The sequence below is a fragment of the Euphorbia lathyris genome, chromosome 5, assembly GCF_963576675.1.
Source record: "Euphorbia lathyris chromosome 5, ddEupLath1.1, whole genome shotgun sequence".
In the NCBI taxonomy this organism is placed as follows: Eukaryota; Viridiplantae; Streptophyta; class Magnoliopsida; order Malpighiales; family Euphorbiaceae; genus Euphorbia; species Euphorbia lathyris.
This window is the reverse complement of record NC_088914.1, coordinates 22,374,292-22,446,380: the sequence shown is the minus strand read 5'-3', so window position 1 is coordinate 22,446,380 and position 72,089 is coordinate 22,374,292. Positions and strand designations below refer to the sequence as shown.

At 35.9% G+C, this 72,089-nt stretch overlaps 1 protein-coding gene and 1 long non-coding RNA gene across 9 annotated transcripts; both read left to right on the top strand.

Moving 5' to 3' along the window:
• The first annotated feature begins 22,299 nt into the window (after positions 1–22,299).
• Positions 22,300–22,748, top strand: LOC136229509 (uncharacterized). Its single transcript, XR_010689147.1, has 3 exons — positions 22,300–22,431; positions 22,507–22,635; positions 22,728–22,748. It is a non-coding gene; the product is annotated as an uncharacterized lncRNA (long non-coding RNA).
• An 11,938-nt stretch (positions 22,749–34,686) lies between these two features.
• LOC136228549 (HVA22-like protein k) lies at positions 34,687–39,026 on the top strand. Of its 8 annotated transcripts, none has more exons than XR_010688736.1 (8): positions 34,687–34,825; positions 34,907–34,978; positions 35,825–35,992; positions 36,247–36,308; positions 37,112–37,160; positions 37,381–37,451; positions 37,549–37,695; positions 38,645–39,026. XR_010688736.1 is itself a non-coding variant. In XM_066016971.1 (7 exons), exons 3-6 carry the CDS (start codon positions 35,937–35,939, stop codon positions 37,594–37,596), a joined length of 270 nt encoding a protein of 89 aa, XP_065873043.1. In that variant the 5' UTR covers positions 34,687–34,825; positions 34,907–34,978; positions 35,825–35,936; the 3' UTR covers positions 37,597–37,695; positions 38,645–39,026. The 8 variants fall into 8 exon arrangements, 2 of the variants coding, with proteins under 2 accessions (XP_065873043.1, XP_065873045.1); XR_010688732.1 differs by having other exon boundaries at positions 36,811–37,160; XR_010688734.1 differs by having other exon boundaries at positions 36,232–36,308.
• The last annotated feature ends 33,063 nt before the right edge of the window (positions 39,027–72,089 follow it).

Here is a 72,089-nt window from a genome sequence, read left to right as displayed (position 1 = left end):
TGTGTGATCCATTAGGTTCTTATTGCTTCTAGCCATATGCAACGTTATTAAATTAATTTTCAAAGAATTATATTTAATCTTTGCATAACGTAATGATGTACAGAGTATGTGATTAGCAAGTCCGTAATCATTCCCCCAGAGCTATAAGAAGACAGGTTGATTCTGTCGTTAACCTTTTCGTATTAGTTACAGTATAATTCGATCCTTTATCAACTACATCCTTGAACTGAATCTTATGACTATGGGTGATGTCAAGTCACATATAGCGAGATGTTCGTTTTACTTGTACAGGCCGAGTCAACTCAAAAAGATAGGTTAAGTGAAATCCGTATTTCAATCTTAAGCTATCACCTTGCAAGGATTTAGAGTCAAGTCTTCCACAAGCGATCCATGGACATATCTCCCATTTACCAGGAGTGATAAATGCTCAATCCAATATATAACGACTCCGCAATTACTTCTTGTGATACCCAATGTCTACTGTTCACACCCTAGAGTCATCTCTATTAAGGATCGTGTTACACCAGAGTCAAAGCATCACATTCCGTAATCCAGAATACCAATTAATATTCCTTTGAGTCTGAGGATTAGTTATACCTATTAATACCAATGAGATGAACAGGTGACAAGGATGAATCTACCCATCCTGTTATCTCAAATCGGATCCCCAATCCTAATGAACAACGTTTCATCGGATCTATGTAACTGTCCAGATATCTGTATATATGAAGCTTGTGAGATCAGCTTTCTGTCGGACAGAAGACATTGTTACATACAAGTCTCAACAGTGATATGCCAATCCCAAACATATCACTTGACTTGGGGTGGTTTTAAGTTTATCAGTTTACTATAAAGTTTTGTCTCACTTCATGCTTGTATAAACACTTTATAATCACTTTAAATAAACTTACGGATTTCCTTTTATTAGACTTTATTTAGTGCTTAAAAGGGATTGCCTTTATATAGTTATAAAACATATATCTCATTAAACAAATGATATAAAGAACAATTCATTTACATTAAGTTTGTATCCTAGAACAATTGTTTATAGGACACTAAACCCCAACAAGTTGTGCATGAGGGAGAGAGATGTAAGATGTTGTCCAGTGATTAGCAATTACCCCCTTTAAAGAATCATTTGTGGTCCACATGACATGGAATCTGAACCTAGCTATCATTGGTTCCCCAATTCTGCATTGAAGGAGCATCGGGCAATGATTAGAACTATACCTTGCCAAAGCCGTGCAAGAGATAGAGTCCCAAGAATCTAAAAACCCTCTGACACCAAAGCTCTATCTAGGCGACATTCAACATGAGCCGCTGTTTGGGTTTAGTGTCCTATAAGACAATTGTTCTAGGATACAAACTTAATGTAAATGAAGTGTTCTTTATATCATTTGTTTTAATGAGATATATGTTTTATAACTATATAAAGGAAATCCCCTTTTAAGAACTAAATAAAGTCTAATAAAATGAAATCCGTAAGTTTGTTTAAAGTGATTATAAAGTGTTCATACAAGCATGAAGTGAGACGAAACTTTGTAATAAACTAATAAACTTAAAATCACTCCAAGTCAAGTAATATGTTCAGGATTGACATATCACTGTTGAGACTTGCATGTAACAATGTCTTCTGTCCGACAGAGAGCTGATCTCACAAGCTTCATATACAGATATCTGGACAGTTACATGGATCTGATGAAAAGTAGTTCATTAGGATTGGGGACCCGACTTGAGATAACAGGATGGGTAGATTCATCCTTGTCACCTGTTCATCTCATTGGTATTAATAGGTATAAATAATCCTCAGACTCAAAGGAATGTTAATTAGTCATTCTGGATTACTGAATGTGACGCTTTGATCCTGTTGTAACACGATCCTTAACAGAGATGACTCTGTGGTATGAACATCAGACGTTGGGTATCACAGGAAGTGATTGCGGGATCGTTATACATTGGATTGAGCATTTATCACTCCCGATAAATGGGAGATATGTCCATGGATCGCTTGTGGAAGACTTGACTCTAAATCCTTGCAAGGTGATAGCTTAAGATTGAAATACAGATTTCTCTTAACCTATCTAATTGGAGTTGACTCGGCCAGAACAAGTAAAACGAACGTCTCGCTATATGTGACTTGACATTACCCATAGTCATAAGATTCAGTTCAAGGACGTAGTTGATAAAGGATCGAATTATACCGTAACTAATACGGAAAGGTCAACGACAGAATCAACCTGTCTTCTTATAGCTCTGGGGGAATGATTACGGACTTGCTAATCACATACTTTGTACATCATTCCGTTATGCAAAAAATTCAATATAATTCTTTGAAAATTAATTTAATAGTTGCATACGGCCAGAAGCAATAAGAACCTAATGGGTCACACATAAGACTTGGAACCCAAAAGAGAGACAGATGTTAATTAATTAACGGAAGCCCAACTGAGCCCAATAAGGCCCAATTACTATGGGGGGCGATTTATGTATGTAAATACATAAATAAATTAGTTTGATTTTATCAAATCCTAATTAGATTAGGATTATGAATTAAATTAATTAAAGGATAAATAAGTTAGGAGTTTTAATTAGATTATATTACTCCTATTATTATCCAATAAGGTTATTGTTATTATCTTTTAGATATATTAATAGATAATAATTAAGAATTCTATTCCGAATTAAATTCTTATTCAGTAACCTAATTCTATCTAACTAGGGATTAGATACAAGAGATTATAAATATCCCCATGTAGTGAATTTCGAATCAAACCCTAAGAAAATAGAGAGAGAATTTCGACCCCTAGCTCGAGGACGAGATTTTCCACCGCTTCCTTCCGTTCAATTGATTTTCATCTCTTTCTCTTTATCCTTGATCTTGTGTTGATTAATTAGAGACAATCTACTTTGGTTGTTTTAAACGGTTGATTCTAACTTGATCTTCCATTGTTTTGTTTTGTGCTCGGGAACTCGAAGTAAGAGTTGTGGGCACTTCGTTTGCAACGGTAGATAGAACTTCTGAAACGTATTTCTTTTATCCCTCTTTATATGAAATAACGATTAACGGATCTTGGGGTTAATGGAAATAAGTTAAAATTTTTATATTTCCGCTGCTATACGTTACCCTATTTTCCATCAGTGGTATCAGAGCCAACGTTAAATCCGTTATTTCATATATGAAAATTTAGAAGTTTTTCAATCAGGTTGAATAAATATTTATAGTTAGGTTAATTAACAAAACTGTTTTGATTAATAAGTTTTAATTAATTGTTAATTAAAACAAATTATGCACATGTTCCTAATAATTTTGGTTGATAATCATTATGACAAAATCTATTAGTTTTATGGTTAGATTGATAAAATCAGTTTTATTTATTCTAAAAGATAAAACGGAAAATCTATAATAGTTTTTCCTAGTTTCTGAAAATCGTTTTAAAACCGTTTTAAAACTGATATATATATATATATATATATATATATATATATATAAAATTACAGCAGCTCGGGTCGCGTCGACTGCTGTCGCGCGGTTGCTGCCGCGCGCGACGCCTGGCCGCCGCTGCCGCAAGGCAGCGGCGGATCAGACGCCTAGGGCTGCTGCCAAACGGCAGCAGCCCAACCTCGGGCCCGGCCCGAGACCCACTTGTTTTTAAATCGTTTAAAATTAGTTTTGAATATATATATATATGTTTCAGAAATTAATAGTTTTCTGTTTTGATTATCGAATGAAAATTTATTTAAAAGTTTGTTTTACCTATTTGTAAATCAAAATATTAAATGAATTGAAATCAAAATAATTGGGACGTGCATAATTAAAGTTTTGTATAGAAGATATGAAACTGTTAGAAGTAAAATTAGATAAAAGTTAATTTGATGAGTAAATGTGATTAACCTAAATATTACATAAAATACTTATATAATCAACCAATTAAATTTATTTAATTGAGTCTATGCATGTTTGGAGTTATGGACATATTTGGACCCTCTTTTAGTCTTTTGGTATTTTTGAAATAGGGCCTGCGAGTCCTTCCTTTCTACTATCTATTGTAATTTCTCCTCTCATCTAATTCCCTTCAATTCAATTGAAGTTTTCTTTAGTAGAATAGAAATTAATATGTAATTTCAAGGCGCCATGGAGAAGACGGAGGACCTAAAGAGAAATATGTAATAGTTAGTATTTCCCTAGGTTTGACCTTTTATTCCGTCTCTGGCTCGACGGAATAATTTAGATAATATGTCCATAACGCCAATGTATGTGTCTGATGTATGCTAAAGCAAATCAAGACTAAGTTAGATTATGAGACCTAAAATAAAATCCCTCATTAAAAGTTAAGTAAATAAGCAAGTTATTAAAATCGGTTGCCCCTCCCTAATATTATAATTCAGCCGGCAGTACTGGGGGCCTTTGGGTTGTTGAGCAAACTCAAGCTCGGGGTCTTACGATAACACCTGAATGATCGAAAATCATTTTTCATGAATATGAGGTAATACTTAAATTAGATTATGATAATTGGATGAGCAAACTCATGTTGTCATAAACTAATGCGCAATATGGTTGGGATTAATGTGAATAGCATATTAGTTACTAATGTGGTTAGTAACTCAATAACCTAGGAATCACATTAAAGATGTGATTGATTACATGAATCTACCTAACGAATGAGACTAGCTTGTTGAGCAAACTCAAGGTGAAATCTCAAGAGTTAGGATCCTAGCTCACTAAAGGATTTGTGAAAATTCTTCGAATTAATATGGAGGGCTATTAATTTGGCAAAATAGTGGGAGCAATCTAAAATAAACTAAAAGGCCTATAATTTTAGATTGATATACTTTAAAGCAAATGAATAACATACGTTTACTCTTTCTCACTCTCAGGTTTAATTAAACACTCTTAAAATCATGACTAAAACCAATCTGCAAAACATTCTTACCGATAACAAGTTGAACGGTTCAAACTTCACCGACTGGTTTCGTAACCTCAAAATCGTTTTGTAGTTCGATAAGATAGGGTATGTACTTGATACAACGATACCCCCTATCCCAGCTGATGATGCTCCCATCGAAGAAATTGATGCTTACCAGAAGCACAAAGCTGATGATGATCATGCGGGATGCATCATACTTGCATCGATGACACCGGAATTACAAAGGCAACATGAGGAAATGGATGCCTATTCCATCATCATGCACCTTAAAAAGCTGTTTGGGAAACAGACTAGGTGCGAACGCTACGAGATATCCAAGTTACTATATCGTTGCAGGATGCAAGAGGGCACATTTGTGATGACACATTGTGTCAAGATGATTGGCTATATTACCAAACTTTCAAGTATTGGATTCGCGATGGATAACGAACTAAGCATAGACTTAATTCTTCAATCCCTCCCAAAGAGTTATTCACAGTTCATCATGAACTACCAGATGAATGACTTGCAAACCTCTCTTGAAGAGCTTGCAAATATGCTCAAGTCAGTTGAGCCCAATATGAAGAAAGACAAGGCAATACCGGCTCTTGTCATAGAGGGATCAAAGAAGAGGAAGGGGAATTTTCCCAATCCTAAATATCCCAAGAAAGGCAAGGGAGCCATGCCCACTAAATCTAAGGGAAAGGAAGTGAAGAAGCCCAAAGGAGAGTGCCACTTCTGTGGTAAAGACGGGCATTAGAGAAGGAACTGCAAGGAGTACCTAGCCTCCCTCAAGAAGGGAAAAGGCAGTGCTTCAACATCTGGTATGTTTTATATTGAAATAAATATAGTTTCACAGTCTGAATCTTGGGTACTTGATACCGGATGCGGATCTCATATTTGTACAAATATGCAGGAACTAAATCGGACTAGGGAACTGAAGAAAGGAAGCATAAACTTGCGAGTAGGAAATGGAGCAAGAGTTGCCGCCCTCGCAATTGGAGATTATGTTTTAAATTTTCCCTCTGGGCTTGTAATAAAATTAAGGAATTGTTTGTACATTCCTCAAATGTCTCGTAGCATTATTTCTATTAGCCGTCTTGTTGACGACGGTTTTCATATTTCAATAAAAGACAAACATTGCGACTTTTATAGAGATTCGATTTTCTATTTTTCAGGAATATCACAAAATGGGATTTATGTGTTAGATGCCAAAATTTCTGTTTTCGCAATTGATACCAAAAGACATAAGCTAGATAATTCAACTTACTTGTGGCATTGTCGTTTAGGCTATATAAACAAAAGACGCATGCTTAAGCTACATCAAGATGGGCTTATAAATTCAATTGATCCTGAATCATTGGAAACATGCGAAGCATGTTTAAAAGGTAAAATGACAAAGACACCCTTTAGCAATAAAGGTGAACGTGTATCAGACACTCTAGGACTCATTCATTCAGATGTATGCGGTCCTATGTCAGTCCAAGCAAGAGGAGGATTCAAATACTTCATAAGCTTCATAGACGACCATACCCGATATGGTTATATCTACTTGATGAAGCACGAGTTTGAAGCTTTTGAGAAATTCAAATGCTTCAAGAATGAAGTAGAAAATCAATTAGGAAAGAAAATAAAGACACTTCAATCCGATCGAGGTGGCAAATATCTTTCAGATGATTTTCTGAATTATCTAACTGAATGTGGGATATGCTCACAATGGACACCTCCCTATACACCACAACACAATGGTGTATCCGAGAGGAGGAACCGCACCTTACTAGATATGGTACGATCCATGATGAGCATAGCATTACTTCCAAAGACATTCTGGGGCTATGCCTTAGAAACCGCCCTCTTCACCCTAAATCGAGTACCAACTAAATCCGCTAGTTCCACATCATATGAATTGTTCGTTGGTAGGAAACCCGTGTTCTCATTCATGAGAGTATGGGGTTGTTCAGCATTTGTCAAACGCATTGCGTCCGACAAACTAGATTCTAAATCTGATAAATGTTTCTTCGTTGGATACCCTAAGAAAACTGTGGGATATTACTTCTATCATCCAGATGATCAGAAAGTAATAGTATCCAAGCACGCAACCTTCTTAGAGAAAGAGTTTCTCGAAGACACAGAAAAGGGAAGCATGATTGAACTTGATGAAGTTCATGAACAAGAAACACCAACTGAAACAACAGAAGCGGTCGAGGAACCCGATGCAGTCCCATTAGATGAGACTCAAGTGCCACCCCTTCGTAGATCACAAAGAGTTCATGAACTCCCTATTAGATATGGTTTTCTAGTGGGAGGTAATGATGAGGTTCCCGTGTTAGACGACGAACCCGAAAACTACGAAGAGGCTCTTAACAGTCCAGATTCTAAAGCATGGCTTGAAGCCATGGATTCTGAGATGGATTCCATGTACACCAACCAAGTGTGGACTTTGGTTGATCCACCCGAAGGGATAAAACCCATTGGGTGCAGGTGGATCTTCAAAAAGAAGACTGACATGGATGGAAAGGTTAGCACCTACAAAGCTAGGTTAGTAGCGAAAGGATATCGTCAGAAGCAAGGAATTGATTATGACGAAACTTTCTCTCCTGTGGCTATGTCCAAATCAATTAGAATAATGCTTGCTATTGCCGCTCACTATGATTACGAGATTTGGCAAATGGATGTGAAAACAGCTTTCCTAAACGAAAACCTGCTTGAGGATGTATATATGATGCAACCTGAAGGTTTCATATCAAAGGATGCAAAAAAGGTTTGCAAACTTCAGAGATCCATTTATGGACTCGAGCAAGCATCTAGAAGCTGGAACAAGCGTTTTGACGAAACCATAAAACAATTTGGTTTCGAACAAAATTGCGAAGAAGCTTGCATTTACAAGAAAGCAAGTGGGAGCTCTGTAGCATTTCTGATATTATATGTGGACGATATATTATTAATGGGAAATGACGTAGCTCTACTACAATCGGTAAAAGTTTGGTTATCTGGTAACTTCTCAATGAAAGACCTCGGTGAAGCAGCTTATATACTTGGTATAAAGATCTACAGAGATAGATCAAGAAGACTGCTTGGTCTTTCACAGGCTACATACATCGAAAAGGTGCTAAAGCGGTTTAGCATGCTTGAATCGAAATGAGGTAACTTACCCATGCTACATGGAGTAAAGTTAAACAATCATCAATGTCCTAAAACCGACGATGATAAGAAGCGCATGGCTGTAGTCCCGTACGCCAGTGCAATCGGTTCGATTATGTATGCTATGCACTAGACCTGACGTAGCGTTCGCGTTAAGTATAACGAGTTGTTACCAAGGAAATCCGGGAGACGAGCACTGGATTGTCGTCAAAAACATTCTTAAGTACTTGAGAAGAACTAAAGATATGTTCCTAGTGTACGGAGAAGGGGATCTGAAAATAGAAGGATTTTCAGATGCAAGTCATCTCACAGATGAAAACGATTTTAAATACCAATCAGGATATCTGTTTACATTGAATGGGGGCGCGGTCAGCTGGAAGAGTTCCAAGCAAGGAAGCGTAGCTTTCTCTACGACCGAGTCAGAGTATATCGCTGCTGCGTAAGCAGCAAAGGAAGCGGTTTGGATTAGGAAGTTCATTACTGAACTTGGTGTGGTGCCTGACATTGTAAATCCCATTACACTATACTGTGATAACAATGGAGCCATTGCACAAGCAAAGGAACCACGGTCTCATAATACATCCAAGCATTACCTAAAGCGATACCACATTGTAAGAGAAATTGTGGCAAGAGGAGATGTGAGAATAGAAAGAGTACCTACAGAGGACAACGTTGCAGATCCATTGACAAAACCCTTAACCCAGAAAGTACATGATCGTCATCTAACTTCTACTGGGATAAGTTATAGAAACAATTGGCCTTATTCCAAGTGGGAGTATGTTGGGGTTTAGTGTCCTATAAGACAATTGTTCTAGGATACAAACTTAATGTAAATGAAGTGTTCTTTATATCATTTGTTTTAATGAGATATATGTTTTATAACTATATAAAGGCAATCCCCTTTTAAGAACTAAATAAAGTCTAATAAAAGGAAATCCGTAAGTTTGTTTAAAGTGATTATAAAGTGTTTATACAAGCATTAAGTGAGACGAAACTTTGTAATAAACTAATAAACTTAAAATCACCCCAAGTCAAGTAATATGTTCAGGATTGACATATCACTGTTGAGACTTGCATGTAACAATGTCTTCTGTCCGACAGAGAGCTGATCTCACAAGCTTCATATATATAGATATATGGACAGTTACATGGATCCGATGAAAAGTAGTTCATTAGGATTGGGGACCCGACTTGAGAAAACAGGATGGGTAGATTCATCCTTGTCACCTGTTCATCTCATTGGTATTAATAGGTATAAATAATCCTCAAAGGAATGTTAATTGGTCATTCTGGATTACTGAATGTGACGCTTTGATCCTGTTGTAACACGATCCTTAACAGAGATGACTCTAGGGTGTGAACAACAGACGTTAGGTATCACAGGAAGTGATTGCGGGATCGTTATACATTGGATTGAGCATTTATCACTCCCGATAAATGGGAGATATGTCCATGGATCGCTCATGGAAGACTTGACTCTAAATCCTTGCAAGGTGATAGCTTAAGATTGAAATACGGATTTCTCTTAACCTATCTAATTGGAGTTGACTCGGCCAGAACAAGTAAAACGAACGTCTCGCTATATGTGACTTGACATTACCCATAGTCATAAGATTCAGTTCAAGGACGTAGTTGATAAAGGATCGAATTATACCGTAACTAATACGGAAAGGTCAACGACAGAATCAACCTGTCTTCTTATAGCTCTGGGGGAATGATTACGGACTTGCTAATCACATACTTTGTACATCATTCCGTTATGCAAAAGATTCAATATAATTCTTTGAAAATTAATTTAATAGTTGCATACAGCCAGAAGCAATAAGAACCTAATGGGTCACACATAAGACTTGGAACCCAAAAGAGAGACAGATGTTAATTAATTAACGGAAGCCCAACTGAGCCCAATAAGGCCCAATTACTATGGGGGGCGATTTATCTATGTAAATACATAAATAAATTAGTTTGATTTTATCAAATCCTAATTAGATTAGGATTATGAATTAAATTAATTAAAGGATAAATAAGTTAGGAGTTTTAATTAGATTATATTACTCCTATTATTATCCAATAAGGTTATTATTATTATCTTTTAGATATATTAATAGATAATAATTAAGAATTCTATTCTGAATTAAATTCTGATTCAGTAACCTAATTCTATCTAACTAGGGATTAAATACAAGAGATTATAAATACCCCCATGTAGTGAATTTCGAATCAAACCCTAAGAAAATAGAGAGAATTTCGACCCCTTGCTCGAGGATGAGATTTTCCACCGCTTCCTTCCGTTCAATTGATTTTCATCTCTTTCTCTTTATCCTTGATCTTGTGTTGATTAATTAGAGACAATCTACTTTGGTTGTTTTAAACGGTTGATTCTAACTTGATCTTCCATTGTTTTGTTTTGTGCTCGGGAACTCGAAGTAAGAGTTGTGGGCACTTCGTTTGCAATGGTAGATAAAACTTCTGAAAGGTATTTCTTTTATCCCTCTTTATATGAAATAACGATTAACGGATCTTGGGGTTAATGGAAATAGGTTAAAATTTTTATATTTCCGCTGCTATACGTTAGCCTATTTTCCATCAACCGCCCCATGCCGACCATTGGACCAAGTAAACCTCTGACCCAAAGTATCAATATAAATAAGATCACAATCATCAATAAAATTCCTAAATTCCCTGCAGGATCCAGCAGCATGAGGGGAACCAAGCTTCTCATGAGAGCCCGTAATAGCATTGAAATCCCCAAACACCAAACAATTATTATGTGGAAAGGCACAACTATAAAGAGAAGGCCATAACTCCCTTCTTTCTGAAGCCAGGTTACTACCATAGACAAAAGAAAGCAGAAAATACTTACCACCCAGCTGGTGTTGAACAGTAACATGCTGGACATGAGAAGAATGAAGAGAAAGAGAAGAAGCATCCCTAGAAAGAAGCCAAAGAGTTGGTGAATCCTTATCATTCCAGAACAAGATAAATAGACCCGGAGATCTCCAAAACCGATCAGAAGTGTCACTAAAACAAATAAGAGGTTCTGTAAGACATAAAAAATCAGGATGATGTTGCTGGCACAGAAGCTTCAGGGCTCGTTGAGTGCGATCATTACCGATGCCCCTATAATTCCAAAATAACACAATCATTGAAACCGCACAGGCGGGTTGTTATGCCATTTATCGCTGACCTCAAGGGGAATGCTGTTATCTTTGTGCTTCTTCCTTTTTTGGACTTTAGACCAAGTCTTTTCCTCTGTATCATTAACCACCTGTAAACTGTCACTGTTTTCTGAATGCTCAATGATTTGCAAATTAGGAAATTTAGAAACCTGAGGATTGGGGTGAGAGGTTTGCCAACCCAAGGTTCCCAGCTCTTTATCAAGTTGATAAGATGGAAAGCCAAGAGAATGAGAGGCGGGGGCCGTGCCAGAATCAGAATCAAGAACTGACTCACTAATCTTGACTGAATTATGAAGTACCATTTGCAAGTCATAGTTATTAGGTTTGTCAGACTCTCCTTTGGCATGAGCCCCTTTAGAGGATTCACTAGTATCAATGTGAACTCATGGCTTCTGTTTCCAAATCCGAGTAACAGACCTACCTCGGGGCTTGGGAGATCCCATCTTTTGCTTCCCATTCTTTGCTTTATGTCAACATGTTCTTCACGATGAAGGTTCCTCCTACAAGCTCTAGAAGAATGACCAATGGAATGGAAAATGGAGCATAAGTCAGGAAGCCTTTCATATTCAAGGGAAATCCAATGCATTGAGGTGTCAGTATCCACCCTTAGTTTGTATTGAATTTCCTTAGAAAGATCCACATCAATCAAGATATGAGCATAATGACCCATTTCACCCTCCACAGTATTCTTGTCAAAACGAAAGGGCACCCCAATCACCCTTGCAATGCTTGCCATGATCCGCTTATCCCAGAATTCCAAAGGAAGATTGTAGAATCAGACCCAGACTTGAGCATATGTGGATTTGTGAGAGTCCAGATTAAATCCCGGGCTCCAAGGAATGAAACACATAATCCCAGGCTTAAGAGCAATGGCACCACGACTCCAAACAGATTGGAGAGCCTCTGCGGACGAAAGAATGATGTGGTAAAAACCTCTACCTAGAGAAATCAATTTCCAGTTAAGAGAACAACCCCAAATAGATGAAAGTTTGGCCTTCAAGTCCGGCTGCTTCCAAGGAGATCCCCTTTTAGCAAGAGTGATACGCCCGATAATAGAATGCTTACAAAGATTGAGACTTTCATTGTAAATATCCTGCTGAATTTTGACGGCTTTAAAGCCACCTTCTTCAGATATAAGAGATCGATCCATGGGAGGAGGAACATCAGGAGAACTAGTCGCAGAAGGAGCAACACCAACAAGAGTAGTCGCATAGGACCTAGGCCCAGCAGAGGGTCCGGGTCTCGAAGGAGGACAAGTCGCAACATCACGAGATCCAAACAAGGCATGCTTCAAGAAAGAGGATCTAGAAAAAAGATGAGCAATGGAGCAATCCATCTCCATCAGATCTGCGAGAGCTGACCAAGCAACCAACCATGCACCGGACTCACCTCAGACAACCCTAAGCCGCCTTACTCAAACAATGAGTAAGAAAGAAAGAAGACAGATCTGAAAGAAAGAAGACAAATCTCTTTTCTTTGTAAAGTATACGATTCATTAAATACATCTGTTAGATTTAGTAATAGTTAGTTAGTACTCCTTATCATTCCATTGAGATGTATTTAATAAGAACCAAATTTGAATTCTCTTTTTATAAGTTCAGAAAATGTTCATTACTGTCTATTCAGATTTTATATCAATGAACTTCATTACCAATTAAAACAAACGTTTTTTAATAGAGAAAATAATTAAAAAACAAAATACAAAGTTTTTCTAAAACAATCTTTGTTTATAAATGTTCTTTAAATTATTTTTCTAATTTTAATTTTTCTAATAATAGTGGCAATAAAAGTGGCATTTCCATCATAATAGAACAAAGCAATTTCTCCAGCGCGGAACATGAACCCGTCACCACTCTGAATCTCTTTTAACACTCATTTATATCACCGTCTAATTCTTGAGCATTGAGTAATGATCAAACTAAATATAGCCTTGCCTGTATATTCATAAATACAACATTTTTGACAAGTAAAAGAAATTCAATAAATACTAAATTTGGTATTTAAATTTGACTTTGGTCAAGAATATTAAATTTTAGATATTAATATAACCGAATTAATCTTATATATCAACATAAGGTAATTTATAAAATATCATAATTTTAGCTTCAACACATGTGAAATGATATCAATTTACAAATCTTAAAGTTAAGATAGGGTTAGTTTATACTATAGGGTAAAATTGAAACTGTTCCAAAAAAATTTGAAACTATTTTATTAATTTAAGTTACCTTGAAGGATGTAAGACAATTCATCGGAATTGTTAGCTTTGAATGGAGCCATTACGGAACATACATTGTAGTTTTATTTCATATTTTTAAGGAACATAGTTAGTATCTTCTCATACATACTGAAATGCTCTTTGGTGGCCTTTCCATCCATAATTGTTCTTCCAAATTATCTAAGAAAAAGTCTATTCTTTTGTTGTCTTCATCGTTATCTTTTTATTTTAGCTTCCATTGTCTTTTTGTTAGAAAATGTCTGCCAATAGAAATAAAATCATTTAGCAATAGATATATAACTATGTGAGTATTTCCACAATTGTTTTTTTCAATAGAAATAAAATCATTTAGCAATAGATATATAACTATGTGAGTATTTCCACAATTGTTTTTTTCAGCAACATTCTGGAATTTATAGCCAGTATATAGTTCTCTTTAGAAACGGCTTTCTTCAACAACATACTAGAACATATTATGCCTTTCTCAAACTTGTTTTATTTGAGCTGGCTAACCTGCTTCTAATTTCGAATGGTTCTATTTAGGGTCGTTTTAAATATTTTTGGGGCCTGTACTAAATGAAAAAAATTTGGGTCCTATTCATTAAAAAATTAATAATTTCATATAATGTTTCGATAAAATGAAACACCAAAATACTTTTAACTTGATTTTTAACATAATAAATATAATAAATATAAATAAATTAGATATTGCATAATAATAATAATAATAATAATAATAATAATAATAATAATAATAATAATAAAACTGGGCCCCTTAACACTCTTAGAGCGTTATTTTTCTGAATAAGTTAACATTCATTTAATTTTTCACATAACAATTAATAACAATAATTTATTTAAATTTATATAATAAAAAAAATTGGACTCTCTTAAATTTGGGGCCCTGTGCGGGAGAGCACCTTATACACCTTTCTTCTACTCCCCTGGTTCTATTGTCCTCTGTCATAATATATATTTTGACTCGTTACTCAGTTACTAACTTGTTTTGTTGTTTATTTAAATATATTGTAGGAATCTTATGAACATCTTATCCAAATTGAAGTTGAACAGACTAATTTCAAAATTGTTGATTACATTAATGAAGTATGAGTGTTCTTCTAGGCTGCAAGAGAGCTTAATAGAGATAGGAAATAATTTCTACTCTAGTATTATCATGACCAATATCCTAAAAATTAAAGAGCATCGTCATCTTCAAGTTCTGTTGGTGCATCTAATTTAGATGCTAGTAATGGAATTCTCTTAAGAACCACACTTCAGACCATATAAGATCGCCATAATGGCTTCAATGTCGATAGAATCAGTTTTATGGCACATCTATAGAAGATAAATGAACGACAATGTCAATTGGCTGAAGGTATATACTCATGTGTGCTAATGCAAATGATGTGAGAGTGGTACGTGAGGACTGACAGATCTGGAGACATAAATGGGCCCATCTATTAGCCAAGAGTATGGAGGTTAGAGCATAGCTCTAAGTCTAGTTAATCTAGGTGTTGGATTCAGGGCCGGTCCTGAAGTTTTAGGGGCCAGGCGAAATAAAAGATAATGGGCTCTTAATAAAAAAAAATTATACACAAAAACCTAAAAATAGAAATTTTGTTACATTTTAGACCTAAAATATCATATTATTTGGGTATCATGACTAAATTTGTAACAAAAAAAAAATAGTATATATTCAATAAAATTAAAAAATTTGGACCCCTTTTAGCTTTGGGTCCTAGGTGGCCGCACCCTGGGCCTATGCCCAGGGCCTGCCCTGGTTAGATTATGAAATATATTTTGACTTAATTTATTAGCTACTTAGGGTTTAGATTAGGGAAAATTACACAGAAATTCATATTTTAAAAATTATTTACAACTATGTCAAGTCATAATTTTGGATTATGTCAAACTAGTAAAATCAGTAATTTTAATATATTTTAAGGATTGGAATTTATAAATTAGAAGTCTAGAATATATTTTCTAGGGTTTATGATTTATGAATTGGAGTCTACAATTTTTAAATTATAGTGTAAATTCATAATATATAGAGAATAATGACATATTAAGAATTAAGTTTGGTGATAAGACTTAGTTGTAATTTTTTATTTAATTATGATATTCATGTATTTTACCCTTTAGATTATAATATATACTTTTACTTAACTTATTAGGTTAACTTAGGATTTAGAATACAACAACAACAACAAAAGCCTTAGTCCCGAAATGATTCGGGGTCGACTAACATGAACCATCATATAAAACCGTGAAATCAAGTCGTGTCAGCGACACAAATTCGCTCCCTCCACTCCGTCCTATCCACTACCATATTTTCCTCAATTCCCAGTAAACTCATATCACTCTCGATCACCCTCCTCCAAGTTTGCTTAGGTCTTCCCCTACCCCTCACCACTACATCCCTTTGCCACTCTTCGGTCCTCCTAACCGGTGCATCAAGCGCTCTACGTCTCACATGGCCAAACCACCTTAGTCGGTTTTCTCTCATTTTATTCTCAATAGATGTAACCCCTACTTTTGTCCTAATTATTTCATTACTCACCCGATCCTTTCTCGTATGACCGCACATCCATCTCAACATACGTATCTCCGCCACCGATATCTTATGGATGTGACAGTGCTTCACTGTCCAACACTCTGTACCATATAACAATGCTGGTCTGATTGTCGTGCGGTAGAATTTTCCCTTCAATCTATTAAGCATGTCGGGGTCACAAAGGAAACCCGTAGCACTCTTCCACTTCGACCAACCAGATTTAATCCTATGAGCAACATCTCTATCTACTTCTCCATCCGTTTGGATAATAGATCCTAAATACCTGAAGAAATCCGAGGCCTGAACAACTCTCCCATCTAGGGTGATTGTCCCTACCTCCCTACTCCTATGGTCGCTAAACTTACACTCTAAATATCCTGTCTTACTTCGGCTCAACTTAAAGCCTCTAGATTCTAGAGTTTGTCTCCATAGTTCCAACTTCCTCTCCACTCCGTCTTTCGTTTTATCAACCAACACAATATCATCTGCAAACAACATGCACCATGGTATACCATCTTGAAGTGAACTTGTTAGTTCATCCATAACGATGGCAAAAAGAAATGGGCTTAGTGCGGAACCTTGATGCACTCCAATCGTAATAGGGAACTCTTCAGTCTTCCCAACACTAGTACATACACTCGTGCATGCTCCCTTATACATGTCCTTTATGATGTCAATATATTTCCGTGAAATGCCTTTCCTTATCAAGGCCCACCAAAGTACTTCCTTTGGTACATTATCATATGCTTTCTCCAAGTCAATGAAAACCATATGCAAGTCTTTCTTCTTATTTCGATAGTGCTCCATTAATTGTCTCATTAGATGGATGGCTTCCATAGTTGATCTTCCCGGCATAAAGCCAAACTGGTTTTTCGAAATCTTCACCGTCCTCCTTAGCCTTTGTTCGATCACTCGCTCCCACAGTTTCATAGTGTGACTCATTAATTTGATTCCTCGATAGTTGGCACAATCTTGGACATCGCCTTTGTTCTTATAGAAAGGGATTAAGATACTTTTCCTCCATTCTGATGGCATCTTATTGTTTCTCCAAATTTTGTTGAAGAACGTCGTCAACCATTCGATTCCTCTCTCTCCCAAACATCTCCAAATCTCAATAGGGATGCCATCAGGTCCAACTGCTTTCTTCAACCTCATCTTATTTAATGCCATTTTGACTTCACCCTTTTGAATTCTCCGCAGGCATTCATGATTTATCATATCGTGAGGGATACTTATATCTCCAATATCTTATCTGCGATCTCCATTAAATAAGTCATCAAAATAGGACCTCCATCGTTCCTTGATATCCTTATCTCCAACTAGGACTTTCTGGTCCACATCCTTCACACCTTTAACTTTTCCGAGATCTCGCGTCTTCCTATCTCTCATCCGAGAAATTCTATATATGTCTATTTCCCCTTCTTTCGTATCCAATCTTGTATACATATCCCGATTCACCTTTGCTCTAGCATCTCGTATGACCTTCTTTACTTCCCTTTTACCCTATTTGTATTTTTCGTAGTTCTCATCCCTCCTACATTTCCCCAATATTTTATAGGATTCTCGCTTACTCTTTACTGCTTGTCGTACTTCTTCTGTCCACCAAGATGTGTCCTTACCCGGTGGCATGCTACCTTTAGATTCCCCTAGAACTTCCTTCGCTACTTCCCTTATACTATGCTCCATCTTAGTCCATATCAAATCTATATCTAAATTCATATTACAAGTCCAAATATCTTTTTTGGTCATCTCATCCACAAATTTTTGTTGACTCTCCCCTTGCAATTTCCACCACTTAATCTTAGGCCTTGTTTGATAACTCATATAATCACTTAAATTAAAATATTAAACATTTATTTCATTTAAGTGCGTTTGATAACGGTTGTGTCTCCACTACTTAAATTAGTTAATTAAGTTAAAAATCACTTATTTTGATAAGTCAAAATATTTAACTTAACGTTTTAAGTTAAACATTATCAACTAATATTTTTATAAAAATTATATCATTCAATACTTTTAACACTTATAATATTCAGTACTTATTTTTTCAGTACTTAATTTTCAGTTTTATCAAACAGCACCTTAGTCTCCACTTGTGGTGTTCGTTTTCTTATACATTTCCTACTTCGAAAATCAAGCACCACTACTCTATGTTGGGTTGTCGTACTCTCACCAGGGATCACCTTACAATCAATATAACTCTTCCTCCAAGCACTCCTTACTAAGAAGAAGTCAATTTGGCTCGCATTACCGCCACTCCTATAGGTCACTAAGTGAGATGTTCTCTTCATAAACCACGTGTTCATGATACTCAAGTCATAGGCTGATGCGAATTCCAAAATATCATTTCCTGCTTCATTCTTATCTCCAAAACCATACCCTCCATGAAAACTCTCAAACCCATCTCGCCTAGAACCCACGTGTCCATTGAGATCACCCCCAGTACCATCTTTTCATCCCTAGGAACCTGTTGCACCATTTCCTCTAAGTCCTCCCAAAAAGCTTGTCTTATAGAGACATCTAATCATATTTGTGGCGCATATACACTGATGGCATTCACAACCTCATCCCCTATCACTAGCTTGACACTCATAATTCTATCGCTCTTCCTAGACACCGCTACTACATCATCAATATACTCCCGATCAATAAGAATACCTACTCCATTTCTACCCTTATCCTTTCCTGAGTACCAAAGCTTATAACCCCAATGAGCTATCTCTCTAGCCTTGGCTCCAACCCACTTGGTTTCTTATAGGCACATTATATTTATTCTCCTCCTCTTCATAACATCTACAATTTCAACTAATCTTCCTGTCAAAGAACCTATGTTTCATGTCCCAAAGCGTAACTTACTACCCTTACCCTTACCCCTACCATTACCATGGACTAGCTTATTTACCCGCAACCCTTGCATATTTGACACCACCCCCGGGTCCTGGGGTGGCGCACCTCTTTGGGGCGACGACCTAGCAACCCTTGCACATTTATCACTACACCCGGGTCTAGGAAGTGCAGCGCGTCGCTGAGTAGGGAACGCCCCCACGATATTTATATAGTGGTTCATGTCATAAGATGTGGCTAAGTTTTACGCTGGCCGCCACAAACCTACCGCAGTCCTCCTCATTTGTCCGGGCTTGGGACCGGCTGTGAAGGCCACCAAGTGACCCTCACAGGCGGAGTTTAACTTAGGATTTAGAATATGAAATTTATATATTTTGACTTAACTTATTTAGGTTAATTGAGGTATTACGTTATGATTTTATGTATTTTGACTTAAACTTTAATATTATTTAGGGTAAATTTTAAATAAAACCCACGTGGTTTCACTAATTTTCAGATAAAAGATTGTGGTTTACTTTTTGTCAAAACGAGGATTGAGGTTTCGCACTTTTAATAAAACAATGACCTTTTAGATTAATGATATTAAAACTATCTGTAACGACCTGAAAATGAAAATTTTCAAGAATTAAAGTTGTTCAATGTCATATTTGCTATGGAACTATATTTTCGATTTTCGAAAATCATCTTTTTTTTAACTTTCTCTCTCTAAACATTTATTTTCTCTCTTTACCAAACATCATCTAAATAATCTCAAAATAAAAAAGTTGAAGAATTAAAGTTGCTTACAATATTAGTAGTTCTTAAAATGTCATTCTTGAAGTTGTCAAGAGTGATTTTAATAGTATCAATCGAAAAAGTCCTTATTTTGCTAAAGTTGAAAACCTCAGTCCTTTGACAAAAAGTAAACCACAGTCCTTTATCTGAAAATTAGTGAAACCACATGGGCTTTATTTAAAATTACCCTATTATTTATAAATATATATTTCTAGTTTCATGAATTTTATTAATTAATTATGTTTGATTTATTGTGATGCTTACTAATTGTAATTATAATTCAAATTAGAAAATAAAAGGTAATAAAAAAATTGTCCACTGCATTATATTATTACATTCTATAAGCAAATTTGGAAATAACAACTTTATTCTAAATTACCGACATAATATACTATTATTACAGTATGTATGTAAATTTAATACGAAAAGTGTCCAATAAATTACCGATATTGTAATTCGTCGATATATTGTCACCGACACATGGCTCTTATTCGCCATTTAGCAATCACACATGGTCGTAAAAAACCGCTGCTAAGCATGGTGACAAAGGTTTGCAACCTCCCAAAAGGTTGTAATATTAACCATCTATTAAGAAAAAAACAGGCGAGTGATGTAGCCAACCTGCTATTTAGCGACTAATTGTATCCCGGTGTTAAATAGCGTTTGAGATCGAATTAGCGATTGAATATTTGGTCGCTAACTGACTATTTTCTTATAGTGAAATACAATTGTCACTCCGTGCTCCAAAACAAATCCTCCCCATTGACAAATCCTTAATAACAAATAATAAGAATAAAATTCATAAGAATAGGGGTTAGAGCTGATAAGAGTATAACAAAAAGTAATTTTTTAGATAATCGAGGTACCTTTAAAATATCTCTAAATTGATGAGAGTGATAACCTAGTTGTAATTCAAAATTACAAATTGGCAAGATATATAATTTAAAACCATTTCAAAATTAGACTTTATCATGGCCTTGATATTTAGAATATCTGAACTTAAAATGATTGGATAATATTATACCTATTGACCTGCTATAACTATAGTTAACCGTTAGAAATATTGATAAATTATACTTTTGATATTTGAACTTTAACTTCTTTCCAACTTCGGTGCCTAGACTTCATTTTTTCACAAGAGACGTAGTTTGATAAGCTCTTTTACTTAAATTTAGGGACAATTACAAAACTAGCACTTTTTTGGGGGTTAGTTTTCATTTCTAACACACTTTCAAAATCTCACCAAAACTAACACATTTCATTAACTAATTTCCAACCTTACCCTCATCTCTAACACTCCGCTCCCGCTCTTCAATATTCGAACTTCCATCACTCTAACCTAACACCCCTCTATTCATCTCTCTAACTTTCCGGCGATTCATTGGCCGATTCTGTATATTTCATCCGGCGAATCTCTGTTACTTGGAGTTGACATGGCGAGAACACAAAGCTCAGACAACGAATCGAACTCAGAAGGAAGAACGAAAAAGAGGGTAAATAACTTGACTTTACATTTGCGTTTCTCTCTTCTATTGCATGTACATTTGTTGTGTTTGAGAAGGAACATTTCGTTTCGTTTCGTTTCGTTTACTGCTTCTCGTGTTAGGGTTTTTTCTGGGTTCGTCTGGTGTTAGGAAGTCATTCGGTTTGGTTGAAATTCGTCGATGTGTATGTTCATCGGCAACCTAATTGTAGATAGCACATATTCATAGACAGTCTAATGGCCGATAGAACATCCATAACGACGATATACTGCCGCTATAATATTCATATCGTCGATCAGTTTGCCGATAGAACGTTCATATCGTCGTTATAATGCCGATAGAACATTCATATCGACGTTATATTGCCGATAGAACATTAATATCGACGTTATATTGCCGATAGAACATTCATATCGACGTTATATTGCCGATAACTCTCTTATTCTAGCATACGCTAGCTCATTCTAGGTCAACGTTATAATTAGCTTGATTTTATGTTCCCTGATGATATGTCTACAACATTTTTCAGCATGATCGTGTAGACAAGAGGAAGAGAGATGAGCATGCCTCTCCGTCGAAGAAGAAAGCCAAGAAGAAACCTGCATATAAATACAAAAAAGCATTTGGAACGGAAAGCGTCATCACGGTTAGGTGTAACCTACAAGCAGCAGAACAGATAAAGGGGTTGTTAACATCAGACCAACTAAATCTATTTAGGAAGAGTTGCTTCGGCCAGTACTTGGAAATGACCAATACAATATTTGCAGGAGTCCTATGCCACACCGTTTTAACAAGGGAGATCATACGTGAAGACCTCAAACCCAGGGAGCTTTGCTTCAGAGTTAGAGGTGTTGAGTTAAGATTTGGGGATTGGGAGTTTGGACTCCTAAGTGGGTTATGGTTTGGGGACATGGAAGCATTTCTGGAAAGGTTCAGTGGGATAAAGAAGCCATATAGATTTAGGAATAAGTTTTTTCCAGGCATCCCTACACCATCCTATAAAGACGTGGAAACAATTATGCTGCAAACTGTTTGGAAGGATCAGTCTGACCAGGATGCAATTTCATTTGCCATGTTGTATTTTGCCATTGGCTGTGTGTTGGATAACACTCGGGAAAAAAAAGTTCTTCGTTGGGTGTTGGAACTTGCTGAATTTCCAAGATTGTTTAACGAGTTCCCGTGGGGTGTTTGTGGCTGGGATGTGACCTACAGGTCTCTTGTTAATGGAATAGATGGTGGAAAAGACCGAATTGATCAATTGATCGCTTATAGGGAGAATTTAAGGATTAACCGTGTCTCATACAACCTATATGGTTTTGCATACGTATTTCAGGTATGATGTGTGTATATTCTGTATACTAGAAATGTTGGTCATAGGCATAAATAATGAATTGGACCTTTGTTGCAGGCTTGGTTGTTGGAAGTATGGGATGCCACCCGGACATGGTATGAGAAGAAAGGCACTCGCATCCCACGATGGCTACGATGGAAAAAGACCGCTATCGCTAAATTGCCCAAAGTCCTAACCATTTTTGAAGTAAGTTGACCAAGCATTGTGCCTATATATGTCACTATTATGCTATACATCTGACTGATTTGTTTATTTGTACATTTGTATTGTATTTTTAGTCGGGTGTAAAACCAAATGCCACAAAACTTACAGCTGAAGACACCGAGAAAGAAAGCTCATGGTATGATCATCTAGTAAACCATGTGGATGGTCTACATTGTAATTATGACCATGTCTTTACCGATTTGGAAAAGGTGCAAGAGGAGGAAAAAGGGCAAGAGGCTGCAAAGGGGAAGGAGGTGGAAGAAGAGGGGAAAGAGGAGCAAGAAGATGAAGGTATGGAAAAGGAGGAACAGGAGGGATTGGGTACATATGAAGGCGGATATGTTGATGTAGAGGATGGCAGTGAATCTGATACTGATAATGATGAAAATGCCTTCATTGTCTCACCTAGAGTACCTGTCCAGAAGAAGAAACACTCTGGTATTGAACGAGTACTGAGGAGGATGTTTGATGAGCACGAGAAGAAGATGAATGCCAAGTTTGATGAGCAGGAGAAGATGATAATTGAACACTTTGGTCAGCAAGATAGGAAACTGAATACCCTTGTAAATAGATTGTCCGTTGTAGAACGTGATGTGCAGGAATTGAAGTCACAACGCGACGTTGATATGTATGATATGGGGATTGGAGGACAAGGTCTGGATGACCAAACTGTTCAGGAGGAGAGGGAGAATAGAGAAACTGAGGAGAAGATAGACCAGGAGGAGAAGGAGAATAAAGATCAGGAGGAGAAGGAGAAGAAAGAGCATGAGGAGAGGGCTAAGAAAGAACATATGGAAAGGGAGAAGAAGCAGCAGAAGGAGATGGAGAAGAAAGAGCAGGAGGAGAAGGAGAAGAAAGATCATGAGGAGAGGGCTAAAAAAGAACATGAGGAAAGGGAGAAGAAGCAGCAGGAGGAGAAGGAGAAGAAAGAGCAGGAGGAGAAGGAGAAGAAAGATCATGAGGAGAGGGCTAAGAAAGAACAGGAGGAAAGAGAGAAGAAAGATCAAGAGGAGAGGGCTAAGAAAGAACATGAGGAAAGGGAGAAGAAGCAGCAGAAGGAGAGGGCTAAGAAAGAACAGGAGGAAAGAGAGAAGAAGCAGCAGGAGAGGGAAATTGTTATGCTGATTGATGTAAGTTTGTTTTTAACGTTTAAGGTGGTGCTTTTAACTGAATTCACAATGACATAATCTGTGTCTCTATTTGGTGTTTTAACAGGATGAGAGCCATGACGGCCATGATGCTGAGATCGATCATGGACAGCTTACTCTTCTGGTTAACCAAGTTGTCCAATCGTCTTTACCTATACGTGAAGACAAAGGAGAAATAGAAGATTTGACTATCGAGGTTAAACATGAGGAGGAAGGGCAGGGTAATAGAGGAGGAAGAGGAGTAGGAGGAAGAGGAGGTAGAAGAGGAGGAGGGAGAGGGAGAGGAGGGGGGGTAAGGGATGCAGGAGGAAGGGATGGAGTGGGAGGAAGAGGGACAAGAGGAGGAAGAAGAGGGAGAGGTAGAGGAAGGGATGTAAACATCAAGGAGGAAGACGTGAAAGGTAGACCCCAGCGAGAAAAGAAACGTGGGAAAGACGTTAAGTCACCATTCACTGATCCTCGGATGGAATATCACTTTGACGATGATGATGATGCAAAGTACCCCGTGGAACAACACGATGGTCGCGATCGTATAAAAGGACACCTTCTAGAATCATATGACGACTGGAAGAAGAGTACCCCCCGCGATCAGCTGAGGACGTTAGGTGGAACCGATTGGGGTCAGACTGTATCGTGGTTTGAAGAGGCAGAGATAACTGGAAAGTATATAGACAGTCAAGTAAGATATTGGTCACTTTCCAAGTTGTTGGTTTATATTCTTCACTATGTATGTGTTGTGTTTGAACTTATTTGTGCATGTGTGTTGCAGCTTGTAAATGCATTTTTGTGGTTATTAAACGGTAAATACGTCCATCAAAGTCAGGATTGGACTGCCATCGACTCAAATTTCTTTGGCTTTATGGAGTTTGCAAATATGACCAAGAATTATGACAAACCCGGAAAATGGGGACATTCCAATGTGTTTGTGCAACGAATCAATGGGATGAAAGAGTTTCACTGTCGGCCCTGGTATGAGGTTAAACATGTGCTAATACCCATCAATTATAAAGGAGAACACTGGTTACTCGGTGTGTTCTACGTGGAAGAAATGAGGATAGAGTTCTATGATAGTCTGGAGTCAAATGCATCCAAAGAATCAATGGACAAATGGCTTGAACCCCGTTTTCGTATCATGACAAGAGCAATGGAAGAGGCCGAGTTTTGGAAGAAAAGTGGGCGGCCTGATAACGGCAATAGATTGATAAAGTGGGAGAGGGCTCGTGGGTGCCCACAACAGCTGCGCAAATCCAATGATTGTGGTGTCTTCCTATGCTTGTTTGCTCAGCATTATGTTGAAAAAGGGCCATTATGTACGGATTATGGATTCTCTGGGTTTGATGGACGTTTCTATAGGCTGCGGGTGTGCTTGGAACTCTTCAACCAAAGATTGTTGAACCAGAATGATCTTATTCCAATGCCTAATTTGCTTGGCTTGTAATCTATTTTAACATGTAAACGTTTGTTGGTAACTTATAAATGTATATTATTGGTGACATCTTCTTGTTGTACAAGGCCGATATGGAAACATATCGGCGATTACGTATGGACATATGGGGTCATGGAAGGCGTGGACATAGCCGATATGGAAACATATCGACGTGTACAATGTCAATATGGAAACATATCGGCGATTACGTAGGGACATATGGGGTCATGGAAGGCGTGGACATATCCGATATGGAAACATATCGGCGTGTACAATGTCGATATGGAAACATATCGGCGATTACGTAGGGACATATGGGGTCATGGAAGGCGTGGACATATCCGATATGGAAACATATCGGCGTGTACAATGTCGATATGGAAACATATCGGCGTGTACATATCCGATATGGAAACATATCGGCATGTACATATCGGCGTGGACATATCCGATATGGAAACATAACGGCGTGGACATATCCGATATGGAAACATATCGGCGTGGACATATCCTAATATCATACCTGCTTTTGTGCGCCTCTCATGAAACCATGCTTGGAGGATTGTCCTTATATACTCAACCAACAATGTGATCGGTAGACGTCTACCATCTCCCATTCTTGCGTTGAATGATTCTGATATGTTTGTCGTCATAATGTTATATCGACGTGTGCAGAAGTACGCACGTGTCCATTTTTCTCGACGAGCTTCCTCTAGATAGTCCGCTGCCCCCAAACTTATACTACGAAGTCTGGCGAATCTTTCCTGGAAATCAGAGGTCCGCCATGCTTTTACAACTTGCCAATACGCTATGTCTAACTTTTTCCCGCCCCCAAACTTAGCCTTCACATTCTGTTTCAAATGCTGAGCACAACTTCCATGTACCGCATTTGGATACACCATATTGACTGCATAATCAATGCTCTTGTTCCTATCTGATATTATGACGAGGTCTTCAACTTCACCAATACATTCTTTCAACCTGGTGAAGAAATAAGGCCATGATTCATTACATTCATTCGGCCCAATTCCGAATGCAAGAGGGTAAATTTGATTATTACCATCCTTTCCAACCGCAACATAAAGTACCCCGCCATACTTAACCTTTAAGTGTGTTCCATCTACACATATAACGGGGTGAATATGTGCCTTAAAACCCCGGATTGAAGCACCAATGGCCATGAAGAAGAATTTGAAATTATCTTCATCGTCAGTTTCAATATGTGTCACCGTACCTGGATTAACAAATTTCAGTGTCTCACAATAATCAGGTAACAACATGTACGATTCTTCAGGTGTACCACTCGCGCTATCTACCGCCCAACATCTTGCTCTCCAAGCTTGCATGTAAGATAGATTGATTGAAAATAATTTTTCAATCTCCCAAATGATGTGACTTGGACGGTACACCCGATTCTCCATATCTAACTTCTCACTAAGTATGATACCTGCTACTCGTTTCCCCGCTTGCCTGTGATGTGGCAATAGTTGTCCACCCCTATCACAAGTGTGACTGTCCATACTGTCAATTCTCCGAAGTATGAACATATCTGAACCGAGTATGACTCCACCTCTAGCCCGCCACTTGCATGTGTCAACATGCTTGCATCGGACCTCAAACAAGGACTTAGTTGATCTGTGCACCTTCCATTCGAACATATTATCAATTGAATATCTCCCAAGTGCATCTTGCAGTTCTCGTTTGCTTTTGAACATATCATGCGCCTTCAACCCATCACCCCCGGAAGATCCTGTACTTTTGATCGGAATGCCTACATCCTCTGGTACTTGTGGAACAAAACGAAATGGATCCGTTCTCCTCCTCATTCTTGTATCATCATCAATCTCATGCAAACTTGGTTGAACATTATCAATCGATGGTTCTGAAATGGATCTTTGGCGATGATCGTTATCATATACGTGATCATCATTGTCAAATCCATTGTAGTCGTTATCGTATCCATGGTCATCGTTATCACATCCATTACCATATCCTTGATCATCCCCGTGCACTACATTATCATACCCACAATTGTGATCCAATGTAATATCGTCTAGCCCAAGAGGAGATTGGGTATATGGATTTATGACATGTTTTGCTGGACCACGAGTCTCAATTTCTATGTTAGGCACACAATAACTTATTCTGGTTGCCTCTGCTTCAGCAACATTTTATGGACTGAATTCACCAACAGTTGGTCGTCTTACTTCTGCACCAATTGGACGTTTTACTTCCGTAACTTTTTGACGCCTCACTTCAGCAACCATTGGTCGCCTTACTTCCGCAACACTTGTTCGAGAAGTCATAGTCACATATAATGGCATCACATCGGGTTTATTCCATCTACAAAACTCAACGAAACCAGCTATATCACTGTCATCCACAATTTGTGCTAATCGTCCAAAAAGTTTATTTGGACCGTATGTTGTGTGCATTGCCATTTGTATGTCAAAACAGGTTGCATCAACATTCAGGGAAGCGTGAATTCTATCTCTCAAAGTTTGGTAATCAGTTGGGGTTGAAAAATGGAGCACCTCCAACGTATATCATAGTGTCCATTGGCCCCTCTTTTTTCCATTCTCCATCCCACGAAACCATACACAGACAAATATTCGGGGTAGACATATTTCTGCATTACCATAAACACATAAGTAAATTAAATGTTATATTATTGTAACTAAACGAAGAAAGTTAACGAAAATTATATATTATTGGTATTCACACTTCAAACTATGAGATATGCCGATATATGTCAATGCAACTTGCATGTAGACACATATCGGCGCATATACGTCGATACGGCTCATATATCGACGTATATCGACGGAATCTGAATAGCCATTTTTCTAGAATGATCTGTTAAGCGGTGCCTTAAATGCATGTAATGATGACTTTGACTATCAGGCTAAGCATTAAATACGTCGATATATGCCGATACAACATAGATTTCGACACCTATCGGCACGTATCTGCAAAGTATTGTCGGTTTGAATGTCGATACGGCTTATATATCGACGTATATCGACGGAATATGAATAGACGTTTTTCTGGAATACTCTATTAGTGAGGATTAAATGCAGGTAATGATTAATTTGACTTTCACTCTTCTTCGAATGTCACTCTTATTCGAATATCACCCTATAGTCTGTTGAGATTCCCCATGCATATTACAATTCCTTCATCTATAAATAGACTCATTACCTGTTCATACTTTATTATTCATTCTAGTAAACTCTTCAGTTCTCAAGTTTATCCAAAAACAATGGCAGCGTCACCACCGGGATCACCACAGTCGCCACCACCACCACCACCACCACCTCATCCTATGCCTGAGTTCGAAGAACTCATGGCTTCTTTCATCCTCTCGTTCCGTGATGGAGACACGGACGAAATCGTCAGGTTCATGAGGGGCATGGCACAAACCATGTCTTGGGCTGCAGAAGAGACCTCTGACCTTCTAGAGTCAGTCATGGCCCAAAACAGGCGGCTCAGGAGGACAGTAAGGCGCCTCAAGCGGGACTTGGAGAAGTCCAAGAAGGACTACGCTGAGGTGTTAATGGGTCCTGAGTACCAATAATTGTGTTTTTTTTTGTTTTGCTTTTAATGTTTACGTACTTATATTAGTTGTTCTGTGTTTGTTTCTTTTTTTTGTTTATGTGTTTTGTGTTTGTTACTCTGTTTTTTTCGTTTTTTAATGTTTTATGTATTTCTTTCCTTTTTAATATATAATATAAAAATTATGCTTATGTTTTATGTGCTTTGTGTTTGAATTTTATTAGAATGGAAAATCACACATCTCTGAATGTCGATATGAACCTTGTATCGACATTCATATCGACATTCATATCGACAATAATCGACACTGTCGAGAAAATCGCAGATTGAAGTTCCAAATCAAATGCATCTTCTTACAATTGATGTCACTCATTTTAGGGTTTCGCACGAACAGGAATAGCATGAATAGACGACAACAACGATATACATTGGGTTTCAAAGAAACAAACCGATACATCAACAATGAATAGGACGAAGCTTTAAATATTGTAAATTCATGAAAAACTTACATGATTGTGTATAAAATCTTGAAGCACACACTGTGGGTTGGATTGATTGTTGATCGTTAGCTGTAAATTGATCCCGTTCTTTAGAGAGAGAGAGAGAGAGCGCGGGACGAAAAGAGAAAAATGGGGGGAAGACAACGTTATTAAAAGGTTAGAGATGAAGGTAAGGTTGGAAATTAGTTAATGAAATGTGTTAGTTTTGGTGAGATTTTGAAAGTGTGTTAGAAATGAAAACTAACCCCCAAAAAGGTGCTAGTTTTGTAATTGTCCCTTAAATTTGAGACCCATTGAAGTTGTAAAAACAATTTAGCCCGTAATTTCCATCTATAATATTCCCATTCCCTCTCTTTCAATGTTTATTCTTCTTTCTCTAAAATAATTTCTTTCCATACCATAACAGGACCCACCACGACCATATTTTCTTAACAAAAATGAGGTATGGGTATGAAAGTGTGAAAAAACATAAAGTTTAGATACCGTAGTTGTAATTTGTCTATATTTTGTTATGGTTAACCGGTTATAGCAGGTGATAGTGTAGGTACCAAAATATAAAAGAGGGAAAGTTTAGGTACTACGGTTGTAATTTACTCGTTGGTTTTGTCAAGTAACCAATTGAACTAAAAGTCTAAATTATAATAGTTAAAGTCTGATAATAGTTTTTATATCAATCTTGGACACACACCCACACGCGCATGCTCTCTGGCTTGCATCGTGTTCAAGACATACCCATCTCACCGTATGTTTTTAATTCTACTAAGGGTTAATTACAAAAATGGATCAAATGGGAGACTCATTTACATATTTAACCCATTTACTCAACCTACTACATATCTAGACTGATTTTGTGTGACTTTCCCATAATACCCTCAATATTTACGCGTGTCTCGCCCCCTCCCGTCTGACTTCGCATATTCCATATTATGCGAAGCCTGCGAAGCTAATGTTTGGGTTTATTTGCTGAATTTAATTAGCATATGCGAAGCCTGCGAATCTAATGTTTGGATTTACTTGATGAATTTAATTAGCATATGCGAAGCCTGCGAAGCTAAAGTTTGGTTTACTTGATGAATTTAATTCGCATATGCGAAACCTGGATGTGTTTTGTAGCTAATTCGCAAAGTGGTATATAACAAAAAAATGGCAAACAACAACGGATTCTAACATTAAAATCATAACATTATCAAAATTTACAACAAGATTGCCACAATAACAACATTAAAATCATAACATTATCAAAATTTGCAACAAGATTGCCACAATAAACTCCTAACTAATCTGGTACTAATTTTGAAACGGATGAGTAATCTTGGTGTGCACCATGGGACACATCCATCCCAAAAGTTCTGAGCTTCCATTTCTCATCCCAAAAGGTGTGGACTTCCATTTCTTATCCCAAAAGGTCTGGACTTCCTGTAGAGAAGTCCAAACCTTTTGGGATGAGAAATGGAAGTCCAGACCTTTTGGGATGATAAATTAAAGTCCAGACCTTTTGGGATGGATGTGTCCCATGGTGCACACCAAGATTGACACGATCTCTCATAACCAACCATTTTAGGAGTGAATGTGCCAATCTTGAGGGGAATTTCTCCATGTACAGGAAGGAAAGTCATCTCCCCTGCAACCCAATATGCCGCCTTCTAGAAAGGGATGTTATGTAATCAACCACCTTCAGAAAAAATTAATCGTGTTAGGAAGGGAAAACAGACGATTTTGGCTTCGTGAAATGAGGATTAGCGAAGCATGCGAATGTAAATGTGCAAGGAAAGAGGTGATTTTACTTCGCTAATCAATGTTTTCGCGAGGTATGCGAGGTCTGAAACGTGACGATCTACGTCGCATATCGATGCTTTCGCGAAGTCTGCGAGATAAATCATGAACTTTCTACTCGCAAACTTCACGTACTAATCGATTCGCGAAGTAGATCCATATGTTTCAAGCTCTTTCTCTTCACAGATCTTCATGAAATCATCGATTCATGAAGTAGATCGTCATGTTTCAGGCCCTTTCTCTTCGTGAAATCATCGATTCACGAAGTGTATTCATGAAAAAATGTAGAAAAAACAACAGATACTTACATTTTTCGCACCTTTCACCCTTAAAAGCGACAATAACAATATGATAAACTGGAAAAAACGAAGGAAATAACGTAGAATAACCATTTCTTTGATAGTAACAAGAAGAAAGAAACCAAGTAACGAGCAGGAACAGGAAGATGAAGAACCATGGCTTCGTTTTCTAGGATTAGGAAGTTGCAGAATCAAGAGATGAAGAGAGGAAAAAGAGAAATTCATTGTGATTTGGCGAAATGGTGCAGATTTCGTGCAATTTAAAAGAAGAAAGGAAGATCAAAAGTCTTGAAATCATTAATGGAGGAGCCAACTTTTTGCGTAACCAAGAAGATGGGGGGGAGCGGCCGTTCGCGTTGTGGGAAGTGGGAAGGTTAGAGGTATTATGGGAAAGTCACACAAAATCAGTCTAGATAAGTAGTAGATTGAGTAAATGGATTAAATATGTAAATGGGTCTCCCATTTGACCTAGTTTTGTAATTTTCCCTTCTACCCATTAATGTCCAATAATAGTTTTTATTATTATTATTATGTCTGAGACACCGCTCACGTAAATGTCATGTCGGCTTGAAATATGTACAATACAGATCCATCTTCCACGTATTGAAATTTAATCAGCAACTGAGGTTGCTAGGATTCGAACTGTTGACCACTTAGTTTAAGAGACTCTGATACCATTCAAGTCCCATTTTTTTAGTCCCGATGATACTAACTCTTGCAATATTCATTTTTTAGCATTATATTTCAACCACCAAACAACAAATACACAATTCATATTAAAATATATTATTTCTTTTTTTATAACAAAAATATATTATTTATTGCCACATGAAATAAACATTCAACATTATTCTATATCACTTGGAATTTTATTCATATTTGTTGGAAAAATTTGAATAAAATTATTTGTTAATTTTAATACCAACAAACACATCCTTCCATGAACAGTCGTGTCCTTCCTGAACAGTCGTGTATGTACGTAAACAGTCATGTCTGTCCATGTACAGTCGTGTTTGTTCGTGAAATGACATATCCTTTCGATTTCTATTTATATAGAATGGATTGTCAAAATTCATAAGTTGCTGAAACTGCTGGAGAAAATATTCTCTAGGATTCTTCCAGCTCTCTGAGTGTTTACATTGTTCTTGTTTTCATACTCCGGTGATAACTAGGCTACACACTGTTTGAGTTCGCTTGCGTAATCTGTTGTATCCTGAGAGACGATCATCAATAGCGACGACATCTGTCTTAAGGAAGCTGCTAATACAGGCCTCAGATTTGTCTAACTCTTTCCTTTTAATTTCTGTTTTTATTGTTCGTATGTTTTTCTGTGTTCGTTTTGTTTTTTGGTTAATCACATCTAACAATCTTAAGACAGAATTACGTTTGTCCAACATTCTTAAGACAGATTATATTGTTTTGTGGTTTACCAAAACTACAGAGAAGAAAGATGGAGCAGAATTGTTTTAGAAAGACCTTACTCCATTCCTGGAAAAAATGACCAATAGACTAATAGTCTTAGACATTTGGTTTATAAGAATTTAATTCTTTTATTTGTGCTTTGTGAATTTTTATAGAAATGTGGTGCTGTCTATGTGATTATAGAATTGAATGTTATTGATGTCATCAGTTCTACTGCATTTAACTTTGCGAAAATGAGTTCAAGTTAAATGCTTATGGAGCATATAAAATTTGAACTCATCAAAAGATAATGGACGGCAACAATATAGTATTAAATATACGTGGTCTTCCATTTCTTTCTCAAATGATTCATGACAGTCATTTAACAAGTTTAATTTCGTAGTTGTTTTGTGAAACAGGAATACTTTGACGATGGATTGTCTGGACGAACAAAGTATATAATTGAAAAATTATATTGTCATAAATTGGACAATATATAAAAAAAAATATATATATATTATTTGTTATGTTTCTATTTATTGAAACAGAATAATTGCCTTTTGGCATGTGTTGGTACATGTGTTAATTGAAGATGAATCCGATTATAAGAACACGGTCACTTCAAAGGCTTTAAGCCTATTTGTACCAGTGGTAACGTGTAAGCCACAATAAAAGTCTAGGAAAATTTATCGGTATAAATTTTAAAGACTTGGTGATAAAAGAAAAAAATTATTTTCTTTAGAGATGATGATGATATGCAAAAAATTCCATATTTGATATTCTCGCGCGTAAGGGTGTATTTACATTAGAAATGTGAAATGTCATAAATTGACAAATCTGAGCAGTGATGTTATCTAACCGAGTTAGACGCTGGTAGATGAACATTAGTTGACTAGATTTAATTTATGAAAGTCACTAAAAATGTAAAAATCAAATTGCCTTAAAATAAGTACGTCTTAATGATGGAATCGAAGAAAAATATCATATCAGTCGGTGAATATGCGGTACAAAAAGCTTCTGTATGATGAGTTACATGTAGAAAAGCTTCCGTGTGATAACACCGTTAGTCAATTCACTACAAGAAAAAACGCTATCACCGACAGAATTTTTTGTGTAGGAATCACCGACGGAAGACCGACGCAAAATATGCCTCGGAAATCACCTACACATTTACCTACACATTCAGGTAATGTGTAGGGCATTGTTGGCGGGATTTTTCCCGCCCCAAATACCAACACCTTTAGTAGGTGATTTTTAGGGTCGGTGATATCTCCAACACATGAGATTAATCACCGACAATAAAATGTGTAGGAGCCTAAATTATATATATATATCTCATATTTAACTTAATATATATATAAATTAAAAAATAATTAAGAAATAAAAATGTGTTAAAATATAATTATTAGTTCATTTGTCCATCCGTTAATATAAATTAAAAAATTAACAGATAAGGTGTAAAAATGCTTCTAACGTTTGCGACGAGGAGCAATTTTACCTCTAACGTCTAAAATGATACAATTTTATCCTTAACGTTAGCAAGAAGAGCAATTTTACTCATAACGTTGTCAAGTTGGATCAATTTGAGAAATAATTCATCAAACGTTTTTTCGGTCTTGAATCTTGTTAGCTACAAAATAATTACTCCTAACCGTAAACGTTAGGGGTATTTTTGCACCTTATTCCAAAAATTAACTATTAGTATTTATCCATCTTTCAATATAAATTAAAAAATTAATTAAAAAATAAAAATGTAATTATTAGTAATTCTGATGCTGTCCATTTATTCATATTCAGACATAAAAAAAACTAATTATAATTTTATCCATTTATTCATATTAAGCCAAAAGAAAATAAAAATATAAATTAAAAAACTAATTAAGAAATAAAAATATATATACCTAAATACAAGTTCTAATCTAACCCTTTCAGAAAGCTCTCTATCTAAAAGAAGTTCCAACCCTAATATCTTCCTCTCTCCCTTAAGGACCTGGTTGCTGTTTTCACCGGTGTTGCCAGCGGCGCGACTTTCATCGGTCTGATTTCAGACCTCGACGACCTATTCTCCAGGTACGACTTCTTGCTTTGTTCTTTTCTTCAAAACAACTCTTTTCTAACGAAGACCCTATTTTGCTCTGCTTCCACAACTAGCTCGAAAGAGAAGGAAGTCAGCAAGAGCAGGTTCAGGTCTTTCGGCAAATGAGTTCAACTACTGACCAGAGGGTAAAGAAAATCCTCCCTTCTTGCTTTAATGTTGCAGTCACGAGATAGTTTATTTTTCACTAAGTTTTTGCTTTCTTCTTGTTTGATAAAATGTCCAAGAGACAATATGTTTGAAGGTACAAACTAAAATAGATTTTTTTGCTATTCAGTTTTGTTGAGTTTGACTTTAATTTTGAGTAATTTACAGTGCCATTATGTTTTGTTAAAGTGATTCCTTGAAGAAGGTTGGTTTATTATCCTCAACATTATCAATTATGTTTCCTGAACTTTTCCTGTTATTGCAACATATGGTTCTTTGAGCCTAGTGGAAGTGTTTGCAGACAAATTACTTTCTTGGTAAAGTTATGAGTTTTAATTTTCTATGGAATATTGGCTCCTTAAGATGAGTTCTATCTAATTTCGTAAAGGCCTGAAATTAGAACATTCTTAGTTGGTGTAAATTGTGCATGCTTATTGTTCGATAATGGTCGTTTCATTTTGTACAGGGTTCCAATGTATTATCATGTGAAGTTTGCATTTTTAGTCTGGTTGCAAATTGCTTCTGCCATTCTAAGTTTGAATCGAACCAATATGTTATTGTAGTGGAATTTTGGAGCATTTTACAGTTGAATGCCTATCTTTTGTACCCTTCTCTTCCTTTTTTTATTTTGCTTATTTAAGAGTTCTATATGATGCGTATGGATTTACTTAGGTATATCTCAATAGCTTGTTGTGGTTTAACATAATCATCTATCTAGCATAAGCATTCTTACATTTAAAGCAAGTTTTTCTTAGTTTATTTTATTCCTTATTTGATTCTTTATAGTTAACTAACTATTTATTTTGGAAAAAAATCTATGGCGGCAGCTGGAGGATTTAAAGCACTTCGGGAATAGATATTAGTATTAAAAGCAAGAAAGCGAAAGCGGACGAGAGCGATTCAATTAGTGATGAGAGTAGAGAAAAAGTGAAAGAAGCTATGTTCATGCTTGGACTTGTTATGAGAAGTACGCATGGGGTCATGATGAACTCTAGGTTTAATTCTATTGCTTTCATCTTTAAATTCATTTTAATATATCGAACTACTGAATTATAGTATCTAAAATTATTTGCTGCAACTATTTTTGGTAAGAATTGATGGTGTTCTCCTGATTAGTAAGCATAGGTTCAGCTAATGCACTAGCTTTCTTATCTTTTATACATGTGGATGATTTGCATTTGCTATTGGATTATTGAAGAAGTTGTAGTAGTTAAGTGATGTGATTTTTTGAAAGGTTGGAAAAATACAGTGTGAAATGGACTGCTGCAATTGTCAAGACCTGGATCCTCTGTACTTGATTTTATATTGATTGTAAGAACAATTCTGTTATTCATTGGCCAATTTTGAGCTGCAACCTTTCATATTCATTCATCTTTTTGACATGCATTTAAATTGGGCCGAGAATTGTAGTAGGTGATGGGTATAAGAAATTTTCTTATATTCAAGTGGGTATTTGCATATTTTGTTACTATGTTTTTCATCATTTCTTGTTTTAAACTTGAATGGTTTTCAAGTCTTGTGCTTAGGTGGTCATGATAAAGGGGACTGAGGAGAGATGTATAAATTGCAGTTCATTCAAAAATTGAGCTTGCCTTATAAAATTGAGTTCTCTAAGATTGTTTAGCTTGTCCTTTTACATTGGTGCCATTGTTGTTCAAAAATTGAGCTTGCCTTATAAAATTGATAGGGGCTCATTGTGTCAAATTGAGCGACCGGGGGCTTAATCAATAAAAAGTGGAAAAGATTAGGGGCCTTAGGATACATGAGCATCTATAAAGCTTACTAAGGTCAAGTGTTAAATTAAACTTTGCAGCTTTTGTGGCCAAGTACATGAGCATCTATAAAGCTTTCCTTATTGAAACATTTGGTGAAGAAGATATCCGCATTTATGGATGTTTAATTAAGAAGAAGAAAATTCGAACAAATTGTCTCTTCACTTAATCCCTATCTACATGGTGACCCTAGATTTGAAATCCAACTTCCTCAATGAGATTAAAATTGTATTATTTTTTGCCTTTCAAATCCATGTTTTACCCATCTTCTTAGTGAAATGTGTTTGATTGAGTACGGAGACAAACTAATGACAGTATCCACATGTGCCCTTTTTTCTCGAGGCATCAAGCTAAAGTCGATCTTCTTGTGGGCTTTGCACATGGTGAAATGGTATGTTCTCTGTATTTTTTTATAAAATAGTAGTCTTTTTTTTGTCAATACGGGCCATTCAAGCCAAGTTTCTTAATAGATAATGCTTTATATTGTTGTTCTTATTCTTAAGTCTTGATGTCGGCTCAAATTAGGGGAAAGTTATGTAGACATATTGTTAATTTTCTATGTTACAGATGAAAATGGAGATCTTATAAAGGCTGAACATTCAAATTTTCAGGTTAGAATTGTCGACAGAAACCAAGCAGAAATCGAATTCGCGAAGTCTACTCTTAAAGTTTATAGGGCCATGTAAGTATGATGTGAATTGCTAATTTATTTCACCTGCCAATTGTTACATTTGTTGATGCTAAAACATTTAAACATCAGTGTCTTTTTCTTGAAGCAGCTAATCATATTCGAGAGAGAATCTGGTGAATCCGGAGAGCACAATTGAAAATGAAACAAGCATAATCACACACATCGAAACTGATTGTGCAGATCTCCGAGCTTTTGAACATTGCCGATCACAGCAATTCAGACAACATTGCCTTGGGTAATTACTGCCTTCATTTCTTATTGAACACTTCTTAACTTGATATGACATATTAGATTGCATCAACTATTATTTGATCTCCTTGTGCACACTAATTGTTAAACATTGTGTTTGTATTAGAAGTGATAACAAAGATCGTGATCATAGGATTTGAACTTTTTTAATTTGTCCAACACATTTGTACATAAGATGACAGAACATTTAATAGAGAAAAAATTATGTTAGTAATGTCTAAATTGTACTAGCTTATCAACGTTAGGGGTACAATTGCACCATTTTAAACGTTAGCGGTAAAATTGCTCCTGACCATCAACGTTAGGGGTATTAGGAATTTGTACTCTTCTTTAATTTTTTGTTAATTTGCTTTTGGTGAGACAGGGTGAAGTTGGCAATCGGTTTATATGGACAATTTGCAGAGTCTGTGTATGTATTAGGCTTAATAAAAATAGTAAGTTGCAGCTTACATCTTATCCCCTTTGTCCCTAGAAGATAACACTAAACGTTAATTCAATGATAATTGTGATCAAGAATCAAATAACAATGTATCTAGAGTTCCTCCAATACCACCAATGTTGTTTCCGGAAACAAGCTTTATATTGAGTTGGAAAGCTGCTAGAATACTGAGTAGGAAAGTGATGATTTTGGCTTCCTGATTCTGGAGTGCTAAGTTCTTTAATTAGCTGCTGATTTCTCCTAAAAAATCTTATCTAGTGGTCCTATTACCGTAGCAGAGGGATCTGGACTGGCACTATTGTTAATTTTCTTTTATTAATTTGCCTTTGGTGAGATAGTGTGAAGTTGCTTGCTATGCATGACTTGAGAAATACACATTGGATTTTAGTTTCTGCATTATTGCAGCTGGTCTAAACCACACATGGAGTACATATATCTTTTAGAGAACACCTTGTATATAAATTAGTTCTAAAGCACTTTCAGTTACATCTTTCAGGTCTTTTGCTACTGGTGAACAACATGAAAGCCAAAAGGAGTTTAGTTCTTATGTCGGAAGCATCAATTATTTTCTTGTTGATCTCTTGAAGGCAAATCATACCCAGAAAAATGAGAAATCTCTACAGCTGGTCAGTTTTTTATACACTTGAGCAGCAATATTTATCTTGCTGCTGGCAGATCTTTTTGTTAGGCCTGTAATAATTTTCTGTTGTTACAATGCTTCAATTTGTAAATTTAATGTCATCAATTTTGAACAATTAATTTGTGGCTTGTCTTCTTAGAACATAACCATGTTCACTTTTGGTATTATCAATAGATGAGTGCTGAAAAATGTGTACACTTTTGGTATTATCTATAGAGTGCTTAGTGTTATAGTTGCATTTTGTTATAGATACAATTGTTTTGATTTGTGTTTTAATATATATATATATATATATATATATATATATATATTTATTTATTTATTCGAGTTTCCTTCAATCCAAATAAAGTGACTAAAAGAAAATATAAAATTAATTTTAAAATGATTTATAATTCCGACGCATTTCTGTCGCATTATCTATCTGTGAATTATTTAAATAAATATTTTAAAAAAAAGATCACCGACACATTTGGGTCGGTAATGTTGTCGGAATTTCCGACGCAAGTCACCTACTAAAATTAGTCGGAATTTCCGACACAACGCCGATTACAATTTGTGTCGGTGAAATTTTTGTGTCGGTAAAAATTTCTCGCAGCAGCTTACTTACGAGGTCAACGCCGAGACAGGTGAATCTGTCGGAATTCCGTCGGAAGGATAACACAGCGGATCCGCTAACCTAGAGGTTAAACCGAGATCAAATTGAAAAATCATCGAAAGGAATGCGACTAAAGCCCATAGAGAAGAGGCGTTATGTGAAGGAAAACCCTACCTAGTTGACTGGAGATCCCAAGATCTAGGTTCAAAGGGACAACCTAATTGCATAAACCTTGCTCGTTCACTGTGGGGGGTTAAATCCTCGTCCATTCCTAGATGTAAACAGTGACACCAACGGGAAAAGGTTAAGCTATATGCTTTTAATGATACATTGTGTGTCAGTATTCTGTGCAAATAAATCACCTATGTCAGAGTGAAGTGGAGTTGCTTCGATGGAGACTAGTGTGGGGCCTAGTTCTCTTAAACTCTCGCAGAACCAGACGATGTTCATGACCATAACGAACATAACCATGAGAACCATACCGTGTTATGTTGGTATCTGTGTGGGGTATATCATCGTTTACACAAACGGCAGAATAGTTCAAAGACATCGCGTCTACTAGTCAGCCAGTAAAGTAAATATACTTTCACAAGGGAAGGTTCAAGGCACATTAGCTACCTATCCTATGCAGATATCTTATGTAGAAAGTTATCACCATTTCGTAATCGTCTCGTTTCTAATTTTATTCATGTGGGGGATTGTTGGAAAAATTTGAATAAAATTATTTGTTAATTTTAATACCAACAAACACCTCCTTCCATGAACAGTCGTGTATGTACGTAAACAGTCATGTCTGTCCATGTACAGTCGTGTTTGTTCGTGAAATGACATATCCTTTCGATTTCTATTTATATAGAATGGATTGTCAAAATTCATAAGTTGCTGAAACTGCTGGAGAAAATATTCTCTAGGATTCTTCCTGCTCTCTGTCTGTTCACATTGTTCTTGTTTTCATACTCCGGTGATAACTAGGCTACACACTGTTTGAGTTCGCTTGCGTAATCTGTTGTATCCTGGGAGACGATCGTCAATAGCGACGACATCTGTCTTAAGGAAGCTGCTAATACAGGCCTCAGATTTGTCTAACTCTTTCCTTTTAATTTCTGTTTTTATTGTTCGTATGTTTTTCTGTGTTCGTTTTATTTTTTGGTTAATCACATCTAACAATCTTAAGACAGAATTATGTTTGTCTAACAATATTATTCTAGAAAAAACTACGTGTCTTCCTCCAATGGCAAGCAATTAATGACTGAGTTTCAACCAGAAAGATCAGAAGCGATTGAGTTGGCGTTGGTCTTGAAGGTAACATATTCGAATGTCTCACACTTTGCTTGTTCCGAAAACACGTAGTACTTCGGCACTACGAGGAATTGTCCTTCATTTACGATATCATCGAATACATTGTTTCCATTGTCATCCACTACTTGAAAATGACCTTCACCTTTAACCACGCAAATTATGCTATAACTATTTTCCCAATGGGGTAATCTTATAGCATCCTGCAAATCAATATATACAATTTCACAATCGATTCAACTCTAATAATTAAACGAATAAAACAACATAAATCCCTGGTATTTATAATTTTTTTTATTAAGCTCTTTTTAAGTTAAATGATTCATTGATATGATATCAAAACTTCTTAGACCAAGTTACACGCTTCAAGACTAGGTGTATTCGTGTGTGGGTGTGTCAAAGATAGTAATAAAAGCGACTTTACTTACCAACATAAGCTTTTTGGTCAAATGAGTATTTTCTATATAAATGTTTGGACAATTACTTCTTGGTAAAAAAAATATATTATTAAACTGTTAAATATGTGATATTAAATATACCATTATTTGATGTTAATTACAGTTAATTTGTCTCGTTTTTTCTCCAACTGGTCCTAAAATATTTACTTAAGTGTCATGCCTGAATATTGTAAGATCAGTTTGGACCAAAACCATAGTAGAAATTTTCTCACCTTTAACAGAAGGTTGTAAAACGCCGAGTTGACTCGACTCAAGAATAGGGAGTTGGTGGACGTCGATGGTTGTGAGATGGCCAACTTGTGGGATGAAAAGATCTGCCCTTGAAGGATTAGAAATTTTTGCTATCCTCGTGTTAATGTTGCAGAAAGACTCGTCCTTAACATTGTAAGGACTGTTTCGCTCTTGTTGGTCCTGTTTTTTGACATGGTTGGGTCGTTGGTGAACTGGATAAATGAAGTCCACCACCAGTCACATAGACGGTTCTACCCCTAGGATCCATATTGTTTCGAATTGTTGTAGCCAACTCATTATTGATGTTGAAAGCTTCAGTGATAAACTCCGAAGAAAATCCGCCCAATATATTTTGAAACCCCCCTATGTAGAATTTCTGTGACAGATTAATTAGACAAAATATATATCAATAGTTAGACCAAAACAAAATAAAAAGACGTTTGAGGTTTCTATATGTACTATTGAACTGAAAAAGAAACAAGTCTATTTTCTGCTTTTAAGAAATATCATATATTTAGATATATGATAATTTTTGTTTGTAAAGTATAAGATTCTTTAAATACATCTATTAGATTTAGTAATAGTTAGTAAGTACTCCTCACCCTTCATAAAGATGTATTTAATAAGAATCAAATTTGAATTATTATTTTATAGGCTTAGACTATGTCATTGTTATCTATTCGGATTTTATATCGATGAACTTCATTAATTAAAACCAACATTTTTAATTGAGAAATTAAAAAACAAAACATAAAGTTATTCTAAAGCCATGATGAGATTGTTTGTTTATATATATGTTCTTTAAATTATTTATCCTAATTTAGATTTTATATATTCTTACACGGATGGGGTCAGGGCTGGGAATGCGAGCGATAACAGTGGCAATATAAGTCTCATTTCCATCATTATAGAACCAAGCAACTTCTCCAGCACGGAAAACGAACACGTCACCTCTCTGAACACACATAATCTTTTGACAGTCATTCGTCTCACCATCTAATTTTTGAGAGCATTCAGGAATGATCAACCCAAATATAGCCTTACCTGTATATCCATAAATATAACATTTGAATATTGAATTTTAGATATTAATATAATTTGTAATTACGTAATTTGAAAACGAATTAATCTTATGTACATCAACATACGGTAATTTACAAAATATCGTCATTTTAGCTTCAAATCTATGTGAAATGATACCAATTTACAATTGCTATGGTTAGGAAGTGTTAATTTATACTATAGGGTTAAATTGAAACTTCTGTAAAAAAAACTTGAAGCTATTTTGTTAATTTAAGTTACCTTGAACCACATAAGATACTTCATCAGCATTGTTGTAGAGTGGTAATACAAGGCCATTGGGTTGAATGGTGTACCGAGCAATCTCTACACCAGCACATTGAAAGGGATTCCAGAATTCGGCTAGACTAGCTTCACTAGGTCTATAGATATCAGGTTCCCCCACAAGGAGACCATTAATCTCTTGGCACTCAGTTTTAGAACTAATAGCTACGCAGCTGCAGCTATGGATGAGAAGAAGAACACAGCAGAAGAAATAGAAAAATAAGCCATGCTTTTCTACATTTATTAACTATATATTATTGGTATTTATACAAGTAAAAACTTGTTTATCTTCCACATGTACTATTCCTCTCAGTAAAACATTTGTTGACTTTGTAATTACCCCAAAACTTGAGTTGCATATGAAGACAATATTATTCTCTCAATTTTTATATTTATCATACACGTAACAAGTGTTTCCAATTTCAGCTTGACTTGTTTTGTTTCTCTTAAATATCTACTTATCGTATTTAGATATTCTGTAGATACAATATATGAGTTTTAACAACTAAATTGATCTCAGGAATGATTAAGTTGGCTTTAGTGGTTAAGAGTCTCAGATTATTTAAATTAGAGTCTCAGAAGTCATTTTCTAATGGCAATGATGAAATCACAAGGATTTTGGTGCCATGAAATCAGACAAGACAACCACAAGAAAGAAGATGAGATCGCAGGAGAATAGCAGGAGATGAAATCACAGAAGAATCGCTAAGAATCCTAAATCGAAAGAAGCCCTAAGCGATTATAATCGTGATACACAGGTGAGGATTAGATGTAGTTTAGGTTTTTTTTTTTTGTCAAATTTTGTAATTGAACCATAGGTTTTAAAAGATTTAAAAAAAACCCCTAAACTTTTACATATTTTCACCATAGCCAAGTCCCTACGGTGTCGGCCGAGTCCCTGCCGAGTCCCCGAGTCCGGCGAGTCCGACACGGCCACGGCGACCCCGGGGAAGTCCGTGCTTCATAACCTATTACACACTAAACTTTAATATCTAAACTAACTCGTAAAATAGGTACAAATAATATAAAGATATGTAAAATTCTGAACTTCACATCAACTTGAACAAGGAAAAGATTGCTCACTAAGGCTTTTCCATTTCTAATCCAAGAATTCACGTGTTTAATTGTGTCTCTTCTTCCTAATCATAATTTATTTGCAATTATATAGTTGTATATGACATTATCTCTTTTGGTTGACATTTGGAGTTAGTCGATTCAATTTGGAAATTGAATTGTTTTGTTATGAGATAAGTGTCATCTCACGAGGACACCAACTGAATGGAAATTGTTATGCTAAAAAGGGTTTTTTGGTTTTTTGATTCTGTGTAATATATGAAGCAAAAGAATAGCAAAGTGTTAGTTTCTATTTTATGATCAAACTAAAGGAAAAAGCAAGATATATAAACAACTTATACTATTCTGTGTAAATGATATTGCGTGCACGGATTAGAGGTGTAATATTTTGTGTACTGTGTGAAATTTTATAAATTGTATATAAGAGTTAATATATAGTATATATATTGTCTATTTGCTAAAAAACTTGTACTAGATCAAATGATATTGTGCGGACTGACTAGAACTATAATATTCGGTATACTCTGTCAAATTTTATAAGTTGTATACAAGAGGTAATATTATATACATTGTGTATTTGCTAGAGTTTTAATTAGATGATTATAATAATATATCATCAACATAAGAGAGAAAGGGGCTCATTCGCAGAAAAGCGAAGAGAGAAAGGGGGGAGGCAGCCAACGCCCACAAATCGCAAAATGCATTCTTTCTCGCCATCATCGTTAAGGGCGTAAATGCTACCTTCCATTCTCTTCGGTCTTTTCACTCAATTTCATTGATTTTTAGTTCTTCCAATAACTTTTTGGGGTTTGAATGCATGTTGGAAAATTAATATACCAAATACGGGAATCAAAGAGGGATAAGGGCCGTGCCGCCGGTCTCTCCTTTACGTCGTCGGCCTCCCCGCGCCGCCATGCCGCCAGCCTTTCCCTCCGCGCCATCCATTCCGGGTCCGGAGTCCATCGCTTTTTTGTTTGATCGACGGGCCTTTTCCAAATTTGTCCCTGGATCTACTTCTCTTCCGTCTGTTTCGGCGACTCCTCTGCTGGCGCCGACATTTGCTGTTGTGGTTCAGAAGGCCGTTATACCTACGGCTATCCCGGTCCCGACTCTGCCTGTGATTTCTGATGAAGGAGGGTTCAGAGCCGTCAAAATTCCGCAATCAATATATGAGGAGCAGTTGAAATTGTTCCAACACTCTGTAATTGGGAGAATTTCGTTGAACAATGACGAGAGCCCTTGGAAGCACGCTGAATTGAAGCAACGTCTGAACCAGGTATGGAAACGTTCTATGGATTGGCAACTTATATCTTTGGGTAAAGGTTTTTACCAAATTATTATGCCTGATGAAAATGCATTGCAAACTATTTGGGGAATGGGTGCCATTTCCCTTAAGTCGGGAATTATTCGGTTTACTCCTAGGACTCCGGGATTCAATCCTGAATAACATAAGTCCACTTCTGCCCAAGTATGGGTTAGATTATATAATTTGCCTTGGGAATTTTGGGACACTCGAATAATTGCCAGTATTGCACGGGTGATTGGGGTTCCGATTCGCTTTGATCATAACATTGTGAATGGAGAATTTGGGCATTATGCTAGGGTGCTTGTTGATGTTGATCTTTCTTGTGAAATTCAGTCAAAAGCTTAGAGTTGACACTGATAGTCATAAGCAATGGGTTTATCTTGAGTATGAGCGTTTGCCGGCGCTTTGTGGAACTTGTTCATCAATTGGACATACCTCAGCTAAATGTAGGAGAAATCTCAAGGAACAACCCAGGCCACGGACCCAGAGGACTTTCATTCTGGAAAGGGGCAGGGGACGAACCGTACTAACACTGAGCAGGCTAAGGTTTAGAAGGATCCTCAAACTTCTATTCAGGATCCTGTGGATGTAGAGGAGGGCGAAATTGCTGCTCTCTGCAACTTGTGCTGCACCAATCGGCTAACAATGACAGTTTGGGACATGAGGAAGAAAAGAAAAGTTGGGGTGAGCGAAATGATGAAGATAACATTTATGTATCGGGTTCTGAAGGATCCCCAGATCCTTTTTCACCAATGGTTGATATCAATTGCATCCCTGAGGTGAATACCGAATGGATTACTACTAGGAAGAAAGCTAAGTCCAAGATAAAAAAAGATGGGCCAGATTCACGCTCTAAGGAGCGTGGCGGTTCTTCACTACCTAAATGATCATTCTCTACTGGAACTGCAGGGGTATTAATAGCCCTGGTACGCAGAGGGCTCTGAAACTCAGTTTTCTATCAATCATTCGGATCTGGTATGTATCTCTGAACCTATGGTTGCTTTGGATAGGATTCATTTTTCTTTCTGGAATTCTATTGGCTTGCAGTTTGTTGCTGGGAATCCTTGTAATTCTATTTGGCTTCTTTGTAAAATTGGTACTCTTCATCTCTGCTTTCTGATTCTTTGTCATGATCAGCACATCTCGATCAATTATAGTAGTGCCACGGTTTACTCTCAGCTCTCTTTCGTCTATAGCATTAATTTTTTTGGCAGAAGACGTATGCTTTGGGATTCTCTCAGTGCTGTTGTGGGCAGTCGAAAAAAACTGGTTATTGGTGATTTCAATGCAGTCATTGGTGATCATGAAAAAACGGGTCGTAGTCCTTCTGCCATTAGTTGTAGGGACTTTCGCGGTTTTATTAATAATAACGGTCTTGCGGAAATTGATAGTTCTGGTATGCAATTTACTTGGACTAATGGTCGTACTGGCCCGATGTAAACTTGATAGGGCTCTTGTGTCTGATGATTTTGTTGATTCCTGAGATTCAATCAGCTGTTCTGTTCTCCCTCGCCATCAGTCTGATCACAGTCCGTTACTTTTGGTATGCAAAAATGGCTTGGCTCGACAGACCCGCTTCCATTTCCTCTCTATGTGGACTACACATGAATCACTAAGGGGTTTGATTGTCGATCATTGGAGTGACAGCCATGTTTCTCTTCCACCGGTGCAACTTCTTTGTCGTAAACTTAAATCTTTAAAGCCTAAACTGCGTATATGGCACATAGAAGTTTTTGGTAGGGTGGAAATAAATATTGCTGCTGCTCAGTCCAGGCTAGTTGAAATTCAAAGAGACATCTCAGTGCAGGGTTTGAATGAGAATTGGCGACTGATTGAGGCAGAAGCTCAGCGCGACCTTGATCTTCAGCTTCACTAGTGGAAAAAGGGCCATTTGCATCGGTCGTTTAGGGCCTTTTGCATCGGCCGCAGCGCGATGCAAAAGCCCTCGACGCAAATGCAATTGCGTCGGCCACTGGCAGATGCAAATGAGGTGGTCATTTGCATCGGCCCCTTAAAGAGACCAACGCAAATGCCACCTCTATTGCATCGGCCCTTTATAAGGGGTCGATGCAAATGATATGTTTACTACGTTAAATAACACAATCATTTGCATCGGCCCCTTAAACGGCCGATGCAAATGATTCCTTATTTGCATCGGTCCTTTGAAGGGCCGATGCAAATGATTGTATCATTTGCATCGGCCATATTTAAGGGCCGATGCAAATAATTAATTTATTTTTCCATAATTTAATTTTAATATCCTGTATTCAGTTGTAATATCATGTATTCAGTTGTTCAATTTGAAGAAAAAATATACTAAATCAATATATTGCATCATTTCAGTACCCTTTTACAAATTAATATATAGTTTCATAAGAACAAAAACGTTACCATTTATTTCCAAGTTTGGATGCACACACAGCAACTGTGGAAATGAACTTGAAATTGGAATTATGAACAACAATCAACATTTAATCAACATTTGTGAAAAGGAGAATTACCTGAAATATATATATGCAGCACAAACAATAATATTTGTTGAGAAACTAGAAACACATGGCCATTCACCAAAAATATATCCATAATGGCTACAAATGAAAAGTATTGAAAAGGGGAATTACCTGAAACTTTTTCCAGCAGTTAAAACGTGAAATCGGAAAACAGAGGGGAGATTGCAGAAGATGAAATCCCGTCTTTCTTCACTTGCTTAGGATTCCTCTTGGCTTTAATTTATTCACTTAGAGCATCTATGTAATCCCGTCTTCCAATCTTCTTCACTGAACCAAGCCTTATGGGGTATAGGAACTCGATGCCTATGACATGAACAGCGTACGACTCATCTAAGGCACTCGATGCCTCGGGAAGGGCTTATCTATACTGGCTCTCCTCTTTGCTTGTCCAAATGAGAGATATGAAAGGTTGAAGGAAAGCTGCTTCAAGAGATCGTAAATGGATCTAGGTTTTTCAACGCTGCTCGAAGAAGAAGACTATAGCTAGACTGGTCAGTACCCAAATTTATTTTTAGTGGAAAAGGTAATTTTAAATTATTTTTTAAATTTTCCTTTGCATCGGCTCCTAAAAAAGTCGATGCAAATGATAAGGGTATTTGCGTCGGCCCTATAAAGAGGGCCGACGCAAATACATGGATAATGTTTTGCATCGGCCCGTAAAAAAGGGCCGATGCAAATAACTCACTTATTTGCATCGGGCTCTTTCCAGTGGCCGATGCAAAACGTAAAAAAGGGCTTTTGCATCGGCCCTTAAGAAGGGGCCGATGCAAATAACAAATGTATTTGTGCCAGTCCCTTCTAAGTGGCCGATGCAAATGCTATACCTAAAGACAATTGCATCAGTCCCTGTTAAAGGGCCGATGCAAATGAGTTATTTGCATCGCGTGTTAAAAACGACTGATGCAAATGCTGCGATGCAAATGAACGTTTTTCTACTAGTGTCACCAGCAAGAATTGCTTCTCCATGATAAAAGCAGAGAAAAATGGCTTGAGGAGGGGGATCGGAACTCCAATTTTTTTCGCCGGTCGGCAAAAGGTAGAAAAATTCAATCATCAACGGATTCTCTTCTCATTAATGGAATCTTGGTTGATGATGAGAATATCATTTCTCAACATGTTGTAGAATACTTATCCACTCTTTTTACTAGCAGCATGCTAGCTATTGATCAGGATTCTATTTCTGCGGTTATTCCGGATTTGGTCAATTTGGTGGACAATGATAACCTCACGTGGAGACCAGCGCTTGATGAGATCCGTGCTGCGGTTTTCTTTCTTAGCCGTGATAGCTCTCTAGGTCCAGATGGATATGGGGGGTTTTTCTACCAGCACTTTTGGGATGTAATTAGTTCAGATGTCTGTAAGATGGTGCAGAGTTTCTTTGATACTGGCTGTATGCTTCCAGGTATGAATTCTAGTATTATGACTCTTCTTCCCAAAGTTGCTGAAGCTAATAAAATTCAACATTTTTGACCTATCGCCATGAGCAATTTTAACTATAAGATCATTTCAAATATCCTTGCTAATAGGTTGGCGCTTATCGCCAAGCGTATTGTTTCGGATAACCAATTTGGATTCATTTCTGGCAGAAGCATTCATCATTGCATTGCTGCGGCCTCAAAAGGGGTAAATATGTTAAACAAGAATTGCTTTGGCGGAAATATGGCTTTGAAGATTGATATCAGGAAAGCTTTTGACACCATTGACTGGAATTTTCTTCTGGCTGTTCTTGAATCTTTTGGGTTTTCTTTGCAATTTAGAAGCTGGTTTTGGAAGTTCTTCGGTCTGCTCGTATGTCAAATTGCTTTTAGAGGGGGTAGCAATGGCTATTTTAGCTGCTCATGTGGGGTTCGGCAAGGAGATCCTCTTTCTCCAATTCTATTTGGTATTGCAGAGGACTTCTTTAGTCGTTGGCTGGCCAAGTTGGTGGGTGAAGGCAAATTTAAACCCATGGTTTATCACAACACTACTCTTTTTCCTTCTCACCTCTTATATGCAGATGATATGTTAATTTTTGGCAGGGCTACTCTCAAAAATATGAAATGTGTCAATGCCCTTTTCAACTTTTATGCAGCCATATCGGGTCAGGTTAACTGGGATAAATTTGCAATTTATTTTGGAAACAGTATCAGCAATCAGCACAGGAATCGGCTCATTAATATTGTGGGTATTCGTGTTGCTCGGCTGCCGTTTAATTATCTTGGGGTACCAATTTTTCAGAGGGCGCCAAGGGCTCATTATTTACAGCCGCTTATGGATCGTTTCCTTGCTAAATTTAGTCTCTGGAATGGGCGATCGCTCTCTTTAGCAGGAAGGCTATCTCTGATAAAATCTGCATTAATGGGTGCTCTAATTCACTCACTTATGATTTACAAGTGGCCATCCTCTCTCACCACAAAGATTGCTAAAGCGCTCAGAAACTTCTTTTGGACTGGGGACAAGGATCAGAGAAGGCTTCTTACTGTCAAATGGAAGAAGTGTTGTCAATTGTATGAATTTGGGGGGCTAGGTATCAAGGATATTGGATTGTTCAATAATTCTCTTCTTGGTAAGTTTAGCTGGGATTTGATTCAAAAAAATGGTTATATCCCATCCTTGCTGCAAAATCGTTTCCTTTATCAATCTGGTATACTTAAGCGCTATATTTCAAATTCATCGGTTTGGACCTCTGTTCGACCAATTTATGATCAGATTAGTTTGGAAGTGACCCGGTGGTTTGGAGATAACTCTGAACTGAATTTCTGGACGGACTCTTGGATTGCACCGACGGTTGCAAATCAACTCGGCATCCCGGCAAACATACAACGCAAGCTTTATGACCCGCTTCACTCCTTTCGCGCTGATGAATCCTGGACTAATTTGCATCGACTTCCTGATCTTGTCCAATTGAACATTTAGAGGGTTTCTGGCAGCCGAGACGGAACAGATACTTGTGTGTGGAAGCCGGCTATGTCAGGTATGTATACTGCCAAAGGTTTTTATAGCTCCTTCTGCAACAACACTCCAGTTGAGTGGAACAAATTCCTTTGGAATGCCTTTGTACCGCCTAGGCGGTCTGTCACCTGCTGGTTAGTGATTCATAGAAAAATTGCGGTGCAAACCAATTTACAGGTATGTGATTTTTCACTTGCTTCGAGATGTGAACTATGTAAATGCCATATTGAATCAATTGATCATCTTTTTGTCACGTGCCCTGTGTGGAATAGTCTATGGAATGTTGTCTTCTCTGTTTTCGGCATACACCATAGTAGTATGCTGACCTTTAGGAATCTTTTCCGGGAGATTAGAGCTATCCGTTTACATATTTCTATGAGAAAAGTGTGGAATTTGGCTTCTATAACTGATGTTTGGTACATTTGGTACATTAGGAATATGGCTATTTTTGAAAATGATCTCCCTTCAATCAAATTCCTTCAGAATCGGCTTCACTCTTACATTCAGGAACCAAAATGGATTGTCAATTTGCCGAGCCGTGCTAGGCCTCCGTCGGACCCTATCATTGTTCGCTGGTGCCCGCCGTCGTCGGGCTGGATAAAAGTTAATACCGACGGCGCGGCGGACGGTGCGCCGGGTATCGCCGGAGCTGGTGGGATTTTCATAAATTCTCGTGGTTTTGTTATTGGTTGCTATGCTATTAACCTCTCTAGTTCTTATGCGCACATTGTCGAGCTGTCTGCCATTATTTTTGCAGTAGAATTTGCCTGGGAACGGGGGTGGCACAATCTTTGGATTGAATCGGATTCTGCATATGCGGTGGATATGCTAAACAGAAGGATTACCATGGCTCCCTGGAAACTTAGACAAGACTGGCTTCAGTGTTTATCTAGATTCTCGAATATGAATTGCAGAATCACTCATATCTATCGAGAGGGCAATCAGGCGGCGGATCAACTTGCCCGTTTTGGTAAGACGGCTACGGCTCTTACATGGTGGCATTCACACTACAAAAAAAATGGTCTATTACGACGTTAAAATTTAGGGTTTAAGGACGCTTTTCAGCGTCTTTAAACGTTTACCCACACTTTTTAAAGCGTCGTCACAAGCGTCGTTAAATTTAACAACGCATAAACTTTGTGTGGGTAAATTAAATCTGGCGACATTCTCATGTAAACGTCATCATGATACCAACACTTATATTTTAAACGTCATAATTTTTTTCAATTAATTTACATTTAATTTTTGAAATTTTCAGTACGTTTTAATAAAGCGTTGCAAAGTAGACGACACATAATTTTTCTTACGTCGTTCTTTTACTTCAGAAAATATTTACAACGTCTTAAACATGACGATATTTTAATTTAAAAGCATCTCCAAATTCACGACATTAAATTATATAAACATCTGCATTTAGCTAGAGGAAAGTCTATTATAGCCTGAATGCTTAATGACACATTTTTTAACATCCGCAAAATTAAACACTTCAATGCATGTGAGTTGTTCGTATTATTATTATTATTATTATTAAATATTTGTATTTAAAGATATATATGAAAAAATTTCAAATTAAACACAGGAAACAAAAACAAATATACAAGAACAATTATATAGGATCTGAATTTCAATAAAACGATACATCATTTCATTGAACTTACAACATTTTATTGAACTTCAAACTCAAAAAATGTACACGAAAAATCATTAAAAAGATTCCTACTATTGAAAATGAAAAAGAAACTAGAGAAAGAGCTAAAAAAACTATGAATTCAGCCATATCTTCCTTTTCCTCAGCAACATCATAATTTGGTTCTTCCAAAATTTGCTGTCTAAAACTAGAGAAAAAGCAAAATACTAATAATAATATTAAAGAAATAGAAGAGAAATCCCCGGTGCTAAATTGCAACTCCATTGGTAACTGAATTGGTGCAGGAGTCTAATGCCTCACATGGTTGTCCTTTTCGTTTCCAAGCGGCATGGCAAACTCACCCTTCCTTCGCTTCTTTCTTAAGTTAGTTCTCAAAATTGGAAGTGAAAATTAAAAGAGGAATTGGATTCAGAGTTACAAGGGACAAGATTTAGAGAGATATAAAAATATATAAACCATGAGGAGAAAATCAATTTCGCCTACCATGTAGAAAGGGAAGATGGAGAAGAGTAAAAAATCAGCAGACTAAGTTGTGTTGTTAGAGAAGATAAAGCTGACTTTATGTTAGAGTTAGAGTTAGATTAGGTTTTCTTTTTGCAAATAGGGTTTTATTAAAATATGAGAAATAAAATTTCTATATAAAAAAAGAGAAATAAAATAAGACTTTTTTTTTTTATATTTACGCTATACATACGGTGAGATTAATATTAAAAAATTTAAATAATAATAATTTTCTAAAAATACATCTAAATGAAATTTGATATAAAAAGAAATAAATATTCATAAAAAGTTTTATGTTTATACTACAAAACTAAAAAAAAAAAAAAAGTTAAAACTTAAAAATAATGAAGATAAATTCAATAGCCTTTTGTTTTCATGCCACTGTTTATAAACTAAAAGTAAAAGTATATTTTTGTGTCCGTGATTCATTTTCAGTGTTTCAAATTAAAACATTTCTGAACATTTTTCATCAATATAAAATCTAAACCTTTTTTAAATTTTTGATAAAAATGCCAGCATTTTTTTCACTGTCCACGTAATTTTTTTTTTTAAAAATATCAAATTTGTAGTTAAATTTTTAAAAATAGCAATGAAAATTAAAAGCGTCTTTAAGTAATTGTAAAATGTGACATAAATAGAAAGAAGGGGTTGAATTTTAAAATATGGAGACAAAACTAGAAACCTTCTTCTGTTAAAAATACGGGGACATTTTTATCGTCACATAACTTAAAATGTCTATAAATTAAAAAAACAACAATGCTTTTTTCTAAATGTGTAGCTAAAATTTTAAAAACGCCAAAAAAAAAAATCAAAGTGTCATTAAGTAATTATAAAAGACGACACAAAATTAAAAAATGTGGTTGAATTTTAGTCACGGGGATAAAAAAAAATTAAAATATATTCAAATAAAAAAGTATCAGGATATTTTTTTACGATGTAAATTCCAAACCGTCTTTAACTTTTAAAAAAAATACCAACGCTTTTTTTAAAGCATAGTTAAATTTTTATAAATTCCATCAGATAATAAAAAGCGTCATTAAGTGATAATAAAATCCGACGCAATTACAAAAGTGTGGCTAAATTTTTAAGTATCAAGACAGATGCTGAAAAGCGTCGTTAAAAAAGTGTCGTAATAGACCCTTTTTTTTGTAGTGTCAGCTCCTCATTTTTGTCAATCGTCTGTTTTTGACGAGTTATGTAATGTTGCTCATGTTCGTTTTCCTTAATTTTTCTGTTTTGAACCTTTTTTATTTTCCTTTTCCTCCCTTTGTAATTTTCCTTTTTTTTATTAATAATATTTCGGGTTGATTTTATGTGTTAGGGGTGCCAATCTAGTTGGGATGTCTAGCCACTTAATCGCGTCCCAACCTTTCATGCAAAAAAAAAAAAATTAGATGATTATAAATTAGAATACCTCGTTGAACATGATAAATAATTGTTAGCAAAGAATTTGCTTAAATATTAAAAATGAATTTTGGCTAAAATACCTGACACCTTTATATATTCTTTCGGTGCTATTGCAACCTCTACTTTAAGTTTATAACTAGCTTCGTACCCGTGCTATGCACGTGATATATAAAAAATTTGTCATTATTTAAATATTATTATATATATAAGTTAAAATACTTGGATTAAATAAGATAATTGAATTTAATAAGATAATTGAATTTAATAAAATAATTACACAATATTATTAAAAGAGATGAGATACCAAAATATCACTTAAAAAAATTAGAGAAGAACTAATTTAGTGTCCACATATAAAATCGCATGATTTTAATTCTAACATTTGTCAAATGGTACAATTAATCTTACTAACAAAAATTTGCATGTACATAATATAACTGTGCAATGTATCAATTTATGTTAGTAAGGACTTTAGTTATTCCATTTAACAAATATTAAAACTAAAATTGTATTATTTTATTCGTGGGACTAAATTGACTCTTTTTCAAAATATTGAGTCTATTTTAAACGTTATCAAAACAATGATTTATAAATAATTATAAGATAATTCTTACATCAAATTTTTACATTTTTTTCGCTAATTTCTTTTCATTAATATAGTCAAATGGAAAAGACATATTTCATTATACGTAATTGATCAAAATAAACATACAAATTTAAGGGTGATGTTTATAATATTAATAAATATTCTATGATTTAAAATGTAATATTATCCCCAAAAAAATTATGACATTGAATTTTAAATTCCAAATACTACAAAATTCAATTGGATATTATATTTTAAATTATTTAATATTTAAGTACATATCCTCAAGATCTCTGTTCGAATTAAAATTCTAAAGGGATTCGACTTCTAAATTAATTGATAGTTAATTCAAAATACATATACTATTTTAAAATTAATTAGTTAATTTAATATCTTATCTTAAATTTTCGAAGTTGAATATGAGATAAAGTGTTAAGGATAAAGAATCCAATTTATTTGATATTAAAATTCAAATTACATGTCGTGGAATGATACAGAATCCAAGTGAGATTCAAATACATTAAATTTAATTATGTTTAGATATTCAAATTTAAAAATCTAAGATAAACAATAAAATTGAAAATGATATGTACTTCAAATTAAAAATTTGAAATTAGGAGGCAAATTATCAAGAGAGATACTACAAAATTGCTAAATTGTTATTTTTTTTAGGAAAATTATCACATTCTATTTTTTTTAAGTAAAATTATCACATTCTATTACTTCTAGCATTTTATTACATACATACAAATCGAACCACATTAGCTAAAATATATCAAATTAGCTTCTCTGTACATTGCTTCTTTCTTTTATTATATCATTTGTTTTCTACTTTCCCTGTAAAGAGAAAAGTTGGGAGGACCTACATCCAAAATGCTTTTCAATTTCTTCTATTTCATCTGAAACAATATTTAGGCGGATCGAAAATGGAGAGCCTTTATCGTCTTTAAAATATACTGTGAAGAAAAGCAAATCGTCATTTAAAATATAGGAATCATAAATGGTTTCCAACCATTCATTAACTACACTTAAATGTTAATTTAAGAACTACAAACAATCTATTATCAAATAATAATGTAAAAGAATGAATACATCAGCAATCTCACATGAAGAAATAGTGGAGCACAAAAGACATATTTGATTTTTAAGAGTGTCGTTATTTTAATAGATCATTGAAACTAATGGTGTGTTATAAAAATCATTAAAATTCACTCCACTTTCACTCAATTAGATATTATATGTGAAAATATACTAAAAACAGTATGCAAAAATTAACCTCAGGTTTGAAAGAAGTCCAACAAAAAGACTTGATCAAATAAGAAACAGATAAAGGTAAAAAATACTAACCTCAGATATTAAAGTAGCTTCAATTGTCTCTCCTCCTTGCAATTGATTTTTTGCATCCTTGTAAATCGTGGCTTTTGCATGCCAGTATAAACAAAAAGAATATTAAATGTCAAAAGTCATTACCCATTGAACTTAAAATCCCACCCATCCAACATAGCCCAACAAATTAGAACAACTGCTCCTTCTCCAATAGTTACAGGCTAAACCACACCTTTCTAATTTAACTGAATCATTCCCTCTAGTGCTGAGAAAGTTAAAAAGAATAAACTAATAGAAAGAGATTACCAATGAGAAACAGTCTCAGAATCAACACAGTTAAGGAGATTTCTTTTTCCTCTCAATGTGGGAAATGTCCTCCATTCCGACATGGAGAATGAGGTTCCCTTTGATTCCCTTTGCTGAAATAGATTTTTTCAAGCTTTCCATCTGCTTGTGAGTGAGGTCGAAAGAGCTCCGATTTCCAAAACTCTACTCTAGCTCCGATTTCTTTTCTCGTCCCCCACCCCCGCATAGAGCTGCACTTCAAAAAATAAAAATAAAAAGAGTGCAGAGGAAAAGAATTTGATGTAAGAAATTCAAATCCAATAAAATCTAAAAGAATACGATAAGAAAAGTAAAACTGAAATCACTAAGAAAAAGAGAGAGCTCAGCAAACTAACCCGTGAGAAATCTGCTTCGAAGCAGAATATAGGAAGATGGAAAATTGGTTGACACAACCTACAACAAACCATAAAATCAAAACAGAAGGAAAAATGAAATCACTGAACAACAGAGAAAGACATCAATTAGGAGCAAACTCACCCGCCATGCGAGAAATTGCTTCAAAATAGAATAAATGGGGAGGAGTAGTTAAAACTGTCTCAGAAGAATTTGAAACAACGTATCAAAAAGAAAGTTAAATGAGATAAGATAAATTGAAGAGTTTTCAAAAAGAAAGTTGAAGAGATGGATAAAAGGAAGAGTTCTTTTTAATTTTTACGAACCCAAAGTTACTATTATTAATATTATCAATAATCAATAATTCATTTAGAAAAGTTTGGAAAATTAGGATTTAAAATACTTCTATAATTATGACACATCACCTGCTTCTCTATTATGATGTCACGTGGACAATTGAATCTCTATTCTTTGACAAGTGTAACTTTTGTTCCACACTTTATATATGTAATAGATCTCTGATTTAATTGTTAACTTTAGTTATTTAACTTATTAATTAATTATTATTATATTTATAAAATATAATTTATTACTGTACATTTATAATAATTTTTATTATATAAAAGATATTAATGAAGGATGTCAGTAGGACACGCTTTTCCAACTGCATCTTCCTTTTTGTTTTCATCCAACATATGTCATATATAATAATATATGATTTGTGTTGGAAGAAATATATAATTAGAAAAAAAATCAGAAATTGATATTTAACATCAATTTCAATAGAAAGAAACGATAAAAAAAAAAAATTGAAAATTAAGTTTTGGTTTTTTTAAGGGAATTTCGTTTTCATTTTGTGTTGTTATGGTATAGTTTAATCATATGATTTGTGTTGGAAGAAATATATAACAAAAAAGATTAGAAATTGACATGTGATATCTATTTGAATAGTTTTCTTTTTCCTTGAAAAAGCCAACCAATGTTTATAAAAAAGAAAGAAAGAAGAAAGAAACCAAACAAAAACATGAAAATCATGTTTTCATTTTTTCTTTCCAAATTTAGGGTAAATTACACCCATGACCACTGAACTTATTCATATTAACATTGTGCCATCGAATTTCAATTTTTAACTGTGTAGCCACTTAACTTTATACTTTTTAATACCGTTAGTCATTCATCTTTAACTAACTCCTCAAAATGACCGTTAAAGACATCAAATGAAAATTCAAGAGTTAAAGTTGTTCAGAACGACATTTACCACGAAAAGACGCATTTTTTATTTTCCAAAATCATATTTTTTTTTGAAGCTTTCTCTCTCTAAAAATCCACTCTCTCTCCCCTAACCAAACCACACCTAAATGACCTGAAGACTAAAAAATTTAAGAATTAAAATTTCTTAGAATTAAAATTTCTTAGAATATCATTAACTCTTGGAAATTTTTATTTTTAGGCCGTCAACAGTCGTTTTGAGGCGTTGAGTGACCACCGGTGCTAAAAAGTGTAAAGTTGAGTGGTTATACCGTTAAGAATTGAAATTCAGTAGCCACAATATTAAAATGGATAAAGTTCAGTGGCCATGAGTGTAATTTCCCCATTTTTAAGGAAATTTTAATTTTAATTTTTAGTTGTTACTGAATAATTTAATTTTAGCTAATTTATTCAAATTAGACTGTCAGTTTTATGCTATGAACGAAGGCAATGATTTAGCAGACGCCTATGCGCAGCTTCGCCTGAACCAAGAGGAGTCTGATGGTTTGGTTCTAGGAGATGTTAGCAACTATGCCACATCATATACAACCTAGCTCACACCAGATTATTCCTTTTTCTGTTATGCTGTAACAACTTGTAACAACTTTAGTTTCCTTATTTTTCTGTATAGATAGATCCTCAAGGAGTCATTCTCTCTAATCTTTTATGTTATACTAGTTGAAATCAATAAGATTCATTCCACATTTCTACATGGTATCAGAGCTTCACTAGATCTATTGAAAATCGATTATTACAATGCAGCGAAGAAGACGAGCAAATGAAATCAACGCTGGAGATCGTTTGCAGAGGAAGTCGAGATGACGAACGATAATGTGAATCCTTTTGGGATCCAGACAACTCCATCATTTTCTTCATCAGAGAATCCAGGTCTTGTGCTAATCAATATTCAACTTACCAGCACAAACTACTTGTCATGGAGTAGTGTTATGATCCGAGTATTAACTGCTAAAGAAATGCTCAGATTCATCCTTGGTGATGAAGAAATACCGGCTGCAGGAACTCCAGCATTCCGAAAATGGAAGAAATATGACTGCCTTATCTCTTCTTGGATCGTAAATATAGTTTCAAAAGAAGTCGTTGAAGGCTTCCTAACTATCGCTTCCGCTAGGGATCTGTGGAAAGAACTAGGGAAAAGATTCGATGCCAGTAATGGTCCAATGTTGTACAAATTGAAGAGAGAAATCAGCCTATTTCAACAAGGTAACCTCTCAATCATGATCTATTTCAACAAATTGAACCGATATTGGGATGAATTGTCTATGTTGCGTCCAATCCTTAAATGTTATTGTGATGTTATGTGCACTTGTACTTGTCAAGCTTTTAAGAGAATGGTTGATATGACAGAGGAAGATCGATTATTACAATTTCTTATGATAATCGATGTTTGTCGATTACAATCCCAGAGAAAGCTATAAATACCTAATTCTATTTAGCTATAATCGGACGTAATGGTCCTTGCAAAAATAAGGAATAAAATAGGAAGCTAAGGGTATATTGGTAACTTACCTAATTATTAAATAAAACAAAACTAATTGTTGTTGGCATAGGAGTAATTAAAATGATAACCACGTTCCACTTCCATTTGTTGATAATTGGGCAGAAGCCAAAATCGTCTAAGCCGTGCCCACGTCAATTTCCAGGCCATTTTTGTTATGGAGAAACAGAAGCCAAAATCTGTTAAGTCGTGCCCACGTCAATCCCACGCCAATTTTGTCATAGAGAAACAGAAGCCAAAGTCGTCTAAGCCGTGCCCACGCCTTAGGAAAGCTTCTGAAATTGTTATTAAATCCTTGAGAAGAAAGCCAATCAATCTTTAACATTCTCATGTGAATCCGAATGCTCCAATTGACCTCCGTATTCACATCCCATGCAACTTGAAAGAGATACGACGGTTAATGGACCATTAATTTCAGAGACTCCGTTTTTATCCGCGACGTCCATCACTTGGACCATATATGATTGAAGCTCCTCTTCAAACTGCTTGGCTCTTGCTCGGGTAATGGGTCTATCGGGAAGCTTTAATTGAGTGTTGTGAGATCCCAAGTTTGAACTCTGGTTTCCATTCTCATCAGAAAGACCGGGGCCAAAATTGGTACCCAAAAGTATCCTTACAAAAATAATACAAAAATAAGTCAACTCCAACTAAAACTAAACAATCAGAAATGATTATGGATCCTTTTGACCCTTGAACACTCAAGGGTCGAAACTTCTTGTCATCATGCTACTTTAGGTAATGCCACTGAAACACCTTTTCACCTGCTGCCTCTGCCACGCCCACCTCTGTTCTATCGCTGACCGTCATCAGATTATCCGGCGTTTGACCGTTGGATCATAGAAAGGCTCCACTCCTTTTTGGCAGTTGCGAAACAAGCTGTTTCCAGCATGTTTGGCTTAATCTTTATTTATCTGCAAAAAAAAACATTAATCAGCCCTTCATTCTCACAATATAACAGAAAAACACCCCAATTCTTGTATAATTATTGTGCTAAACTTAGTCAATTTCATGCCTAACAAATACCCCCAAATTGAATCTTTGCTTGTCCTCAAGCAACCAAATGTAAGAAAAAGAATTCAACAGAAGAAGAGTTAGGGATGAAATAATACAGAGAATGATATGGAGAAAAGAAATTGTTTTGTTCAGCGGGGTAGTTGACAGATGCAAGCTATGATCTCATTGAAAAGATAAAGCATGTTTTAAACTGTGTGCCTTTAATCGAGAAATTCCTTAAAGCTTAAAATTTAGACTTCTACTTTCACAAGGAGCAACTAACTCGTCAGACATGCCTCACTAAGGACTGGAATAATTCACTCACTTTCGAATGGCATTTATTTACCATAGGAAAAAGAATGCAACTTCACTCCTTAGCTCAGTCACCACACCCTTAGGGTGTGAGCTTGCCTTTTGGTCCTGAATCTATGGGTCAAAATTCTTGCAAACATAGTCCAAAGGACTTGACAAGGGTTGTAATGTTGGGCTCAGGTTCTGGTTTGACAGTGATAAGCTATTTAAGTGTATAAATTCTGTCTTTATGCAAATTATTTAACCTACTCAGCTTTCAACATCTTAGCATTTCTTTCCTTACCCGACCCACACAGCCTGATTCTCATAACAAACTACCCTTTCTATTCATAGTGAACAATCATTAAAGATTTTTCCATCCAAACACATGATTCCCAGGTTCCTTTCTATCTTTTCTTTAGCATTATTTGCTCAATTGCCTTTGTTTTCCTGATTTGTGAATCTTTAAAAACACATGATTTCAAATTAAGCAGTTGGTTTTGAAGCACAAGACAGAAATCAGGGTATTTTAGGAATATCAGTGAATGGAAGGGGTTTCTTTCCGTGGTTTTTAGAAAGAACAGGTTATGGCTCAAGTTGGTTATTGTTAGGCATGAAATTGACTAAGTTTAATCACAATATTTATACGAGAATTGGGGTGTTTTCTGTTATATTGCGAGAATGAAGGGCTGATTAATGTTTTTTGCAGATAAGTAAAGATTAAGCTGAACAACGCTGGAAACAGCTTGTTTCGCAACTGCCAAAGAGGAGTGGAGCCTTTTATGATCCAGCGGTCAAACGCCGGATAACCTGATGATGGACAGCGATAGAACAGAAGTGGGCGTGGCAGAGGCAGCAGGTGGAAAGGTGTTTCAGTAGGCGTTACCTAAAGTAGCATGATGACAAGAAGTTTCGACCCTTGAGTGTTCAAGGGTCAAAAAGGATCCATAATCATTTTCTGTTTGTTTTAGTTTTTAGTTGGAGTTGACTTATTTTCTGTAATACTTTTGAAAAGGGTACTTTCGGATACCTATTTTGGCCCCGGTCTTTCTCCTTTAAATAGATGTAGCAAAGGAAAGATGGGGCATGTTCAGTATCGGATAGAATATTATAATTTAGAATAGGAAAGTCACTTTTAGGAGAGAAGAGAGCTCCAATGGAGTTTCTGAATGTATCAAGAACTTCTGATTGCTCACTACTTGATATGAGTGAGTAATCCATTTTGAATGGGCACAGCTAGTCCGGGCCGGTGATGTAAGTCTTATAACTCTTTCAATGAATTTGTAGTATTTTGCCAATGATGTGTTGAGGAGGATTTATATTTCTGTGCTTCGGCATTTATGCATGTGATAGATGAATGTTATTAGGACACTGCTTGCATCTTCACTGATATCTCTATCAATCTCGCAACCTCGAAGCAGACATGTTAGATGGTTGTGTCAAAGGTTTTCTTAACAGAAATGCAGCTTTGATCTTAATGCAAGAAAGAAAGTTCCTTTAGGACGCTATTGGTTCTAGTAAATCTTAGGAACTTAAGAACACACGAAAGTTGACTTAAGTGGGCATTAAAGTTGATACTTTGACTTCATTGGTATTGTCACTAATTCGTTGGTTTGTTGTATGACCTTGCACAACCTGTTCGGTTGTGCCTAGCCTGTTCTACCCTTTTTAACTGTCAACTATTTGTCATTTCTTTTATAGCTTTAGCACTCTTTCGTCTTAACTGACCAAACTCAAACAATCAATCCTACTAAGAAGATACCTTTACACACACACACACTGTTCAGCAACGATTTTCTCATATAATTTTGGATCTCAATCCCTGTGGAGATGATACTTGACTTATCACTTTATTACTTGTATCTAGTGCACTTGCTAGAGTCACATCTAGGGACAACAAGTTTTTGGCGCCGTTGCCGGGGATTGAAAGCAACAAAATTTATCTGAAATTTCTGTGAAACAGGGTGTTTTTAATCTGTTTGCTAAGGCGTGCAGGAAAAAGAGATTCTTTACCAGTTTATGCGCAGAGCTGGACCTCCTGTTTTTCCTATTGATCTCGAAGTAGAGAGAACGTGTAGACGAAACAGAGCGAGAGCTCGACGTGAACGACAAAGAGAGAGAAGAATGGCTGGAAGGGTGCCACCCGAACAACCAGTTCAACCAAACCAATAAGAAGAAGGAGAGAATAACAACCCTCTTGTTATGCGAATCAGAGATTATTCGAGGCCAACCACAGAGGGACATTCATCATGTATCGTGTTACCCAACGAGGGGAACAACATGTTCGAGGTGAAGGGGTCCATGATACAGATGATCCAGGCCTCAGTACAATTTAATGGGTTTCAATCTGAAGATCCAAATGGGCATATTCAAGAATTCATCACGTTGTGCAACACATTCAGATCAAACAGAGGCGTTTCTGACGATGTAATCAGACTGAAGCTGTTTCCTTTTTTCCCTAAGGGATAAAGCGAAGAACTGGCTAAGAAATTTACAGTCGGGGACAATCACAAGTTGGGAAGAAATGGCACGAGCTTTTCTGATGAAATATTTCCCACCTCGACAAGCCATAAAATTGAGAAATGAAGTGTCGCGGTTTGTACAAGAAGAGGATGAGTCGCTAGCAGAAGCCTGGGAAAGATACAAAGAGCTATTGAGAAGGGTACCAAATCATGGTATCCCTATATGGATGCAAGTGCAGAATTTCTATAATGGTTTGACAAACATCTACAAAATCCAGATTGAATCCATAGCCAACGGTAACCCAGAGGATCTTGAGCCACATGCTTTATATGACCTTATTGAGAAGGTAGTAAGCACAAGTTACTATTGGGGTTTAGTGTCCCATAAACAATTGTTCTAGGATACAAACTTAATGTAAATGAAGTGTTCTTTATATCATTTATTTTAATGAGATATATGTTTTATGACTATATAAAGGCAATCCCTTTTAAGCACTAAATAAAGTCTAATAAAAGGAAATCCGTAAGTTTGTTTAAAGTGATTATAAAGCGTTCATACAAGCATGAAGTGAGACGAAACTTTGTAATAAACTAATAAACTTAAAACCACCCCAAGTCAAGTAATATGTTTAGGATTGACATATCACTATTGAGACTTGCATGTAATAGTGTCTTCTGTCCGACAGAAAGCTGATCTCACAAGCTTCATATATATATAGATATCTGGACAGTTACATGGATCCGATGAAAAGTAGTTCATTAGGATTGGGGACCCGACTTGAGATAACAGGATGGGTAGATTCATCCTTGTCACCTGTTCATCTCATTGGTATTAATAGGTATAAATAATCCTCAGACTCAAAGGAATGTTAATTGGTCATTCTGGATTACTGAATATGACACTTTGATCCTGTTGTAACACGATCCTTAACAAAGATGACTCTGGGGTGTGAACAGCAGAGGTTGGGTATCACAGGAAGTGATTGCGGGATCGTTATACATTGGATTGAGCATTTATCCCGATAAATGGGAGATATGTCCATGGATCGCTTGTGGAAGTCTTGACTCTAAATCCTTGCAAGGTGATAGATTAAGATTGACATACGGATTTCTCTTGACCTATCTAATTGGAGTTGACTCGGCCTAGACAAGTAAAACGAACGTTTCGCTATATGTGACTTGACATTATCCATAGTCATAAGATTTAGTTCAAGGACGTAGTTGATAAAGGATCGAATTATACCGTAACTAATACGAAAATGTCAACGACAGAATCAACCTGTCTTCTTATAGCTCTAGGGGAATGATTACGGACTTGCTAATCACATACTTTGTACATCATTTCGTTATGCAAAAGATTAAATATAATTCTTTGAAAATTAATTTAATAGTTGCATACGGCTATAAGCAATAAGAACCTAATGGGTCACACATAAGACTTGGAACCCAAAAGAGAGACAGATGCTAATTAATTGATGGAAGCCCAATTGAGCCCAATAAGGCCCAATTACTCAAGGGGGGGGCGATTTTATGTATGGTGATACATAAATAATTAGTTTGATTTTATTTATCCTAATTAGATTAGGATTATGAATTAAATTAATTAAAGGATAAATAAATTAGGAGTTTTAATTAGATTATATTATTCCTATTATTATCCAATAAGGTTATTATTATTATCTTTTATATTTAGATATATTAATAGATAATAATTAAGAATTCTATTCCGAATTAAATTCTTATTCAATAACCTAATTCTATCTAACTAAGGATTAGATACAAGAGAGATTATAAATACCCCCCTATGTAGATTTTCGAAATCTAGCCCTAGTATTGAAGAGAGAGAATTTCGACCCCTAGCTCGAGGACGAGATTTTCCACCGCTTCCTTCCGTTCAATTGATTTTCATCTCTTTCTCTTTATCCTTGATCTTGTGTTGATTAATTAGAGACAATCTACTTTGGTTGTTTTAAAACGGTTGATTCTAACTTGATCTTCCATTATTTTGTTTTGTGCTCGGGAACTCGAAGTAAGAGTTGTGGGCACTTCGTTTGCAACGGTAGATAGAACTTCTAAAAGGTATTTCTTTTATCCCTCTTTATATGAAATAACGATTAACGGATCTTAGGGTTAATGTAAATAGGTTAAAATTTTTATATTTCCGCTGCTATACGTTAGCCTATATTTCCTTCAGTGGTATCAGAGCCTGCGTTAAATCCGTTATTTCATATATGAAAATTTAGAAGTTTTTCAATCAGGTTGAATAAATATTTATAGTTAGGTTAATTAACAAAACTGTTTTGATTAATTAGTTCTAAAAGATAAATAAGTTTTAATTAATTGTTAATTAAAATAAATTGTGTACATGTTCCTAATAATTTTGGTTGATAATCATTATAAGAAAATCTATTAGTTTTATTGTTAGATTGATAAAATCAGTTTTACTTATTCTAAAAGATAAAACGGAAAATCTATAATAGTTTTTCCTATTTTCTGAAAATCGTTTTAAAACCGTTTTAAAACTGATATATATATATATTTTAAGAAAAAATATTACAGCAGCTCGGGTCGCGTCTTACGGCGCGACCCGACTGTTGTCGCGCGGTTGCTGCCGCGCAGCAGCAACCGCGCGCGGCGCCAGGCCGCCGCTTCCGCAAGGCAGCGGCGGATCAGACGCCTAGGGCTGCTGCCAAACGGCAGCAGCCCGACCTCGGGCCCAGCCCGAGACCCACTTGATTTTAAATCATTTAAAATTAGTTTTAAATATATATATATATATATATATATATATATATGTTTCAGAAATTAATAGTTTTCTGTTTTGATTATCGAATGAAAATTTATTTAAAAGTTTGTTTTACCTATTTGTAAATCAAAAAGTTTTAAATGAATTAAAATCAAAATAATTGGGACGTGCATAATTAAAGTTTTGTATAGTTATATTAATCTAAAAGTTTAATATAAAAGGATACGAAACTGTTAGAAGTAAAATTGGATGAAAGTTAATTTGATGAATTAATGTGATTAACCTAAATATTACATAAAATACTTATGTAATCAACCAATTAAATTTATTCAATTGAGTATATGCATGTTTGGAGTTATGGACATATTTGGACCCTCTTTTAGTCTTTTTGTATTTTTGAAATAGGGCCTGTGAGTCCTGTCTTTCTATTATCTATTGTAATTTCTCCTCTCATCTAATTCCTTTCAATTCAATTGAAGTTTTCTTTAGTAGAATAGAAATTAATATGTAATTTCAAGGCGCCATGGAGAAGACGGAGGACCTAAAGAGAAATATGTAATAGTTAGTATTTCCCTAGGTTTGGCCTTTTATTCCGTCTCTGGCACGACGGAATAATTTAGATGATATGTCCATAACGCCAATGTATGTGTCTAATGTATGCTAAAGAAAATCAATACTAAGTTAGATTATGAGACCTAAAATAAAATCTCTCATTAAAAAGTTAAGTAAATAAACAAGTTATTAAAATCGGTTGCCCCTCCCTAATATTATAATTCAGCCGGCAGTACTGGGGGCCTTTGGGTTGTTGAGCAAATTCAAGCTCGGGGTCTTACGGTAACACCTGAATTATCGAAAATCACTTTTCATGAATATGGGGTAATACTTAAATTAGATTATGATAATTGGATGGGCAAACTCATATTGTCATAAACTAATGGGCAATATGGTTGGGATTAATGTGAATAGCATATTAGTTACTAATGTGGTTAGTAACCCAATAACCTAGGAATCACATTAAAGATGTGATTGATTACATGAATCTACCTAACGAATGAGACTAGCTTGTTGAGCAAACTCAAGGCGAAATCTCAAGAGTTAGGATCCTAGCTCACTAAAGGATTTGTGAAATTCTTCAATTAATATGGAGGGCTATTAATTTGGCAAAATAGTGGGAGCAGTCTAAAATAAACTAAAAGGCCTATAATTTTAGATTGATATACTTTAAAGCAGATGAATAACATACGTTTATTCTTTCTCACTCTCAGGTTTAATTAAACACTCTTAAAATCATGACTAACACCAATCTGCAAAACATACTTACCGATAACAAGTTGAATGGTTCAAACTTCACCGACTGGTTTCGTAACCTCAAAATTGTTTTGAAGTTCGAGAAGAAAGGGTATGTACTTGATACATTGATACCCCCTTACCCAGTGGATGGTGCTCCTTGCCAAGAATTTTATGCTTACTTGAAGCATAAGGCTGATGACGATCAAACGGGAGACATCATACTTGCATCTATGACACCGGAATTAAAAAGGCAACATGCAGATATGGATGCTTATTCCATGGTCAAGCACCTAAAAGAGTTATTTGTGAATCAAACTCGGTGCGAATGCTTCGAGATAACAAAGCAGTTATATAGATGCAAGATGCAGGTGGGCACATCTGTAATGGCACATTGTGCCAAGATGATTAGCCTTATCACCAAGTTTTCTAGTATTGGAGATGCGATGGACCGTGAACTAAGTGAGAACTTACTTCTTCAGTCCCTCCCCGAGAGTTACTCGCGGTTCATCATGAACTACCAAGCGAGTGGCTTGCAAACCTCTCTTAAAGAGCTTGCAAATATGCTCGAGACAGTCGAGCCCAATATAAAAGAAAACGAGGAGATACCAAGCCTTGCTATTGAAGGATCAAAGAAAAGGAAAGGGATATCTCTCGATCCAAACCATCCTAAGAAAAGCAAGGAGGCCATGCTCACCGAAACAAAGGGAAAGGAAATAAAGAAGCCCAAAGGCAAGTGCCACTATTGTGGTGAAGTGGGGCATTGGAGGAGAAATTGTTTGTTGTACCTAGCTACCCACAAGAAGGGAGAAGCCGGGACTTCAACATCTGGTATGTTCTATATTGAAATAAATACAATTTCACAGTCTGAATCTTGGGTACTTGATACCGGATGCGGATCTCATATTTGTACAAATATGCAGGAACTAAATCGGACTAAGGAATTAAAGAAAGGAAGCATAAACTTGCGAGTGGGAAATGGAGCAAGAGTTGCCGCCCTCGCAATTGGAGATTATGTTTTAAATTTGCCCTCTGGGCTTGTAATAGAATTAAGGAACTGTTTATACGTTCCACAAATGTCTCGTAACATTATTTCTATTAGCCGTCTTGTTGACGACGGTTTTCATATTTCAATAAAAGACAAACATTGCGATTTTTATAGAGATTCGATTTTCTATTTTTCAGGAATATCACAAAATGGGATTTATGTGTTAGATGACAAAATTTCTGTTTTCGCCATTGATACCAAAAGACATAAGCTAGATAATTCAACTTACTTGTGGCATTGTCTGTAACAACCGTAATTTTGATCAATTTATAAGCATATAGATGTAATTATTATTTAATTTACTTCTTTAATAAATAAGTCTATTTATTAATTTTTAATTATAATTCCTTTTACAACCTAATTACTTTTACCAAATATACCCTTAGCCACTTAAAACAGTTTTGATCTTCCCTGTAAAAAAAAACGCAGCCGACAGTCTTGATGCAAATCCCTAAAACTTCATAACTTTCCTCTTTTCAAAGCTTTGATCAGCGACTAAAGCTAGAGTTCATCAATTAAAAAGTGAGTCTCTAATCTCTTATTATATTTGTTTATCTCACAAATCACATACATAGTCTTCTTGTCTCCTTTTGTTCTTCTTCTCTGTTTCCGGCGATGTGCTGCAATTTTTTTTTTTTTAAAAAAAAGAAAACCTTGTGTTCACATCATTATGATTTTGATAAATAATTAATGAAGGGTTTTGGGTGCCTTGAGTTTTGAAGATTCAATTTGTTTTCTATTATCAATGCAAATTTTCATGTGGATTTACAATTTAGGGATTTTAGTGGAAGCAAATTCGTAATTTGCTGTACAAAGCCTTATGTTAACTTAAAAGAGTTTTGTTTCAAACCTTGTTAAATATATTTCAATTTAATTGAGAGGGTGTGCTGTGGGTTTTCGATTTGTTTTCAAATTGTTTTTAATTGTGCTGTGAGTTTTCATTTGTGCTATGCTTTCTCAAATTTTGTTTTTTTTAAATCTGTTTTCATCTCTTTTTGTGCTAGCAGTAGCACAGTTTAGTTTATGGTTTTGAAAATTATTTATTAGTTGTTTCATTAAGGTTTAATTAATTTCCCCCTAAAATGTCAATTGTCCCCGTTAGTTTAGATATGATTAAGATTAGTTCGCTCATTCCCCCATTGTTATTGAATCAATAGGAAATCCTGATATTCTTCCTGTCGATTGAGAGACGAGCTGTCGGGATTTGACATTGGCTTAAGTTCCAGGTGAGTGGAAATTATAGTATACGACACTGTTTAATTGAAATATCAGACTTTAAACTGTTTATAAAAAAAATAGCATTTGACAGTATTTTCCCTTTCGTAAAAACGTATATTTTGAACCTTATTATTTTTACTAACTATCCTTAGTATTAGGGCGTATATTCTGGGAACAGGCCTTTATATTAATTTGTTTGATTATCAGTTACATTGAAATTTTTAAGATTTTGATTTGATATGATCTGTACTTTCTGATACGCGATTTATCGCAGTTATTAACTTTGTTTTAGAAATATGATATTTCGTTCAATCAGTTATGATTTTCTGATTTATATATGTATACTATATGTTTTCAAACTGGTACAAGTGCTCAGTATATCTGTATCTGTTATCTGGCCTCTCACCGATCTTCATAACATTAGGTCCTTGCATTTGTCTTTGAGTCAGGTTGTCAGTTGTCAGTTTGTCGTCAGTTGTGTCAGCATTAGAATCATGCACAAGATCGGCGAAGGCGATTATCTGTTCTCTGTATCTGTTATTGGTAGCGCTTACCATTTATCTGGCCCTAGTGGTGTGCAGTATCACCACTCTGTTACACTGTACCATGTGTTTTGAAGCTTTTGCCTTATTTTCTGATTATTCTAATTTTTGATATTTTGAAAGGCTTTAGTATTATATTTGACAATTGATTTCCAGTATTTGAATCGATTATATTATTTTGACCCTTTGGTTTAACTGATTTTGAAATACTATATTTCGAACTATATTTGCCATGATTTAAACGTATCAGCTTGCCTGCCTGTTCCCTTTCTGTTGTGTGCTATAGCTACTACTCACTGAGGTTTTCGCTCGTATAGACGAAAATCTCATACCACGTTGAATCTTTCTTTTTCAGATTAAGGTCCTTGTTCGTGAGGTAACTATTGGATTGATGTTGAAGGAGATTGCCTAATAAATTAGCTTTATATTATCGTTGGAGAATTTTGATTATTGAGGTTTAGACTTGCACATTTGATTCTTTTAAGGTTTATTCATGTAATTGAGACGAGTTTGATATTCTGTTAGTAAATTTTGGAATTTCTATTAGTTCAGAATTAAGGCTAGCATAGATTAAAGTTAATTTAATTTATGCGCCGGTCATGGCCTGTGTTGGGTCATGACATTGTCGTTTAGGCCATATAAACAAAAGACGCATGCTTAAGCTACATCAAGATGGGCTTATAAATTCAATTGATCCTGAATCATTGGAAACATGCGAAGCATGTTTAAAAGGTAAAATGACAAAGACACCCTTTAGCAATAAAGGTGAACGTGTATCAGACACTCTAGGGCTCATTCATTCGGATGTATGTGGTCCTATGTCAGTCCAAGCAAGAGGAGGATTCAGATACTCCATAAGCTTCATAGACGACCATACCCGATATGGTTATATCTACTTGATGAAGCACAAGTCTGAAGCTTTTGAGAAATTCAAATGCTTCAAGAATGAAGTAGAAAATCAATTAGGAAAGAAAATAAAGACACTTCGATCCGATCGAGGTGGCGAATATCTTTCAGATGATTTTCTGAATTATCTAACTGAATGTGGGATATGCTCACAATGGACACCTCCCTATACACCACAACACAATGGTGTATCCGAGAGGAGAAACCGTACCTTACTAGATATGGTACGATCCATGATGAGCATAGCATTACTTCCAACGACATCCTGGGGCTACGCCTTAGAAACCGCCCTCTTCACCCTAAATCGAGTACAACTAAATCCGCTAGTTCCACACCATATGAATTGTTCGTTGGTAGGAAACCCGTGTTCTCATTCATAAGAGTATGGGGTTGTTCAGCATATGTCAAACGCATTGCGTCCGACAAACTAGATTCTAAATCTGATAAATGTTTCTTCGTTGGATACCCTAAGGAAACTGTGGGATATTACTTCTATCATCCAGATGATCAGAAAGTAATAGTATCCAAGCACGCAACCTTTTTAGAGAAAGAGTTTCTCGAAGACACAGAAAATGGAAGCATGATTGAACTTGATGAAGTTCATGAACAAGAAACACCAACTGAAACAACAGAAGCGGTCAAGGAACCCGATGCAGTCCCATTAGATGAGACTCAAGTGCCACCCCTTCGTAGATCATAAAGAGTTCGTGAACTCCTTATTAGATATGGTTTTCTAGTGGGAGATAATGATGAGGTTCCCGTGTTAGACGACGAACCCGAAAACTACGAAGAGGCTCTTAATAGTCCAGATTCTAAAGCATGGCTTGAAGCCATGGATTCCATGTACACCAACCAAGTGTGGACTTTGGTTGATCCACCCGAAGGGATAAAACCCATTGGGTGCAGGTGGATCTTCAAAAAGAAGACTGCCATGGATGGAAAGGTTATCACCTATAAAGCTAGGTTAGTAGCGAAAGGATATCGTCAGAAGCAAGGAATTGATTATGACGAAACTTTCTCTCCTGTGGCTATGTCCAAATCAATCAGAATAATGCTTGCTATTGCCGCTCACTACGATTACGAGATTTGGCAAATGGATGTGAAAACAGCTTTCCTAAACGGAAACCTGCTTGAAGATGTATATATGATGCAA

Bases quoted from the DNA above. Each gene is read 5' to 3' on its own strand.
- LOC136228549 (XM_066016971.1), top strand. From the start codon at position 35,937: ATGTTCATGCTTGGACTTGTTATGAGAAGTACGCATGGGGTCATGATG. The intron at 37,161-37,380 runs GTATGTTCTCTG...TCAAATTTTCAG, and splicing joins GCTTTGCACATGGTGAAATG to GTTAGAATTGTCGACAGAAA. The intron at 37,452-37,529 runs GTAAGTATGATG...TTTAAACATCAG, and splicing joins CTTAAAGTTTATAGGGCCAT to TGTCTTTTTCTTGAAGCAGC.